This window comes from Cnephaeus nilssonii (genome assembly GCF_951640355.1).
Source record: "Cnephaeus nilssonii genome assembly, chromosome: 16".
Lineage (NCBI taxonomy): Eukaryota > Metazoa > Chordata > Mammalia > Chiroptera > Vespertilionidae > Cnephaeus > Cnephaeus nilssonii.
In genome coordinates, this window is record NC_137087.1 from 16,651,792 (window position 1) to 16,712,739 (window position 60,948).

At 48.8% G+C, this 60,948-nt stretch overlaps 2 protein-coding genes across 4 annotated transcripts; one reads left to right on the forward strand and one right to left on the reverse strand.

Moving 5' to 3' along the window:
• Positions 1–41,250: 41,250 nt before the first annotated feature.
• Positions 41,251–43,660, forward strand: COMTD1 (catechol-O-methyltransferase domain containing 1). Of its 2 annotated transcripts, XM_079794108.1 has the most exons (7): positions 41,251–41,637; positions 41,783–41,910; positions 42,151–42,256; positions 42,352–42,470; positions 42,549–42,603; positions 42,877–43,010; positions 43,229–43,652. In XM_079794108.1, the coding sequence occupies exons 1-7, from the start codon at positions 41,544–41,546 to the stop codon at positions 43,379–43,381; spliced, it is 789 nt and encodes a 262-aa protein (XP_079650234.1). In that variant the 5' UTR covers positions 41,251–41,543; the 3' UTR covers positions 43,382–43,652. The 2 variants fall into 2 exon arrangements, with proteins under 2 accessions (XP_079650234.1, XP_079650233.1); XM_079794107.1 differs by having other exon boundaries at positions 42,352–42,603; positions 43,229–43,660.
• A 2,416-nt stretch (positions 43,661–46,076) lies between these two features.
• VDAC2 (voltage dependent anion channel 2) lies at positions 46,077–59,648 on the reverse strand. Of its 2 annotated transcripts, none has more exons than XM_079794106.1 (10): positions 59,484–59,648; positions 59,015–59,069; positions 57,643–57,711; positions 56,845–56,894; positions 52,248–52,400; positions 52,100–52,152; positions 51,498–51,725; positions 50,609–50,759; positions 47,982–48,039; positions 46,077–46,463 (listed from the first exon to the last, which is right to left on the reverse strand). In XM_079794106.1, exons 2-10 carry the CDS (start codon positions 59,043–59,045, stop codon positions 46,372–46,374), a joined length of 885 nt encoding a protein of 294 aa, XP_079650232.1. In that variant the 5' UTR covers positions 59,046–59,069; positions 59,484–59,648; the 3' UTR covers positions 46,077–46,371. The 2 variants fall into 2 exon arrangements, with proteins under 2 accessions (XP_079650232.1, XP_079650231.1); XM_079794105.1 differs by lacking the exon at positions 59,484–59,648 and adding an exon at positions 59,263–59,433.
• Between the last annotated feature and the right edge of the window lie 1,300 nt (positions 59,649–60,948).

The window sequence follows — 60,948 nt, forward strand, 5'->3', positions numbered from 1 at the left end:
CATTGGTTATGTTTATATGCATGCATACAAGTCCTTTGGTTGATCTCTTATCTTCCCCACCTCTCCCTAACCTTCCTGCTGTAATTTGACAGTCTGTTTGATGCTTTACTGCCTCTGTATCTATCTTTTTGTTCAAGTTTATAATGTTCTTTATTATCCATAAATGAGTGAGATCATGTGGTATTTTTCTTTCATTGACTGGCTTATTTCACTCAGCATAATGTTCTCCAATTCCATCCAGGTTGCTGCAAATGGTAAGAATTCCTTCTTTTTTATGGCAGCATAATATTCCATTGTGTAGATGTACCACAGTTTTCTGATCCAGTCATCTGCTGATGGGCACCTAGGCTGTTTCCAGATCTTAGCTATTGTAAATTGTGCTGCTATGAACATAGGGGTACATATATCCTTTCTTATTGGTGTTCCTAGTTTCTTAGGATATATTCCTAGGAGTGGAATTACTGGGTCAAATGGGAGTTCCATTTTCAGTTTTTTGAGGAAACTCCATACTGTTCTCCACAGTGGCTGCATCAGTCTGCATTCCCACCAGCAGTGCACGAGGGTTCCTTTTTCTCCGCATCCTTGCCAACACTTGTCGTTTGTTGATTTGTTGATGATAGCCATTCTGACAGGTGTGAGATGGTACCGCATTGTTGTTTTGATTTGCATCTCTCGGATAATTAGTGACGTTGAGCATGTTTTCATGTGTCTCTTGGCCTTCCTTCTGTCTTCTTTTGAAAAGATTCTATTTAGGTCCGTTGCCCATTTTTTTATTGGATCATTTATCTTCCTTTTATTAAGTTGTATAAGCTGCCTGTAGATGTTGGAGATTAAACCTTTATCAGTGATACCATTTGCAAATATGTTCTCCCATGCAGTGGGCTTTCTTGTTGTTTTGTTGATAGTTTCTTTTGCTGTAAAAAAAGCTTTTTATTTTGATGTAGTCCCATTTGTTTATTTTCTCTGCCTTGTAAAATCTTTGATGGTCAGGTAGATCGAGGCTATGGATCTAGGATGGGCCATCCCGCCATATCAGTCCATGGCATGCATGGGACAGTTCTCATCACCGTCTCCTTCCTATTCGCTTGCTGGGAAGGGCATTTGTCGGGAGCAGGCATGAGACAGGTGGCATGGTCAGACAGGGCCACCGGGTGGCTGCCGCGCAGCAACAGTAACCGGCTCACCACCCTCCCTGCAGGGCTCTGCTCGCCACTTGTGGGCTCCTGGCTGCTTCTCTCGCTCCAGTTTCTAATATCTCCCAAAACTTCCTCAAAGAGTCTCCCCCACGAGGATGGGCAGGATGCTGAGGGGTTTCTGAGTGCTATGGCCCTACCTCAGGCCTCCAGGTGCAAATCAGGTCCCATCTCCCTTTCCTTGAGACCCCAGTGGCTTCTCAGATCCTAGAGAATGAAACTTGAACTCTTTACCTTGACCTACAAGTAAGGTGACCTGTTATCCCAACATTATTATTAGGAGCATCCCTTTCAGTCTCAAAGGTGTCCTAGTCTGGGTGATAAATTCTGTGGGCATCTTACCAGGCCATTGGCTCTGCATGTTCCCAGCCCTGCCTCTGTCCCCAGCTCACACGCCTCGCTTCGGCTGTTTTGTGTGTGATATAATTAAGGTTGAGGGTTCAATTCCTGATCAGGGCTCCTTGCAGGGGCCAAGCTACTGCCTGCTCCCTGACCCTTGTGCCTGCCTTACCCCACCTGGAACATTCTACTCTGCTCCTAGGTCTCATTTCAATGTTTCCTTTTCAGAGGGGTCTCCCTTTATCTCCCCCATGAACCTTAATTGTATCATACAAATGCTGTTTTTTCTTTATTGCCAGAATCATCAATTTGATAACCTGTTATTTGTTCAATATCTGTTTCCCCCTCTAGATTTTAAGCAGAGACCCCCTGCATCTCTAAAACCTAGCAGAGGCCATTGCCCACTAACTGTTTTATGAATGAATGAATGAACACTGTTCCTCCCAAATGCACACCCCACCCCTAAGATACCTAAGTTCATTGTGATCATCTATTGTGATCATCTCTTTCTAAAATCAATTTTAAAAATAGTTTAAAAATCCTTCACAAGACCATCAAAAATATGAACTATTTAGGGATAAATATGACAAGAGATGTGTAAGACTAGTGCCCTGAAAACTCTGAACCATTACTGAGAAAAAGCAAAGAAGACCCAAATAAATGGAGAAATATACAATGTTCATGGGTCAGAAGATGGCTAGAATGTTCCTCAAATTGAAGCACAGCATTAAAGCAATCCTAGTAAAAACCTAGTAGCCTTTTTTGTAGAAATTGACAAGCTGATTCTAAAATCCAGATGGAAATACAAAAGACTTAGCATAAAAACAACTTTGAAAAATAGCAAAGCTGGAGGTCTAGCACTACCTGACTTCAAGGCCTATTATAAAGCTACATACAGTTAATCAGATGTTGTGGTACTGGCATCCAGATAGATAAATAGACCAATACAACAGAAGGAAACACACACGTATGGACAATTAATTTTCACAAAAATGCAAAGACAATTCGGTGGAGAAAGGATAGTGTTTCCTAACAAAATGATGCTGAAACAATTGGATGTGTATAGTAAAAGAGGAAGCTCAACCCATATCTCATACCATATGCAAAAAGTTTAAATCAAAATGAGTCATAGACTTTACATGTAAAAACTAAAGCTATAATATTTCTAGAAATCTTTTTGACCTTGAATTAGGCAAAAATTTCTTAGATATGATATCAAAAGCATGATAGAGAAAGGAAAAATTATAAATTTGACTTTATCAAAATTAAATTTTTATACTCTTCAGAAAATATTGTGAAGAAAATGAAAAGGCAAGTCATACATTGGGAGAAATATGTGCAAATCACATATCTGAGAGAGGACTTGTATCAGGAATATATAAAGACCTCTAAAAAAATCAATAATAAGAAAACAATCCAATAAAAATATCTTATAATTTTAGTGAACTGTAGAACAACTCAAGCAGTCTAATATATAATATAATATAATATAATATAATATAATATAATATAATATAATATAATAATATGTATATTATCTACACACACATACAATGGAATATTATTCAGCCATGATAAAGAAGAAAATCCTGCCATTTACACCAACATGAATGGAACTTAAGGGCAAAAGATGTGAACAGACATTTTCCCAATGAAGATATACAAAGGCAAATAATAGTCAATAGGGATATACAAATTTAAAATCACTATGAGATGCCATTACACACTTATTAGAGTAAATATTTCAAAGTAAAATCTCTGACCATATACCAAGTATTGCTGAGATAATAGAGGAACTAGACACATTGCTGCTAAGAATATAAAATGGTGCAATTACTTTGGACAACAGTTTGACAGTCTCTTTAGAAAGGTAAACATATACCTAACATATGATCCAACCCACTCCCAGATATTTGCGAAAGAGGAATAAAGCATAGGTCCATATGAGGACTTGTAGACAAATGTTTGTAGCAGCTTTATTTGTAATAGCCAAAACTGGAAACAACCCAAGTGACCATCAACAAATGAATAGATAAACAAGTTTGTTTAAAAAAACAAAGTGCCGCCCTGGCCGGATAGCTCAGTTGGTTAGAGCATGGTCCTGAGGGTTCGATCCCCGGTCAGGGCACGTACAAGAATCAACCAATGAATGCATAAATAAGTGGAACAACAAATCAATGTTTCTCTCTCTCTCCATTCCTCTCTCTAAAGTCAATAAAATAGAAAAAAAAAAACAAAAAACACAACGAAGTGCCAAAGAGATACTTGCATACTCATGTTCATAGCATCATTATCCAATAGTTAATAGCCCAAAGGTAGAAGCAACCCAAGTGTCCACTAATGGATGAATGAATGAACAAATGTGGTCTATACATGCAATGGAATATTATTCAGCCTTAAAAAGGAAAAAAATACTGACCAACTGAAAAAAAAGGGGGGGTGGGGAGGAATCTAACACATGGTACGACACAGATGAACATTGAGGACATTGTGCTAAGTGAAATAAGCCATTCACAAAAAGGCAAATACTGTATGATTCCACTTATATGCAGTACCTAGCAGACTCAAATTCATAGAAACAGAAGGTAAAAGAGTGATTGCCAGGAGCTGGCGAAGGGGGGTATAGGAAGGTATTGTTTAATGGATACAGAATTTCAGTTTTGCAAGATGAAAAGAGTTTTATGGTAGTTGCGCAAAAATGTGAGTGTGCTTAATACTACTAAACTGTGCACTTCAAAATGGTTAAGATTAAGATGGTAAATTTTAGCCCGGCTGATGTGGCTCAGTGGTTGAGTGTTGACCTAGGAACCAGAAGGTCAGGGTTCAGTTCTGGGTCAGGTCACATGTCCCAGTTTCAGGCTCAATCCCCAGAATTAGGGGGCCTGCAGGAGGCAGCCCATCGGTGATTCTCTCTCATCATTGATGTTTCTATCTCTCTCTCTCCCCCTCCTTTCCTCTCTGACATCAATAAAAGATATATATTTTTTAAAAGATGGTAAATTTTATGTTATGTGTATTTTGCAATTAAAATTTTAAAAAAATTTATAAGTGCCAAAAGGAAGAGATTCCTTGCACTTTGAAAGACCTTAGGCTGCTTCCTGGAGGAGGTGTCATTGAGGTCCAAGGAGAGTAGGATTTACCTAGAGAACAGGATTGGGCATCTCAGGCAGAGGACAGCTCAGCAAAGGCAGGCAGGGAGGCTGGAGTGGGCTGGAGAGTGCGGGGTCAGAGGTCAGGAAGCCGCAGCAAGGCACCCAGGGCTGGAGGTATTAGGCTGAGAAGTAAACTGGGCCCACCCGGCAAGGGCCTCCCAGCCTCAGTTAGAGAAGAGGGACATTTGTAAACATCAGCCCTGAGAGAGCCAGACCCACAGCGCCACGGCTCCATCAAGACGGCCATTCGGGAAGAGAAAGACTTGGGGTTGGCTCTGGACAGTCGTCAAAAAATAAACATGTCCCTGGACATTCAGGAAATGCTCGGCGAGGCTGCGTCCAGGCGGGGCTGTTTGCTTATTTGTGACTTTCCTGCTTTCCATCACCCTGTCAGTGGCCACCCTGCCCCCATCCTGACCCTGGCACCCGGCCAGGCTTGGCCTCAGTCATTGGCTTCAGCAGAAAACCTGTCCCTGGGAGGGGCAGGGAGGCAGGAGGGGCAACTGGAGTGCACGTGAAGGTCAGTGGGCGAGTGAGTGTGTCCGAGTACATTTGCACACTAACCAGACTGCAGCATTGTGAGGGGCAGAACCTGTGGGTGCACAGGTGTGTTTGTCCACATGTGCACTCATGGGTCTCCGTGTACATGTGCAAGCTTGTGCGTGTCAGCATGTGTGTGAGTGTGCATGTGTCACATCAGAGTAGATGTGGGCCTGGGTAAAGCAGTCGACTAACCCAGATGGACAGGATTCAAATCTAACTTGGGCAAGTTAGGCTCTCTCTGCCTCAGTTTCTACATCTATTAAATGGGGGAAATAACATTGTGGTAAGGATTGAACTGAATTAATTAATAAAAAGCACTTGATCAAATGGTACCAGTACGTAGTAAGTGCCTAATAAGTGCTATCAATTATTTATGAGTTTATATGAATGCGCATGCATGCACACGCATGTGAGCACAAGTGTGTGTCTATGTAGGTTTTGAGTATGAAAATGCAAGCAGCTTTGCAGTGCATGAACATGAGTGTTCACACGGGCACGTGTGCCTGCATTTGGGGAAGAGCAGCCTTCATCAGCACGGTGCACCTTCCCAGCCTGGCACCCGGCCTCTGAGAGCCCAGGCCCAGCCTCCCCTTGAAGGCAAGCAAGGCCTTCGGGGAGCTTCCTTCTCCGCAGCCCTCTGCCCTGGCTGGCTTCTTCCTGCCTTGGGCTGCTCAAGCCTCCTGTTGTCTCTCCACTTCCTCAGGCTGCAGGAGTGTGGTTATTTTTTCCTATCAAAGGCCATTGACCCCAAAAAGAAATCAAGCAAGGGTCAGGTTCAGAAATCAACTTAATCTGAGGACTATTTTCCTTGACAAGTAACAAAGGAACTCAACTCCTCTGCTTTTTAAATCAAGAACAGTGGCGCCAATTCTAAAAATAATAAAAACATGTCCTCAATTTCATATTATGTGAAATTGTTTCATAAAGGCTCTTTACAGATGTGAGGAATTCTTCACCTTTACAGGCATAGCACACCCCACCAGGGCAAGGGAGGACCTAGTAAGGGGGGAAAGAGACCCCGAAGAAAGCCTGTGATGGTAGAGTTGAGCCTGTCATGGGCAACGTAAGCTTCAACACAGCCTTCAGTGTTGATACAGGCTGACCATGGCTCTCCGACCTTGAACTGCTCTAACAGTCAGACCTTTACAGCTTAAATTCTAGATGGAAACAGTGGGCTCTCGAATCAGGCTGGCCTGGATTCAAGTGCTGGTTCTGCTGTCACCAGCAGGGCTGCTATGTTAAACACCGTGTCCCTGGAATTGTGCAACCCTGGAGCCCACTTACCAGGTGTGTGAATTGAGTTGTAGTGGGATGAATGGAGACTCCAAAAGGATATGTCTGTGTCCTAATCCCAGAACATGGGAGTTTTACCTTATATGGCAAAAGATGTAAGTAAAGCGGAGTAGCTTATCCTGTATTATCCAGATAGACCCTAAAGCCAATGACAAGTGACCTTATAAAAGAGAGGCAGAGGGAAATTTGAGACAGACAAGACACATACACACAAAGGAGAAGGTGATATGAAGATGGAAGCCAAGATTGGAGGGGGAATAGTGACAGTTCCTTCTTCCCTCCTACATTTTTTTAAGGAATAAATAATGAAATGAGTGTACAGTTAGTTGTGGAACTCGAGATCCTGCTTTAAGATATGGAGTGGCAATATTAACACCTCAGTTGTGTCCCAGAGCACTCAATACTGGGACATATGGTAAACAAGATACAGGATCAGCAGCAGCATTAGCTGCAGCAACTGCTGAGTGTCAGCTGGACACACTGCTCTTCAACTAGAGACTTCATTTCCCAGACTCCCTTGCAGCTAGGCCTTCTAAATTGCAACCAATGGAGTATGAGAGGAAGTGATGTGTGTCCTCACAAGGAAGCTGCTTGCCCACCCCTTTCTGCTCCCCTTCCCAAAATATACAAGGTGGATTTTTGGACTCTATTTTAACCAAGCAGATAAGGGCAATGTTCTAGAGCAGGCGTCCTCAAACTACGGCCTGCGGGCCACATGAGGGTGTTTTTGCTGTTTTGTTTTTTTACTTCAAAATAAGATATGTGCAGTGTGCACAGGAATTTGTTCATAATTTTTTTTAAATATAGTCCTGTCCTCCAACGGTCTGAGGGACAGTGAACTGGCCCCCTGTTTAAAAAGTTTGAGGACCCATGTTCTAGAGATATGGCATCCAACATCAAAGCTATTAGCCATGTGTGCCCACTTAAATTAATCAAAATTAAATTAAATAAAAAGTTCAGTTCCTCAGTCACTCTAAGAACATTTAAAGTGCTCAATAGATACATGTGGCTAGTGGCCACTGAATTGAACATCACAAATAAAGAACATTTCCATTATCACCAGCAGTTATAATGGACAGCACTGTCCTGGAGGATATAGAGCGACAACACAGAAGGAACCTGGGCGCTTGGACAACTTTGAGAAGCTGAGTCACCGTACAGCCTCCTCTGCCTTGACTACCTAACTTATCTAATAAAAGAGTGGTATGCAAATTAACCATCACTCCGTTACACCCACAAGCCATGCCCACCAGCCAATCAGGAGCAAGTATGCAAATTAACCCAGCCAAGATGGCTGTGGCCACGGAGTGAGCAGGAGGCTTGGGTTTCCCTGGCAATGGAGGAAGCCAAGCTTTCTGCACACCCTGGCAGGCCCAGGCCTCCACTCAAGGCTACAAAGTTTCAATTATAGAAGATAAATAAATCCCAACAAAAATGGCAGCAGCCATGGAGCTGGAGAGAGCAGGAGCTTGAGTTGCCCCTGGCAATGGAGGAAGCCAAGCTTCAGCAGCCCTGGCCTGCCTTGGTCTCTGCTCAAGGCTACAAAGTTTCAATTATAGAAGATATAACTATATATATAAGATATAACTATATATATAAGATATATATAGTGGGGGCCTCCTCTTGAGTTGCCAGGGGGCGTGGTCAGCCTGCAAACCACCACAGGCCCCTCGCCCAGGATGCCCCATGCCCCAAGGGAACCCCCACCCTGATCCGGGACACCCTTCAGGGCAAACCAGCCGGCCCCCACCTGTGCACCAGGCCTCTATCCTATCTAATAAAAGAGTAATGTGCAAATTGACCGTCACTCCAACACACAAGATGGCTGTCCCCATGTCAAAGATGGCTGCCCCCATGTGGACACAAGATGGCTGCCACAAGATGGCCAGCAGGGGAGGGAAGTTGGGAGGGACCAGGCCTGCAAGGGAGGGCAGTTGTGGGCAATCAGGCCATCAGGGGAGGGCAGTTGGGAGGGACCGGGCCTGCAGGGAAGGGCAGTTGGGAGGGACCAGGCCTGCAGGGGAGGGCAGTTAGGGATGACCAGGCCTGCAGGGGAGGGCAGTTAGGGGTGACCAGGCCTGCAGGGGAGGACAGTTATGGGCAAACAGGCTGGCAGGGGAGCAGTTAGGCATCAATCAGGCTGGCAGGGGAGTGGTTAGGGGTGATCAGGCTGGCAGGCAGAAGTGGTTAGGGGCAATCAGGAAGGCAGGTAGGCGAGTAGTTGGGAGCCAGCAGTCCTGGATTGTGAGAGGGATATCTGACTGCCCATTTAGGATCAGGCCTAAACGGGCAGTCGGACATCCCTCGAGGAATCCCAGATTGGAGAGGGTGCAGGCTGGCCTAAGGGACACCCCACACACACACACACACCCCGTGCACAAATTTCGTGCACCAGGCCTCTAGTTATCTTATATTTTTGCAAGAGAAAAATAAACCCTCTATCTTTAGCTATCTGTCAATGTAGTCAAACCAATATTCTAAGAAATACTTTTTAAAAATCAACCCCTTTTTCATTTAGGGCAGTTTCTGTTGCTTGCAATTAAGACTGTTGACTGCTAAAAAAAAAACAAAACAAAAAAACTAGTAAAGCAGGAAAAGTAACGAGGAGCTGCTGATACGGTCTGATGAGCAGGGAGGGTTTTCTTGAGGAAGTATTATTTATACTGAGACCTTTGCCACTTGCTCTGTCCACAGCAATGGGATAGGGTTGACCTCTTCGGGTCATGCAGTGCCCAGGCCAAAGAGGTATACACAATGTGAGAGAGGATGTCCCTCCCCTCAAATGGATCTAGATTTATTCACCCACAGGAAGTGGCTGATCCTGGTTCTAAGGCAGGAACAGTACAATGTGAGCCTTGTCATAACATCTAGCAAGGACTCTGCAAAGACCACTAGGGCAGTGCCAACAAGTGCTCCCACTGGTCAAAGGGAGGACAAGCTGGGCATCAATGCGAAAACTAACTGCAATGGATTAAAATCTATCGAATGTGTTTGAATCTGTAAGCTCATCTGATACTAAAAGCAAACAAGACAACAAACCCAGGAGGGTTATAATAAACTAACATGTTCCTTTGAAGACTGGTAAATGAAAAGATGAATCCAGCCTTATCCTGCCATTCCTATATGAACTGTACCCCTGGGTAACCAAATAGTCCAGGAGAAGTTTCTCTACGCAAGCAAAAAGAACAAATGATAGTTTGTACAGCCCCATATGAATTCATGGATCTGGGCATTGGATATTGATGGTCCCTAATATCACAAAAAGACAGACAACCAGACATTATGTGTCTTCTGATGGAAGATACGCCACTACCACTAAGGCAGGCTTGCCAAAAACAGAAACAAACAAACAAACAAAAAACCCTGAAACTAACCAAACCTCTAAATACAACTTCCAACTTATAGGAAATTCAGAGTCCAGAAGCTTGCTCAACATACAATTAGAAAATTCAGGCTGTGGGAAACTCTTCTGAACAATAATCCAGTTTCTTTAAAAAAATCAACTTCAAGAAAAAAAAAATAGAGAAGGAACTTATGAATAGAAAAAGGCTTAGAGATATAGCAACTAATCACAATGTATGGGCCTTATTTAGATTCTGACACAGATAATTCATTTTTTAAAAGTATGACATTAATGAAACATTTGGAAATGTGGATAATGACTAGATATTTCATGATCTTAAGGAATTCTTATTAATTCTTTTAGGTGTAGTGGTGTTTTCAGATGAAATGATGAGATGTGGGTTTGCTTCAGAAAAGGCTGAAGTGAATGGGGATGCCAATGAAAAACAATGTCCATGAGTTGGTCATTGTTGAAGTTAGATAATGGGTACACAGGGGCTCATTGTACTATTCTCTTTCCATTTGGATATTTGAAAATTCCTGTTCGACATTTTCTTAAAGAGTCCTTTGGTATCCTTATCTGTTTGAAATTTTCTACAAATATTTTTTAAAATATATTTTATTGATTTTTTACAGAGAGGAAGGGAGAGGGATAGAGAGTTAGAAACATCAATGAGAGAGAAACATCAATTAGCTGCCTCCTGCACACCTCCTACTGGGGATGTGCCCGCAACCAAGGTGCATGCTCTTGACCGGAATCGAACCTGGGACCTTTCAGTCTGCAGGCCGATGCTCTATCCACTGAGCCAAACCGGTTAGGGCTACAAATATTTTTTAATGCTCTGGCAGGGTGGCTGAGCATCTTCCTGTACTCCAAAAGGTTGTGGGTTTTTCAATCAGGGTACATACTTAGATTGCGGGTTCGATCCCTGGTTGGGGTGCATACAGGAGGCAAATGGTTGATGTTTCTCTCTCTGCTTTCCTCTCTCTCTAAAAACAAGTTCACAACACACAAAATCCTAGGACACAAACCAATCTGGCTCTTAACTGCTCGCCTGCATGATTGCCCCTAGAATCTAGACCAAGGGCCTAGACCAAGGCAGGTTTTGGTTTCCACTCCCTTCCCTGCCCTACCCAGAGCCACCCCCCTTCTACCAGCCAACACACTTGTCCCCTGCCTGTCCATGGTGGTTTTATTTCAGGGACCTCAATAGCCGTCCCTGCTACTGAGTCTTTTTGTTGTTTTTGTAACTACTTTATTGTGATACTAGAGGCCCAGTGCACAAAATCCGTGCATGGGGCTGGGGGAGCTCAGCCCGGCCTGCACCCTCTTGCAATCCAGAACCCCTCAGGGGATGTCCAACTGCCAGTTTAGGCCCGATCCATATCTGGCCAGTTGGCCAAGGTCACTGATCGCCCCTAACCACTCGCCTACCTGCCTGATCGCCCCTAACCACTCACCTGCCTGCCTGATCACCCCTAACCACTCGCCTGCCTGCCTCATCACCCCAACCACTCGCCTGCCTGCCTCATCACCCCAACCACTCTCCTGCCTGCCTGATTACCCCTAACCACTCTGCCTGCCTGCCTGATTGCCCTTAACCACTCACCTGCCTGCCTGATCACCCCTAACTGCTTGCCTGCCTGCCTGATCACCCCTACCCGCTTCTGTCTGCCTGCCTGATCACCCCTAACCACTTGCCAGCCTGCCTGACCACTCCTAACCACCTCTGCCTGCCTGCCTGATGGCCCCAACCACTCTCCTGCCTGCCTTATCGCCCCAACCACTCGCCTTCCTGCCTGATCATCCCTAACCACTCTGCCTGCCTGCCTGATTGCCCCTAACCACTCACCTTCCTGCCTGATCGCCCCTAACTGCTCGCCTGCCTTCCTGATCGCCCCTAACCACCTCTGCCCAGCCCCAACCACTGCGGCTTCGTCCAGAGTGATGTCCCGAAGATCGTTTGGTTGTCCGGCCTAATTAGCATATTATGCTTTTATTATTATAGATAATTCACAAATCACACAATTCACCCATTTAAAATGTGCAAATCAGTGGATTTTGGTATAGTCACTGATATGTACAGCCACCACCACAGCCAAATTTAGAGCACTGACACTGGGCCTTTATCACAGACGCATTCTAAAAATTAATACCTTCAAATCGTACACAAAAGGAGTTGGAGTCTGGATCCTTTCCCAGGCCTCTGCAACTTTTATAGCAGCTTTCCTCAATGATAGGAGTTCATGTATCATTTACACACACACACACACACACACACACACACACACACACACACAGTGCCCCCTCGCTGGCCACCCTGCCACAGAATAATGAATGGCAGCCTTCTAGGCCCAGGCCCAGCATGAGCAGAGGCCCCGAGGCATGAGGCTGTGAGCGCATGGGATCAACAGGAATCCTTAAGTCAGTCAGAGGTGAGGAAGCTGGGATGGAGAAGTCCAGGAGAGCTGAGGAGACTGGATGACACTGTAGGGACTGCAGGCACCCCTGCCCCGAGGGATGGGAGCTGCTCCGTCTGTCCTCCTCCCAGCCAGGACACCACCCCTTCCCGGTCCCACCACCCACTCCTGAGGCCTGCAAATCACGCAGGTCACTAAGCCCAGGCAGTCACACTTTGCAAAGCAGTAGTTTCCTTTATTCAAAGACAAGAGATGTTTCCACTGTGGGCAGGCCCACCAGGAGCCCTGCTCCTTCCCGTCCTCCCTTCCCAGGGAATCAGTCTTCTTAAACCTTATCCTCCTAGAGACCATCTGGATGAAAACCACTCAGGAAACTCAGCCGGGTTTCGTTCATCTCGCCCTGTCGGTGCCCAGCACTCCAGCCTTAAAGAAACCTTACCACTGGGGCTGCCACCGGCCCCCCAACCACAGGAGCAAGCCCTGCCTGCATGCAGGCTGCACACTCCAGACACCGCCGGCCCTCACGCTACGTCTGGACCCTGGGCCCCACGCGGCTGGGTCACCCAGTTGTACTCTCTGCAGAAGTAGTGTGCCAGAGAGAGAATCCATAGATCCAGGCTGGGAACCTTTCTCTGCTGTGTGACCTTGGCCAACTGGCCTGACCTCCTGAGCCCCCATATCCTCATCAGTGAAACTGGTTAACAAACCCACCTTGGGGAACTGTGGGAAGGGTTAAATGAGGTAAAGTACTTAAAAATCCCTCTCCTCATTTATTCTGCTCCAGCCTTCTTGCTGTTCCTTGACCTCTCCGACCATCCTCCCACCTGAGAGCCCTGCACTTGCTGTCCCCGTCCCTGGAAACTCTTTCCTGGACACCCATACGTATGGCTACTTCCCTCGGGTCTCACTCAGAGAGGCCTGCTTCCATCGGTCTACGTAAAACAGACCCACCACACCGCCATGCCTCTCTAGCCTTTGCGTGCTTTCTTTTTCTTCAAAGCCCTTAACACTACCCAGCACGTTAGAGAGCGATGTGTTTATTGACTGCCTATCCTCCCCACTGGCATGTAGGTTCAGTGAGGGCAGGGACCACTGTGGGTTTTTTTGTTTGGTTGGTTGGTTTGGTTTGGTTTTTTTTTATTGTTAATCCTCACCTGAGGATATTTTTCCATTGAGTTTTAGAGAGAGTGGAAGTGAGAGGGAGAGGGAGAGGGAGAGGGAGAGACAGAGAGAAACATCGATGTGAGAGAGACATATCGATTGGTTGCCTCCTGCATGCACCCCAACCAGGGCCGGAGAACCTGTAACCTGTACGTGCCCTTCACCAGAATTGAACCCGGGACCCTTCAGTCCTCAGGCCAACGCTCTATCCACTGAGCCAAACCAGCTGGGGCAACCATGTGTGTTTTGTTCCCTGCTCTACCCCTAGTGTAGGGACAGTGCCAGGCTATACAGAAGGCACTCAACAAATATTTAACTAGTGGAAGAATCAATGGCTGATTGCATGAATGAGTCACCTTGAACAGGACCTGGCCTATCACAGGTGCTCAGTAAGTCAGGTTTTTTTTTTATGTTTTTTATTTTTATTTTTTTGGTGCCCTTGACCAGAATCAAACCCGGGACCCTTCAGTCTACGAGCCAATGTTCTATCCATTGAGCAAAACTGGCTAGGGCAATGGGAGTTATTACTGTGACTAATTTGGAAGTGCAGAGAGACATGAGGGGCCTGGATTCCTGGGAACAGGTGTGGCTAAGGAGAAGAGCTCAGATGGGACTCAGAGCCACCCATAGCCTGTCCTGAGGCCAAACCTCACAGAACACGGCATTTGGCCAAGGCAGGGATTTGCCATCAGAGAACTCCCAACCTGAGGAGACCTCGAGCACTGTTGCCTGCCCTGCCTCCAGGGTCCTCTGGGAGTGGGTCAGGGTGGGAAGGGGACTGAGACAGGCATGGTCCTGAGGCTGGACAGACCCTCCCACCCACACCTAGATGGGTACCCAGCTAGCCCCAGTAGTGGGGTTAATAAGAGGCTCTCTGTCCCTCTAGGGAGCCAGAGCATCAAAAGAGACTGGTCAGGGTAATTTTAAAAAACCAAGATAGCAGCATAGGTAAACACCTGAACTGCTGCCTTGCACAACAATTTCAAAACTACAACTAAAAGACAAAACGAACATCATCCAGAACCACAGGAAGGCTGACTGAGTGGAAATTCTACAACTAGAAGGAAAGAGAAAAGCACACTGAGACTCACAGGAGCTGCAGAAGGCAGAGGTACGGAGGCGTGCGCGTGGAGAGGGCTGGCAACTGAGTATGCAGCTGTCTTTTTCAAGCGGGAGGGAGACAAAAAAGCTCCCGACTGCTCTGAACTCCAGTTCCGGGCGAGACTCTGGGGACCCAGACTCATTCTGGGAGAAACTGGACTGTCTAGCAGCAGGCGAAACTCGAGGGCGGCTTTCTCTCAGAAGTGCTTGCAGCAATTACCTCAGGACACTGAGACCCAGGGGCCTCTTAGGGCAGGGCTGACGGGAAGCCATTGCTGGTTGCTCCACCCTGAGACTCCACCCCATCCAAGGTGAGCACAGAGGCTTTTGCATATGAATGGCCTGGTCCTTTGAATTCTAAACTTACCTAACTAACTGCAGCTGGGTCAGTGAGACCCAGAACATCCAAAAGAAGGCCCAAGGCCCCGCAGCAGCTTGCATTGCCTCACAGCTGGGCCTCATCTAGGTACCTCCAAAACCCAAACAAAGAAGAGGAATCTGCAGATCTCTCCGCAGCTCCTGCTGGGTGGCCTCAGGCAGAGGCTAAATTAGCACCTCCTTGGAGATCCAAGAGCCAGTGTACCCAGTGGTCAGAGTGGGACCATCCAGATTACAACTCCTCAGATCCATAAGGGACACACTCAGGGGGCAGACTCAGTGAGCACCAAAGCCCCAATGAAGCAAGTCTTGCCTCATAAGGGTGTTTCCAGCACAGAAGTTCTCCCAGCATAGACACAGCTGATCCTCACAGCCAATTGGCCTGGAGGTCAATTCCTCCCAGTGATCCCAACAACAATCAAGGCTTAACTACAACAAGACTGTGCACACAGCCCACAAAGGGGTGCACCAAGAGTGTCCACCTCAGGTAACTGGGGAGGCTGAGCCACTGGGCCCTATAGGAAACCTAACACACAAAGCCACTCTATCAACTCGGGGAAGCAGCCAAAATGCTAAGACAACGAAACAGGTCACAAATGACAGAAAATGAGGAAAGCAAATGACTGGATATAGAGTTCAAAACCACAGTTATAAGGTTTTTAAAGAATTTTCTAGAAAAGATCGATAAATTTAGCGAGACCCTCGAGGATATGAAAAAGGACCAACTAGAAGTTAAGCATACACTGACTGAAATAAAAAATATTATACAGAGATCCAACAGCAGACTAGAGGATCACAAGTGTCAAGTCAAAGATTTGAAATACAAAGAAGCAAAAACCACCCAACCGGAAAAGCAAAAAGAAAAAAGAATCCAAAACTATGAAGATAGTGTAAGGAGCCTCTGGGACAACTTCAAGCATACCAACATCAGAATTATGGGGGTGCCAGAAGAAGAGAGAGAGCAAGATACTAAAAACCTATTTGAAGAAATAATGACAGAAAACTTCCCCCACCTGGTGAAAGAAGTAGACTTACAAGTCCAGGAAGCGCAGAGAACCCAAAACAAAAGGAATCCAAAGAGGACCACACCAAGACACATCATAATTAAAATGCCAAGAGCAAAAGACAAAGAGAGAATATTAAAAGCAGCAAGAGAAAAACAGTTAGTTACCTACAAGGGAGCACCCATACGATTGTCAGCTGATTTCTCAACAGAAACTATGCAGGCCAGAAGGGAGTGGCAAGAAATATTTAAAGTGATGAATAGCAAGAACCTAAACCAAGATTACTCTACCCAGCAAAGCTATCATTCAGAATTGAAGGTCAAATAAAGAGCTTCACAGATAAGAAAAAGCTAAAGGAGTTCATCACCGCCAAACCAGTATTATATGAAATGCTGAAAGGTATTCTTTAAGAAGAGGAAGAAGAAGAAAAAGGTAAAGATAAAAATTATGAACAATAAATACATATCTATCAACAAGTGAATCTAAAAATCAAGTGAATAAAAAATCTGATGAACAGAATAAACTGGTGAATATAATAGAATCAGGGGCATAGAAAGGGAGTGGACTGACAATTCTCGGGGGGAAAGGGGTGTGGGGGTGCGGGAAGAGACTGGACAAAAATCATACACCTATGGATGAGGACAGTGCGGGGCGGAAAGGGCAGAGGGTGGGGTGGGAACCAGGTGGAGAGGAACTATGGGGAGGAAAAAGAGGAACAATTATAATAATCTGAACAATAAAGATTTATTTAAAAAAAAAAAAAAGAGAGACTGGTCACCAGGACTGAGTTTGTGGGGGACCCCCAGGCCAAAGAACCAGAGAACAGGCTCATGAGTTGAGCCTGAACTGTGCCTCCAGGGGCTGGGCCTTTCCAATCTAGAATACGCTGGGCCTGAGTTATGGAAGAAACAGCAAGTCTGTGTGGAAAACCCATCTCCATCCCTTTACCTGTGTGCCCTCATGCAACTCATTTAACATCTCTGAGCCTCAGTGTCCCCTCTGTCAGATGGACATAATAATATCTACCTCAAGATGCTGACAGGATGATTATCCTATACTAGAGGCCCGGTGCACAAAATTCGTGCACTCAGGGGGAGGGTCCCTCAGCCCAGCCTGCGCCCTCTCACAGTCCGGGACCCCTCAGGGGATGACCATCTGCCAGCTTAGGCCCAAGACCCCCGGGGATCGGGCCCAAGCCAGCAATCAGACATCCCTCTCATAGTCTAGGGCCCTCGCATTCTGGGACCCCTTGCTCCTTATCACTTACCTGCAGTGGAGTCAGGACAGGCTCCCACCACCACCACTGCGCTCGCCAGCCATGAGCCTAGCTTCTGGCTGAGCTGGGGGAGCACATGAACCACCAGGGGGCAGCTCCTGTGTTGAGCATCTGCCCCCTGGTGGTCAGTGCATGTCATAGCAACAGGTCGATTAGCCTAATAAAAGGCTAATATGCAAATCGACCAAACAGCAGAACCACCAGTCACTGCGACACACACTGACCACCAGAGGGCAGATGCTCAACACAGGAGTTGCCCCCAACCTGCAGGTCCCAGGCTGACCAAGGCGGCTGCCAGAGGGGGCCCCCCGATTGCCCCACTGGTCACCCCACAGAGGGAGGTGACCAGTGGCAGCCGGGGGTGGGGCCAGCAAGTGGGCGGGGCCAGGCCAGCCAAGGCAGGTGCCAGTGGGGGCCCCCGCCTATCGCCCCGCTGGTTGCCCTACAGATAGGCCCTGACCACTGGCCAGGCGTAGGGACCCTATCTGTGCACAAATTTCATGCACAGGGCCTCTAGTTAAGAATAATGTTACCCTTTACTAGCTAGCACTTTGCCATGTGCGAGGGGATCTCTTTGGACCCTCAGAACTTCCCTAACATTAGGTATTTCTACTTTACAGAGGAAAAAACTGAGGTTCAGAGAGGGCAGTAACCAGCCCAAAGCCACACAGCTGGTTAGAATCAGAGCAAAACTCAGACTCACGTCTGTGGTTATAAAGGCCCATTTTAACCACCATCTAGAGAATGTATCTAAGCCCCCAGCACCTGGCCAGGCACCAACAGATTCCAAAGAAAGCGAATATTTTTCTCCTCCCCTGGGCTTCAGGTCTGTGGGCAGGTGAGCCCAGCGATGGGGGCTGCAGGGACAGGGAGCCAGGTGGCCCTTAGGCTGGGTTGAGGCTGCAGCAACAGCCCTCACCCCACTCCCAGCCAAGCACAAGCAGCCTGGGCTGGCTTCCTGCCTCCAGCAGGTTTCCAGAACCTTCCCCAATACCTCCTCCTCCCCCATGCTGGCCGGGGTCATCCTCACAGAGGAAGTTCAGCCAGGTCAAGCCTGCTCTTTCCCACAGCCCTGGAGTGACCCTCCACAGCTTGTCCACTCACCTCTGGGCCAGGAATCCCCGAAGCCCCCACCCCGCCCCGCCCAGGGCCTGCAGGGTTATGCTGCCATTGGTGTTGCAGCCTCGATGGGGGACAGCCTAATTCACATGTGACCCACACCAATAAATCAGGGAGGGGGAGGGGGGAGGGGACATTCATAAATCCATATCAAACAGCCCCCAAATTATGACAGATGACATGGCAGTCATAAAATTGCACAAGCAAAACTCACCAAGTCATTAATTTCATGGCCATAGAAAATAAACAGACACATTTTTTTGCGGCCCTAATAAATTTTTAAAAACTCAAAGAATGGTCCATCTGCTTCGAATAATTTTTAATTTCCTATTCTGTCTCATTCCCATTAGCTATTCCACTGAGATATTTGCTAAATTCTTTCATTTACCTCCTCCCATCTGTATTCAATTACCCTATTCCCAAATAGAGTGAGTTTTTGTTTCTCCTAAGCGCGGGACAAAATACCCCCGCCTGTACCTTAAAGCAAATGTTATGTGTGTTTTATTATCTGTTAGACCGTATGAGTCATTCTAACTCGATTGCCTGTGCGGAAAGGCTTGGAGAGCAATCTGATTTTGATGTTTTCTGGCTTGGGTGGAAAGCACCTGCCCGATTCTCAAAGCTAATCTATTAACGTGGTAAATGCTGTAGCAGATGTTCCTGAGTGAGCGAGGGGCCGCGCTGGGCTGTGACCGGCCCGGTGTCAGGCGCGCCGTGGAAACGCTCAGAGATCAGAGGCCAGCAGCGCCACTGGGGGCCGAGCTGTCACGAAGTCACATTTTCCGTCTGCCCCCAGGCCCAGGCTGCCTGGTGACTCCTCACGGCCTCTCTGAGCTCTCAGCAGTCACTCAAGATGGAAGGACATTTCAAGGTCACCTGGTCCACCCCCTGTTTTTCACAGAAGGGAGATTGAGGCCACACAGAGAAGAGGCATGCTTGCCCACAGCCACGCAGCATACTCAGAAAGGAGAGCACCCTGCCCTGGTCTGTGCGGCTTAGTTGGTTGAGCATCCTCCATGCACGGAAAGGTCACCAGTTTGATTCCCTGTTAGGTTGCTGACTCAATCCCCTCAATCCCCAATAGGGCACATGCAGGAGGCAGCCAATCATTCATGTGGATCTCTCTCTTTCTCTCTCTCTCTCTCTCTCTCTCGCTCTCTCTCTCTCCCCCTCTTCTTCCCTCTCTCTCTCTCCAAAATAAGTAAAAACATATTTTAAAAAAAAAAAAAAAAGGAGAGCATCCTTAGAGGCTGCAGATCCTCATATTCAGTAGACCCTGCAATGAGCTGAGACTCGTTTTGTGGAGCTGAGATAGGGAGAGGAGGTGGATTCTGTCAGGCCTGTGCTGAGGGTCTACTATGATTCCAGGCCACAAAAAGCTCCCAGGCAGTGTTGCAGGTGCTCATAGTAAGAAGCCACCAGCGTGCGTGGAAATAATGAGCGGATGTGGGCACACACAGTGCAGCTCCGTGGGTCATGCTGTGTGCGGCTTTGGGGACCCTAATTCCTCCCAGATCTGTAGCTCAGCTTGGAGTCCATGTTCCTGGGGCTTTGCACCTTCCTTCTCCTACCCCCATGCCTTCTACCTCTGAAAACAATATCACTTAGGGGCTGTTCAATCTAAAATTCTTCGCAGGCCATCTTTCCTCATCCTTCAGGGGCTGAGCCAGACCTGTGACAGAGCTGAGAACCGGGAATCAGGCTGAGGGGCCAAAAGCCTGCCCCAGAGTGGGTTAGTTTCAACACTATACACACTGGAAGCTGCAAAGCCCCAGGAACATGGACTCCAAACTGAGCTACAGATCTGGGAGGAATTAGGGTCCCCAAAGCCGCACACAGCATGACCCACGGAGCTGCACTGTGTGTGCCCACATCCGCTCATTATTTCCACGCACGCTGGTGGCTTCTTACTATGAGCACCTGCAACACTGCCTGGGAGCTTTTTGTGGCCTGGAATCATAGTAGACCCTCAGCCCAGGCCAGAGGTACCAGGGACTGATGTCCCCCAGAACATCCCTAAAATACTGATGAATGGGAGTTGGTGTGTAAATACCCCAGCTCCTTCCCCTCTTGGATAGGACAATTCTGAGACCTGTTCTACCCAGCTGTTCTCAACCAGGGACAATCTTGCCCTTAATGAGACACTTGGCAATGTCCAGACATTTTGGTTGGATGGTTGCTACTGGCATTTGGTGGGTAGAGGCTAGCATGGTGCTAAACATCCTACAATGCTCAGGACAGACTCCCCCCAACCAATAATCATCTAATAAAAATCTCAGCAGTGCCAATGTTCTATTCCCTCTCCCAGAGGTCCCCAATGGGACTGAGCTCCAGATGCCCACAGCAATAACCTGCTCACTTAGGCTCACTCTCCTGGCGTCCCTCCCCAACCTGGACCATTTCCCCACTCTCCTTCTAGTACTTCCCAGGACCACCCCCCACAGAATTACTTTTATTCAAATCCTTATCTCAAGGTCTGCTTCTTGGGGGACCCAACCTAAGATCGTCCATTACTACAGTCATGGCGACAACCTTGGAAGGGTCTCAAAGACTTGGGTTCCTATTTTAGCCATTGACATTCTTACCACCCTCAGTCAGTCCCAGGGATACCCACGCTGATGTGGCCTCTTGAGGACACACACACAGGAGGCCACACCAGACCTGCTTAGGCAGGAAGGAGGTCCCTTGGTTCTACCCTGGTGGGCAGGCTGATTGGAATGTTCTAACCCAGAAAAGTGACGCAAGACTCAATGCAATCCCTGTCAGAATCCCAGCTGATTTCTTCGTAGAAATTGACAAGGGACCAGGAATACCCAAAACAATCTTGAAAGAGAGTAGCGAGGACTCACACTTCCTGATTTCAAAACCTAAAATTGGGTAATGTGGTTCAGTTTCTTGGGCATCATCCCATGCAACGAAAGGTTTCTGGTTCAATTCTGGGTCAAACCAAATGCCCAGGTTTCAGGCTCGATGCCTAGGTTGGGGGCTTGATCCCCAGTATGGGGCATGCAGGAAGCAGCTGATCAATGTTTCCCTTTCACATCGATGGCTCTCTCTCTCTCTCTCTCTCTCTCTCTCTCTCTCTCTCCTTATCCCTTCCTCTCTCTCTCTCAAAATCAATAATAATTAAAAACCCTGCTACAAAGCAACAGTAATCAAGATAGTATAGTACTAGCACACACAAAAAATAGATACTAATATATAAATCAATGCACTAGAATTGAGAGTCCAGAAATACCATATATCTATGGTCAACTGATTTTAACTAAGAGTGTCAAGACCATACAATTAAGAAAGAATAGTCTTTTCAACAAGTGATACCAGGACAACTGGTTATCTACATGCAAAAAAATAAAATTGAACTCTTACCTCACACCATACACAAAAATTAACTCAAAGTGGATCAAAGACCTAAATGTAAGAACTAAAACCATAAAACTCTCAGAGGAAAACATAGGGGTAAACCTTCATGATCTTGATTTTGGCAAAGTATTCTTAGATGACTCCAAAAGCATGATCAATAAAAGAAAAAAATAGATAAAATAGACTTCATCAAAATTGAAAACTTTTGTCTTCTAAGGACACTGTCAATAAAGTAAAAAGACGACCTACAGAATGGGAGAAAGTATTTGCAAATCATGTATGTGATAAGGGACTTATATTACTAAGTATCCATGAATTTAGAACTATTTTCTCCTGAGGAATTTAAATTTTATATATTGACCTATTTTTCTTAAAGTATTTCATCTGCTATTAATGTAATTGTGCCAATTTTCTTTTGGTTAATATTTTTTCTTGTATTCTTTCACTGTTTTACCTTTTGTCTGTCTTCATGTTTTAGATGTGCTTCATGTAAGCGGCATTTGGCCATTCTTTTTTTAATCCAATCTGTTAACTGGAGAGTTCAGTTTCTTTATATTTATAGAGATTACACATATATTTGGCTTTATCTCTATGATCTTATTTTGTGCTTAAATTTGTTCTGCTTCCTAAGGGTTTTTGTGCTGTTTTTTTGTCCTCTTTGTTGCATTGTTTTGAATTGATTGAGGTGTTTTACTCATTGCATTTTTTTACTCCATCTACTAGTGTGGAAGATAGGCATTCTATTTCTTATTCTTTTTTTGGTGATTCAGCATTTTGAAATGATTACCTAACTTAACATAGTCTAAAGTTAATCAATATCTTACCCTTCTCCTGAACAATGCAAAGTACTTTGAAAGCTTTAATTCCATTTAGTTAAGGACCAGCCTTTTAGCTCCATCTCTTATTTAACCCCATGGGGTAGACATTGTTTTAGACAGTGTGTTTGTTTAAATTTACCTATCATGCCCGGCCGGCGCGGCTCAGTGGTTGAGCATCAACCTGCACACCGATGGATGATTATCTCTCATCATTGATGTTTCTATCTCTCACACTTTCTTCCTCTCTGAAATCAATAAAGATATCTGTTAATAAATAAATAAATTTACCCTTTTTGGGTCTCAGACTTTCTTTCTGAGGTCATTTTTCTTCTCAAGTTCATTCTTCAGAAATTCCTTTAATGAGGGGTCAGTTGTTTATAAAATTCTCTCAATTTTAGCATAAATAAAAATCTTTTATTTTCACCCTTATTCCTTCTTTTGCATTTTTATTGAAATATAATTCACATACCATAAAATTCATCCTTTGAAAGTGTACAATGCAGTGATTTTAGTATACTCATAACATTTTACTAACACCACTGGCATCTAATTCCAGAACACCTCATCACCCCAAAAAGAAACTGCATGCCCATTAGCTGTCGCTCCACATTCCCCCTCCTTCACCCCAGCCTCTGGCAGCCGTGAATCTACCTTCTGTCTCTATGGATTTGCCTATTCTGGACATCCTATATAATAAAAGCCTAATATGCTAAGTGTCCAGTCATCCAGTCATCCGTTCAACCAATCAAAGCATAATATGCTAATTATATGCTAAGGCCACTCAACTGCTCGCTATGATGTGCACTGACCACCAGGGGCAGACACTCCGACTGGTAGGTTAGCTTGCTGATGGGGTCCAGTCAATTGGGACTGAGCAAGACGGGCCAGACATGCCCTGGAGCCCTCCCGAAGTCCCTCCCTGGCTGGCCAAACTCCTGCATCCCTCCCTAGCCTCAATAGTGCACCGGTGGTGTCCCTCTGCCTGGCCTGCACTCTCTTGCAATCTGGGACCCCTCGGGGGATGTCAGAGAGCTGGTTTTGGTCTGATCCTGTTCAATGCAGGAGCTGCCCCCTGGTGGTCAGTGCACTCCCACAGGGGGAGCGTTGCTCAGCCAGAAGCTGGGCTCACAGCTAGCGAGCAAAGGCGGTGGCGGGAGCCTAACCTGCCTCCGTGGCAGCGCTAAGGATGTCCAACTGATGGACATCCTCCAAGGGCTCCCTGACTGCAAGAGGGTGCAGGCCGGGCTGAGGGACACCCCCGCCCCCAGTGCACGAATTTCATGTACCAGGCCTCTAGTTTCATATAAATGAAATCATATAATTTGTGGCCTTTTGTCTGGCTTCTTTTGCTTAGCATAATGTTTTCAATGTTTAACCATGTTGTAGCATATGTCAAAATTTCATCCCTTTTTATGGCAAGTAATACACCATTGTATGGATATACCACATTTTTATTCATTCATAAGTTAATGGATATTTATCTTTTAAGAAATTATTTCAGTCTTATTAGGGACTGGGGTATAGTCCTTAGTTGGTGTGACTTTTCAAAACTCCTTTAAAATTATTATTATTCTGTGTTTTATTGTTACTACTAGTGGCCCAGTGCACGAAATTTGTGTGCATTAAAAGGAGATTAATTAGAGGAAATATTTTAATATTGCTATTTACCCTTTCTCTACAATAGAAGTGTCAGAGATGAAAGAAAATTAGTAAAATGTATATGAAAATCTTCCTCCTGTCAGAATCTGGGGCACACCATGGGACCCAGAGTCAAGTCCCCACCCACCCACGTGTGCTTAAAAATCACACGAGACTCAGACCCGGCCGCCCCCATCCCCCATTGGGCTAGATCCAGACCCGGCCAGTCTCACCCTTGTCAAGCTCCACCAGACAGATGGTGCAGCCTCAGGTCCCCTGGCCTGGTGCTGGGGCGGGGTGTGTGGCCTGAGGTCCCCCATCAATCCCTGCTGGGTGGGAGGTGCAGCCTCAGGTCCCCTGACCTGGTGCTGGGGAGGGGGGCATGGCCTGAGGTCCCCCGTCAAACCGCGCCAGGTGGGGGGGCAGGGCCCCAGGTTCCCCATCCTGGCGCGGGGGTGGGGGGGAGCAGCCTGAGGTCCCCCGGCCCAGCACCAGGGCCAGGGGGCGCACCTTGAGGTCCCCCATCAAGCCCCGCCTGGCAGGGGGCACGGCCTCAGGTCCCCTGGCCCGGTGCCAGGGCACGCGGCCTCAGGTCCCCCGTCAAGCCCCACAGGGGTGGGAGGTGGGGGATGCGTAGCCTCAGGTCCCTGCTGATTGCTCGTTAAGGCTCATTACGGGAACTCGGCCTCCACTGTGGGTGCAGCCATCTTGTGTTAAGGAAACCCTGCCTCCGTTGTGGGCACAGCCATCTTTGTGGTGGAGTGACGGTCGATTTGCATATTCCCTCTTTATTATATAGGATTGTAGTCAGTCTAATTTCTTATAATTGTAGAAATTTCAAAAAACAATACTTTTTCTTTCTGTTACTTTTAAAATCTCCTCCTTGTCTTTGGTATTCTTCAGTCTGCATATAATGAATCTATGTATAGACTTCTTTTTATTTATCTTGTTTGGGATTCATTGGAATTCTTTTTTAAATTTTTTAATTAAAGTTGGCATTCAATATTGTATTATATTCCTTTCAGGTGTTAGTGGTCAGACATTTATATAACTTACAAGGTGACCCTCCCCCCTCCATCCCATCCCCAGAGAAGTCTAGTACCCACCTGGCACCATACAGTTATTACAGTATTATTTACTATATTCCATATACTATACTTTATATCCCCATGATGGAATTCTTGAATTTGAAGATTCATGTTTTTTTAATAATCATGGGACATTCTCAGCTACTTATTTCTTTGAATATGGTCTCTCCCCCATTATTTCCATAATCACTTTCCAAAAATCTGATTAGAAATATGTTAGAACTTTTCATTCCATTCTCTATACCCCCTTTTCATTTTCTTTCTGTGCTGGATTTTGTGTAATTCTTTCAAATCTATCTTCCAGTTTATAAATCCCCTCTCCAGCTGTGTCTGCTCTATTTAACTGTTTCATTGAATTTCTCATTTCACAGGTGATATATTTACATTTCTAGAATCTCTGTCTGGTTCTTTCTCAAATCTGCCCGGTCATTTTTGTAATGCCTTGCTTCTTTCTTTTGCCACAGAAGCTCACGTTGTGGAGGCTGTAGGCTGCCCAACGACGTGGGGGTCCTCAGGTGTGCAGTAGTTTCAGTAATCACTTACTCCCCTGGACTAGAATTTCCCATTTGTTCCTGGCTTCCTGTAATTCACTTGTGTTTTCATAGGCTCTTCCATTAACTGCAGAGAACTTAAAAAATATTTTTCTAGCATTATTATATAACTAGAGGCTCGGTGCACGAAATTCATGCACTCAGACGGGGGCGGGGGGGGGTCCCTCAGCCCGGACTGCACCCTCTCGTAGTCCGGCGAGCCCTCAGGGGATGTCTGACTGATGGCTTAGGCCCGCTCCCTATGGGAGCGGGCCTAAGCCATCAGTCAGACATCCTTTGCGCTGCCGTGGAGGCGGGAGAGGCTCCCACCACTGCTGCTGCGCTAGCCAGCCATGAGCCCGGCTTCTGGCTGAGCGGCACTCCCCCTGTGGGAGCACACTGACCACCAGGGGACAGCTCCTGCATTGAACATCTGCCCCCTGGTGGTCAGTGCGTGTCATAGCAACCAGTTGTTCCGCTGTTAGGTCGATTTGCATATTAGCCTTTTATTATATAGGATTTTTTTAGCTGATTTATTTATAAACCTTTAGTCATATAGATTTCAAATCCCTTTTCCAACGTCCATGTTTTCAGAAAATAACTACTAACCACCTACCATATGCCAATAACTGTGCTGGGGACTTGGATGAGAACAAAAGAGAGTCTGCCCCTGCCCTCAGGGTTATTTATGGTCTCTGGAGAAGCCAGGAACCCCACAGTTAATCAGTATGCTCTGAAGGGGTAAGCGTTGGTCAGCACGTACATGCTGAGCTATGTGGAGACCAAAACCATTCTAATAATTAAGTTGATTCTCTTTTTAGGTAAATATCCAACATTTATTTAAGGGGGGAAATACCTTATAAAGCAAAAAATCCAAGCTCTTTTCCTGCATCAGAAGCATTAGGGAAGCTCTCTGTTATTTGAGCACAGGTTATAACTGCAACATACATCTTTTCAGGGAAGGACCTAACCCCCACCCCAAACCCAACCTACTTAGAAAATCAATTATTCCAACCACATACAGTAGCCTCCTGGAGGGATGTTCTGGTAAATGTTTCTATCTCCTTACATTTCCACTCATGTCTTAGCTGCTCCCCTAGCCATCCCTTAATTCCAGTGTTCTGAGTAGCTATTGCTGCATAACAAATCACTCCAAAACAGTGGCTAGAATGATAACTATATGTTTCGGGTTAAATTATGCCCCCCCCCCCCAAATGAGATGTTGAAGTCCTCACCCTCAGTACTTCAGAAGGTGGCCTTATTAGAGAACTAGGGCCATTGCAGATGTAATTCGTTAAGATGAGGTCATACTGGAGTAGGGTGGGCCCCTATTCAAACATGACTGGCGTCCTTATCAGAAGAAGGAAATTTGAACACAGAGACCCAGGGAGCACACAATGCAAAGATGGAGTCAGAGATTGGAATGATGCGCCTACAAGCCAAGGCACACCGAGCATTGCTACGAGAAGCTAGGAGAGAGCACCAGCCAGGCCAGCTTCTCTCTCAGCCCTCAGAACGAGCCAGCACCATGATGACACTGTAGCCTCCAGAACTTCGAGAGAACAGGTTTGTTGTTTTGCCCAGTTTGTGGCCATTTGTTACCTAGGCCGCCCTAGGAAACTCACACCTGATCATTTCTTTTGCTCCTGATTCTAGAGGGCCTGGAGTCCGGGCAGTTCTCTCTCTGGGGCTGTCATGCATTGCAGGCCTCCGGTGGCTGGGGTTGTGCTCATCTCAAAGGCTTCCGCACCGCACGCCTGCCATCTGGGCTGGGAAGACTCAGACAGGCGCGCCTGGAGGAGTGGGCCCTTCGGGCATCTCGCTCCATGTGGTCTCTGCACGTGGCGGCCTCAGGGGAGATGGCCTTCCTACAGGGCGGCTGACAGCTCCCAGAGCCAGGGCCCAAGAGAATCTGGGAGGAACGATTTGGCCTTTTCTAATCAGCCTCAGCAATCACAGACCATTCCTTTCACGACATTCTGTTCCCAGGGGCCCACCCAGGTTCAAGGTGAGGAGACAGAGACTCCACCTCCTGATGAGAGGAATGCTAAGAATTCATGGACATGTGCTAAAACCACCCACTAGCTGGGTCGGGGGAACACCTGGCGGGGGAGGGGGGGAGGGGAGATGGCAGAGGCTCCCTAGAGACAGCATGTCTGCCTGTCTGAACCCCGAGGCCGGAGGAGTTAGCCCCGTGAACAGGGCGTATGCCAGGGAGCAGAGCCACTCCCTGCCCCTCCCAGCCGAGGCTGGACACCCCCCCTTCAGGCCTCACCCCCCAGGACTGCTGGGGCCCCGGGCTCACTCCCTCTGCTGAGACTCTGGGCCAGGCCCTGGAGACCCAGACTCTGCCCAAAGTCACCCCTAGGGGCTCCTCCCTGCCCATCACCCCAAAAGGGTGGGGAAGCTTTGCATTCCTGACAGAGACCCGTCTTTGCCCCCTTAGTCTGAGGCCTTTTCTGACCCTGCCTTCCCCACTAACCTGAGCAAAAAAGAGGCCCTCAGAGAAGGTTCCACAGGTCGGATAACCCCCTGAGGTTGGGGGCTCAGTCCCAGGGTCTGCAGCAGTTACTCCCCCAGCTAACCAACTCTGCCTTCTCATGAGTCTTTAGAAACCACATGGGAAGCAGAGGGAGAGGGGGTGGGGAGGTAGGAGAGGGTAAAAGGGGGATAAATGGTGATGGAAGGAGACTTGACTTGGGGTGGTGAACACACAATACAATATACAGATGATGTATTATAGAACTGTACCCCTGAAACCTATATAATTTTATTAACCAGTCACCCCAATAAATTAAATTAAATTAAGATAGATAGACAGATAGAACCTTCTCCTCACCCCCACCCCACCCCACCCTGTTGGTAAGGAGACGTGCATTTCTAGTTATGCTGAGAGTCTGGAGGCCGCTTTTCTGTCAAGGGAAATAGCCAGTGGTCTGATCCCTGGAAGTATATAACCCAAGACACTGGGGGGCGTACACACACACACACACACACACACACACACACACACTGCCCAAGTCACATCACCCTTTCCTCCGGTCCCGCCTCCACCCTCAGAGCAGCAGCCAAGACCATCAGACAGGGTGTCTGTTGGTAGCAGTTCAGCACGGAGCCGTCTGCCTTGTCCTTGCAAAGGAAGAGCTCTAGTGTGCCAGGTCACACGCCGGAGGAGTGGAGGGGGCGGGGGAGGACCAGCTTGTGTCTGAGCCGAGACTCAGTGTCAGTTTGTCTCAGCATTTCTCTCTAACACCTGAGATCCTTCTCTTCTCCCTTTCTCTCACCCTCCTGCGCCTCTCTCTGCCTCATCTTCCCCTCCTTCCCTCCATCTATCTGTTTTTGTGTCTCTAAACGCTCTCTGGCTTGCACTGTAACACACACACACACACACACACACACACACACACACACACACACACGGGTCTAAGGATGATTAGAGGCCAGACTTCTTGGCCTTCCCCTCAGTCTTTAGTACTGCTGGCGGCGGCGAAAAGGGAGCCAGGTGTTAGACCGGTGGGGTCAGATGGGACCTGTTTCAGCAACCTCACTACCTCAGTTCTGCGAGGAAAGAATTCAGAGCCAAGACTCAAACTTAAGCAAACGTTTACTTAGCCCTGGCCAGTGTGGCTCAGTTGGTTAGAACACTGTCCTATACACCAAAAGGTGGCAGGTTGGATTCCCAGTCAGGGAACATACCTAAGTTGCAGGTTCAATCCCCAGTTGAGGCATTAACCGATAGATGTTTCTCTCTCACAGTCTCCCTCTCTCCCTCTCTCTCTTTCTCTCTCAAATCAATGGAAATGTCCTCTGGTGAGGACTTTTTTTTTTTTAAAGTATATTTAGAAAGTCACAGAGGTAAAAGTGAGCCATAGAAGAAATGGGTTCAGGAAACAAGTCACAGAGGCAAAAGAAGGGGTCCCAGGAGCTTAGGAGACAGAGGGGTAAAGGTACGTGGAGGGGGGTGGGAAAGGCAGGGGGTGTGCTCCCAAGAGGGAGAGTGTGCTGAGTCCTCCATCCGAGGGGCTTGTAAGGGTGGGGATTTCAGGGGAGGTCCTAGGGGAGGATCTAATAGAATATTCATCAGCTTCCCAGGTGTGTCCATTCAGGGTCCTGGTCTCCACTGATTGGTCAGCACCAGGACAGGGGTCATTAGTCAATGCAGCTGGCCCTGATGGCATCGCTTGTCTGGTTTTGCTGCTTTTCCGGGCTTGGCGCTGAAACACAATTGAGGCCTGGATGTTATCCCCGGGAGCTCATGCTTAAGGGCGTGGTCGTGCAAGGGCCCAGGTGGGAGTCACATGAGGCCACTCTTTGGCCCCTTGTTCCTCCTCTAAGGGGGGCTCCCACATGACATGCCAGGGAGCAATAAAGATACTTAAGAAGGAGTAGGAGGTTGGGGTTTTGTGCAGTGATTCAGAAATGCCATTGAAAACCAGTTTCCTTCTATGTGAGTACTCACCATCCTTAGTCTGTTATTTACATCTCCAGCTGCTCCCTCGTGGTTGAGAGATAGCTGCTGCAGCTCCAGATATCATGTACCACATTCAAAAGAAGAAGGGCCTAGCTGGTTTGGCTCAATGGATAGAGCGTCGGCCTGCGGACCAAAGGGTTCCAGGTTCGATTCCGGTCAAGGGCACATAACTCGGTTGCAGGCTCCTCCCCAGCCAGGCCCTGGTTGGACGCGTGCAGGAGGCAACCAATCGATGTGTTTCTCTCACTCTCTCTCTCTCTCTCTCTCTCTCTCTCTGTCTTCCGCTCTCCCTAAAAATCAATGGAAAAATATCCTCGGGTGAGGGTTAACAAAAGAAGAGGGGAGCCCTGGTCGGTGTGGCTCAGTGGAATAGCATCGGCCCGAGCACCGAACGGTCTCAGGTTCGATTCCCAGTCAAGGGCACCTACCTGGGGTGCAGGTTTGTTCCCCTGCCCGTGTCGGGTGCATGTGGGCGGCAACCAATCTATGTCTCTCTCCCATCAATGTTTTTTTCTCTCTCTCTCTCTTTCCCACTCCCTCCTTCCTCCACCCCTTCCTCCCTCCCTTCCACTTTCTGTAAAAATCAATGGGGGGGAAAATCATGGAAAAAATATCCTCAGGTGAGGGTTAACAACAAAAGAAAGAAAGAAGGGATATATTCATAATGAACCCCCTCAGGTGGGGCATCCGAGGCTCCCACCTTGGCAGGTTCTGCCCTGCGGCATGATTGCCCAACAGGACACCATTTCCACCTCAGAGGCCTTTATCAGATGCCTGTACATTTAAAAAGCCTTCACAGAACAGGGGGCGCCCCACTGGTAGGCGTCCCCGCCCCACGCCCCATGCCTGTGTGGGGCTGGGTAGGCAGGAGAAGGCTTCCTGGTACCTCAGGCCACATCACAGACCTTGCGAGCTGGAAGGAACCTGAGAGAGCCTTCCCCCCACCAACGGCCTGTGGGGGACACGGAGGCCCAGGGAAGCGACGTGGTTTCCTCACAGTCCACACAGCAGGGCCGGGGCTGGGGCTCCCTGGCTCTGAGCCCCGCCTAGCGCTCTGGGGGAGTCCTCAGAAAGGAGGGCTTGGACCAGAAAACACGGGTGTCTCCGGTGGGTTCCCCAGAAGCAGAGGCTGCGTTGGGGGTTCCTATTCAGATGGTGGACTGGGGAGGCTCTGAGGAAGAGGGAGGTGAGGGTGCAGGAGAGGAAAGGGGTGTGAGCTACATCAGCATGTCGCCCCAGCTGGGGGCCAGCTGACCCACTGAGAGCAGGAGACTGTATGTGGGCTGGTGAACACACAACATCACAGACGGGTGAGGGCTTACAGACTGGCACACCTGAAACCTATGTAAGTTTATTAACCAATGTCATCCCAATTGAATTTACAATTTAAATAAATCTTAGGGGGGGGGGGAAGAACCACGGAGAACAAAGTGGGGTCTCCACTCAACAGCCCTGAACACCACCAGGTGGGCAGAAGCAAGTTTCCTGGTTTGTGTACGTCCCCAGCCTGCTGAGCGGCCCGGGGAGTCAGTATTTCTGGAAATGTAAGTACTGAGACCACAGTGGGTTGTCAGGGAATTCATTATCCCATTACACAGGCCTGAATTATTCAGCGCTCGGAGGCGCCTCAGGAATGTGCCCGAGCTCAGTCGATGCGGGCATTAGTGGGATGGATGGAGTCAGGCCCCGGGCAGGGCCGGTGCCGGGATGACGGATCTGGGCCCAGAGAGGCTGCCAGGGCTTGAGGCACAGGAGGGTCCAGCTGGCAGGACCTGGGACCTCGGGGAAGGCTTGTATACATATGCACAGACCCCCTAAGCCCCCCCCCCCCCACCCAGGAAATCGGTAGAGTGTGTTTCTGGAGCCCACCTGCTCCAAATAGCCCAGGGACAGAGGCCCGGCCTCCACCTCCCGGCTGTGACGCCAGCACGTCATTCACCTCTCTGAGCCTCAGTGTCTTTATCTGTCAAGAGCAGCAACGATGCCAAGTGCGCCCCCAATCCATTCTCCCCTTGCAGTCTAAGGACAGAACTGGTTTTCACTGAGCACATAATCCTCTGGAATCAAGACCATTTCTAGGCTGATGCTGCCGTGTGATTAAGTGCCAGTCAAAGGAATGCGAGGAGAAGTATCCCGTGAAACTTAGGACACGTGTCCTTAAAGGAAGGGGGTCCTATCTTCCCTCTTCCTTTGTCCTGAAAGCTGGGGTACAGGTGTGATGGCTGGAGCTCAAGCAGCCATCTTGCTCCGTGAGGAGAAGCCACAGGACCAGGACCCAGCACAACGGAGTAAAAGCCCGAGGCACCCTGTTGGCCCTGGAGCCTCCTTCCAGCTCCAGGTTGTATCTACATAAAACAGAAATTACCTTCTCTCTGGGTTAAGTCTGGTCTTCTGGGGTTTTCTGTCACAGCCAAACTCTACCCGACGTGGCTGAGCAAGTCTGAGAATGAAATGTGACCTTACAGGAAAAGCAGCCGTCTCGATAGGCACTTCCTAGGATACTTCAGTGGTTAAGAACTGTAAGCCCGGAAATCAGAGGATCTGAGTTCAAATCCCAACGCTACCGTTTTATAAACTGTGCGACTCCAGGCCAGTTGCTTAGTCGCTCTGTGCTTCCCCTGCCTCACCTGTAACCTGGGGGTCAATATGGGGATTGAGCGAGTTCCTGTGAAGCTACAAGAAGCGGCTGGCACGCAGCACGCGTTGTGTGAGCATCCGCAGTTAGTATCCCGTTTTCACACATTTAGGGGGCGTCCCAATGTCGCTCGAGGACCTGGGTCTCCATACATCTCCCGCAGCTTCCATCCGTTTCAGCTCGGATTTTCCCCCTCAGGGCGGCGATTCTGAACTTGTGAGGACGTGAACAGCTTGGCCTCGAGGGAGAGGACCCCGATCTGAGCCCAGGGGAAGGGGCGGCAGACTGGGCTCCTGGGGTGGGGCCGGGAGGACTGCTCTCTGGGGTCCGGATGAAGTTCTGACTCAGGAAGGGAAAAGGGGAATAAAATCCCCTGACTGTACCCCGGGCTGGTATCGCTCCACGCTGGGCCTCTCCCTCGCTGGGAGTGGGTTAAACCAGAGGTGACAGCTCACGTGCCGGCAGCACAAAGACCAATAAGGAATCTGAGTGAAATCTGTGGTTTGAGGCAGCAGGGAGTGGGGGGGGGGGGGGGGCCTGTGGCATGAGCCCACGACCCATGCGGGGGTGGGGATGGGGGCAGGACCAAGCAGTCAGTCCTAGCAGACTCGCCAGGCAGCAAAATGGGTCCAGTTTTGTCAAATAGCCCACGTTTTCAACGGAAATGGAAATCAAATCTCAATTCTTTGTGAAATTTTCCGACTGCTGAGCGTTGGCTCCATGCAAACAAACAAAACACTGATCAAGAAGAACAAAATGCGTCCCCAGGCCAGCCTGGGGCTGCGGCTGTAAACAAGCGCTGAGAGGTCCCCCTGCAGGCAGCCTGCGCCCCCGGACCTGAGTCCCAGGCTAGTTTCCTGGCGTCTTGGGGAACAGACCCATGCTGAGGTGGGGGTGGCAGGAGAGAGAAAGGCCGGGAGCTTCTCCTTTGCTGGGAGGCAGCTGCTCCGGGCTGGGCCCAGGGCCGCAGAGCTGACCCCTCAGCTCCCTCTCCGCCTGGTTTCGCGCGGGCAGGGAGGTGGGTGGAGGCAGGGGCGCCTAGCAACCCGGGGCAACACTCCCGAGCATCAGGTTCTTCCTCTGAGGCTGGACTGCTTGGAAAATCTTCAGCTGCTGCATACGGCAGCTGCCCTGGCCGGCCTGCCCCTGCAGAGGCCGTGCCCGGTGGCGGATCTCTGCACCCGAGCTTTGGGGACCCCCTGGGCTGGGGTCCTCGGGATCTGTGTGTAGATTGGACTCCTGCTCCTGGCTGCACTCCACCACCAGTCACAGGGTTCCGTGCCCACACCCTTCGCCACGTGACCTCAGGGCCCGCCCACGGGGGGGGGGGGGGGGAGGAGAGGAACACCCTGGCTCCGTACCTGGGGCTTGGCCAGGTGAAGCGTGGCCGCTGGCACACCGGCGCGGAGGCAGAGGCCTTAGGAGCAGGTGTGGTGGGCCCCTGGCACCTGCACTGTCCGCTGGGCAAGAGCATCCGGGTTGAAAGATCTGAACCCACCCCCTGAAGCAGCAGCACCCCAGCTGACCTCTGAACCACGAGCAAGAAAATGAGGTGCTTATTCTAGAAGCCAAACATGGGCTGTTAGCAGCATGGCCACAGCCCGGCCCGGACTCCGATGCCAGGAGGACCTGGGCTCCCCAGCCCTGTCCCCAGCAGGCTGCCCAGGAGCCCACCCATCTGGCCGTCCACTGTCCCCTGGCTCTGAGGCAGAGACTCCCCGGAGTGGGGAGAGACCCCAGGCTGAGGGCCACAGACCTGGAGCCGACCCCTCGTCCTGGCTGCGGGGCCTTGGAGGCGTCCCTTCCCCTGAGAGCCCCCTGTGGAGTGTGGGTGCGCCCCTTCCTCATCAGGGTGGGGCTTGATGAGGGTCCCCAGCAGGACAGGGTGGGTGCCCAGCGCCGGCATTTGGATGCGCCGGTGGGGAGGGGCTGGCCTGCCCGAGTCTTTGGCTGGGGCACCTCCTGCGAGGAAGCCGCTCCAGGGAAACGAAGCCTCGCTTTGGAGGGCGTGAGTCCACGCTCAGGCAGGAGTCGGTCCCTGTGGCCTGAAGAAAAGCAAGAGGTTTACCTCAGTGCCAGCTCTACGCCGCCCCACGGCTCCCCATGCCTCCCCACGGCTCCCCATGCCTCCCCACAGCTCCCCATGCCTCCCCACGGCACGGGCCAGGCTTGCTCGGGGCCTGTCTCAGTCAGGAACACGTTGAACGTCAAGTAAAACATTATGCAGCTAATCTGGTTGTTCAGTGGTTAGAGCGTTGTCCAAGGACCAAAGGGTCTTGGGTTCGATTCCCAGTCAAGACCACGTACTTGGGTTGCAGGTTCAATCCCTGGCCCTGGTCGGGGCAGGAGCCGGAGGCAATCAGTTGATGTCGCTCTCACATCGATGTTTCTCTCTCGCTACCCCCTCCTCCCTCCTTTCCACTCTCTCTAAAAAAACAATCAATGGAAAAAATGCTGAAACCAAAGGCTCCGTTCTCCATGTGACCAGCAGTCTGGAGGTACAGTTGCTCGTGTCAGTCCAATGGTTAGTGATGTCTTCAAGGACCAACACTCCGTCCTTCCTCTTGCCGTCCTCACTTTGGGGGGCGTGGTTTGGGGGTTTGTGTGTGTTTGTTTTAATCCTTACCCGAGGGTATGCTCATTGACTTTAAAGAGAGGAGAGAGAGAGAGAGAGAGAAACATCGATGTGAGAGAGGACATCAACTGATTGCCTTTCGGACACACCCCAACCGGGGATTGAACCCACAACCTTTCTTTTTTTTTTTTTTAATATATTTTATTGATTTTTTACAGAGAGGAAGGGAGAGGGATAGAGAGTTAGAAACATCGATGAGAGAGAAACATCGACCAGCTGCCTCCTGCACACCCCCCACTGGGGATGTGCCCGCAACCAAGGTACATGCCCTGACTGGAATCGAACCTGGGACCTTTCGGTCCGCAGGCCGACGCTCTATCCACTGAGCCAAACCGGTTTCGGCTGAACCCACCACCTTTCAGTATGGGATGACATTCCAGCTGAGCCTCACCGGCCAGGGCTGGTGTTTTAAGCCCTAACCGTGTTGCCTCGTGGCCACAGAGGGCTGCTACGGCCCCAGCCATTTCATGTTTACATAACCCCTTTCAAGGTGAGAAGCAAGAGCAGGGGTTTCTTGTTATCAGGGAGGAAAATGTCTGAGAGGCACCCCTCCATCTCGGGCCAGAAATGAACTGCAGGAGAGGCTGAGCAGACACCTTGGAGAGGCCTGGTGTCTGTGACAGCGGGAGACGGAGCACACTTCCCCCGGGGGCTGGGCACGCAGTGGCCTGGGCAGTAAGTACCAGGCTCCGGTTGGCACCACAAAGGGGGGGGGGCGCTGCAGGGACAGACAGACAGACAGCAGTGCCGGTGCAGGAGGGGAACGGGTCCCCCCGGGGAGCAGTGCCAGGCGGGGCCCTTCATGGCAGACCATGGAGCTGCTCCCTGCAAACGGCAGAGGTTACTTTGTGTACAGCAGGAATAGGTCCGCCTGTTGTACGCAGCGGCCTCCGCCAGGCCCAGAGTCAGGCCGGGGCGCCACGAGCAGGAGCTGCGCAGCTGGAGGCCCACCAACCGCACCGGACTGTCCTGGTGAGAACACAGCCCCGCACAGCCCTCCGCCGGCCAGAGGCCACGCCAACCACCGCACCGGACTGTCCTGGTGAGACCACAGCACCACACAGCCCAAGCACCGGCAGAAACGGGCTCCACGCACTCGCTGGCTTGCTGAGCACCGACCCCACTCACAGCGCTGCCCACAGCCTGCGTTTGGTTGTCCTGAGCCCCATCTGACGGCGGAGGAGGCCCGGGCCTCCCGGGAAGCACGGAGCTCGGTCTCTGGGGGAGGAAGGACTCAGCACGAGGCCGGTGTCCCTGCGGGAAGAGACGCTGCAGGGACACGTGCTGACCAGCTCCCAAAGGGCCGTGAAGGTGGGCCGAGGGGTCCGCCAGAAGCACCCCGGCCGCCCTGCCGAGAAAGGAGAGAAACACGCCCTGTTCCTCCCTGGGGGCCTCCCAGGAGCTCCTGGGTGGAGCCGGATGAACTGATCCCAGGCCAGTTGTTGGCGCGCGGTGGGTGCCTCCCCAAGAACTGAAGGAATGTCCAGGGGACCCGGGAGCCCTGGGCGTGGCCCAGAGATGGAAGCCGAGCCAGAGACAAGGTCACAGCCCGGCTCTGCCGCTCACATGTCCCCTGACCCCGGGAGCCTGGGTTCGAACATCTGGGAAATGGAGACAGTGCTCGCTGCTGGGAGGGGTGCATGGGGAAGGCTCTCCCCGCCCATTCTGTGGGTGCCACAGCAGGGAGTCCTAGCATTTACATATCTAACCCCGTGGTTCGGGGAGGAGGGGGGGCCGGAGCCAGGAGGGGTATCATTCCACACGACCATTCTGAGAGGTTGGAGGTTGTGCAGGCAGAATGCTGCCCTCGTCTCAGGATGTCCCCCGCCAATGTTGCTGCCACGGGGGGACTTTGCAGGCGTAACTAAGGTTACGAACTAGTCGCCCGAAAACAGGGAGGTGACCCCGGATTGTCTGGGAGGGCCCAGTGCAACCACATGAGCTCTTACCCGCAGCGGGAAGGCAGAGCGATCTGGAGCCTCAGGAAGGCTCAGCGCCTTTGCTGGCCTTGAACACGGAGGAGCTCCGTGAGGACCTGAATCTGCCACAGCCAGAGAGCGGGGAAGAGGGCCCGGCGCCCCAGACCTCACCTTGACTCGAGCCTGGGGAGACCCCGAGCGGAGAACCCGGCCTCGCCTTGCCAGACTGGGGCCTACAGAACCAGGGGCCGTCAGTGGGTGTTTGAAGCCACCGAGTGTGTGGCAGCTGTTGCCCAGCCACAGGGCACCAGCACAGAAGGGTCAGCCCCGTCTTCCGGTTGAGGAACTCTGCGCTCACGGAGCCATAAAGCGAGTGGTGGGACCATGTCCATGCGAGCCCTGAGCCCATGCTGTCGCTTCCCATTCGGCCGTCCAGATGAGGAAACCGAGGCAGCCGAGGCTGGGTATGCCTGCGCCAGCTGTGCAGCATCTCAGCACACAGGAGCGGGAGCAGGCGGTGGCCCTCACCTCCTCTCAGGAGCCCCAGGAGCCCGCCTCGCGGTCCTTCTGCATCCGCTCAGCTCGAACCGGCGCCCTGGAGCCCTGGAGCCTTAGGCGAAAAGATGCCATCCCCCCGGGGGGGGGGGGGCAGGCGCAGCAGACTTCACCCAGATGTGTTCAGACTCCAGGGAGGCGGGAAGAGGCTAAAGAAGGAAGCGCTGGGGAGAGACCCAGAGGCACCTCAGCTGCTGGGGAGGCGCCCACTGAGTGTGAGAGGGACTGAGGGCCCAGAGGTAGGAAGGGGATTCCTGGGGCGGGGACGGGGCGGGGCTGGCCACTGAGGCCCTTCTGGCCCTAAGGAACATCGCTCCCACGTCCTAAGTTCTCGGATCCAGGCTCTAAATCGGAGGAAACAGTTGTTCCATGAGTCAGATCAAAGATGTATTCAGCCCGGCCGGCGTGGTTGAGCGACCTATGAACCAGGAGGTCACAGTTTGATTCCAGGTCAGGGCACATGCCCAGGTTGCGGGCTTGATCCCCAGTGGGCACACAAATCAATAATTCTCTCTCATCACTGATGTTTCTCTCTCTCTTTCTCTCTCCAATAAAAACGTACTTTTTAAAAAAGATGTATTCAATTCGACTGACACAGTGCTTAAAAAATTTCTCATTAAAAGCCAGATTTCCAACCTCCCCTGAGAAATCGTAAATTCTGGCCACCCTGCGGCCGTCTTTCCACATGGCGGCGTGGGCTGCAGCCACGTGGCCGCCATGCCTTCTGAAGGGGCCTGAGCCCTGGAGCTCCACAGTCCCCGCTGCTCCCTATCGCCCTCCCGGCTCCCGCCTGCCTCATCCCTGAAGACATGAGTTCCAATCCCTCAGGCAAACTTGGTCTCTGACCTTACTCTGCTGCCCCTGCTCCTGTGAGGTCAGCAGGGCTGGGAGGAGTAAAAGTTGGGGGCATTAGGGTAGAAATGCAGGTGCCTCTTCCAGACCCATTTTTGTGGACAGCTGTCCCCAGTGACCTGGTTTGGCTAAGAACTGGCCAGGGTCATAGCCCTGACTTCCTGATATGAACCCACGGGAAGCACCCCATTTCCTCTGCCTTCATGAGCCTGTGGGCTCACTTGGCCAAAGAAGCAGCTGAGAAAGGCAGAAACGGTGCCCCTCCTCCCTGGGGCAGCTGCCCACATCCACATGGCCCTTTGGGGAGGCCCAGCTCCCCCACCTCTGGGGGCCACCTCTCAGGTAAGAAACCAAAGCCCACTTTGTCTTCAGGCCCCTGGCCTTTAGGGAAAGGCCCTATAGCAGATTCTGCTGCCCTCACTGTGAGCTGAGTTGCCGGCGCTGCAATGGAAGAGACAGGAAAGGAGGAGGAGATGGGGGAGGGAGGTGGAAAAATTAAATTTTGCATGATCAGCAAGGTTTCAAACAATCGCTCGCCAACTGAAGTGGGTGCCACGTCTATAAGTCATTCTGTTTTATAGACCATTAGGATCTCCAGAGAGAACCTGCATGGAGACCACTGCTTTTTGTTGAAATTAAAATGTCAGGGAAAAAGAAATAGAACAAAACAGGGAATCTGCAATTAATTACCAGGCCATAAAAATTCAATAATCAGGAGGCAGCGCGGCCGCGGGCCCAGAGGTATCAGAGCCAGCGTAACAAGAATGGAATACATTAATCTTTTCAAATTAGTTTTTTAATCTGACGGGGATATATGGTGACATGCCTCCCCTCCCCGCCAGCCCCCCTGCCCCCGCCCCCGCCCCCTTCCTGGCTCCAGACTGAGGCCAGGCCAGAGAGGGAGGTTCTGGTTTGAGAAGGGGACCTGCCACACCTGGACCCCAGACAGGGGAGGGAATGGGGTCTGCAGCCCCAGCTGAGCCCAGTGCCCGCTTGCCGGCTGGCCTGGGAGGGTCCCCGGCCGTGGTGCCAGGGAGGCTGGCTCCAGCTGAGGCCCATTGAGCCAGAGCAGCTCATCTGTGTGTCCCGGCTCTGGATGCGGGTCGGAGGGCCTGGGGAGCAAGCCTGGAGAGGTGGTCTCTGAACTTCGGTTTCCTCTTCTGGGAAATGGAACAGGGTCACAGCCGCACAGGGACGCCGGGTGCTCAGTAAAAGCCCCCACTGCTTCTATGCTTACTGTCTAGACTGGCAGCTCAGACTGCAAGGAGCCCAAGGCACCACCAGCACACAATCCAGAGCATGTATTTAGCACCGGCTGTGTGCTCAGCTCCGGGAAAGGAGACCAGCGGCCTCAGGCCTGACCCTGGGGACAGAGGAACATTTATAGGGCCAAGCAGGATGCAGAGGGTCGATGGGGAAGCGGCTCTGAACAGGACGCTTGACTGGTGACAGGGAACTGGGAGGAGGTGGACCGGCCCACATGGGCCACCAGCACCCAGGTCCAGCCACGGAAAGCAGGTCCTCCCAGCACCTCTGGCCGGGTCTAATTGGAGCCACGCCCCAGAACTGGGCCCCTGTATGGTTCCCACCGCAATGGTCTGTCCAGTGTTCCGAGTTTGTCTCCAGCTGAGCCTGGTCTTCAGCCTCAGCCAAGTCTCTCTCACTAACTGCTCCTCTCCCCCACAAGCCTGCCTCTGGGCCTTGCTGGTGCTGAGCCCCGCCGAGCAAGCCCCCGGGGGCGCTCTAGCCTGTGGAGTAACCCATTTCACAGAAGAGGAAATTGTGAAGCTGGGGTGCTCACGGGTAGTGTGTGTCCTATAGTCTCCGAACCCAGCTTCACTAATACAAGCCAGGGCAGTTTCTCCCACCTCGCCCAGTTTGGCACACAGTAGGTGTTCAACCAATGCTAACTAGACAGCGTCCCTGTAGAGCAGGCTGCAAGGGGCCTCACCTGCCCTCCAACCTCTGTCCTCCCCAAGATGTCACCACTCCCACCTATAATCGCATCAGCAGCTGTCATTTATTGAGCACCTACTGTGTGACAGGCTCTGGGATCTGGTGCCATTTGCAATAAGACTGTGGTCCCTGTTTTCACAAAGGAAACTGAGACTTAGAGAGACTGATGGGCCCCAAGATCCCACACTCATGTCTCCTTGGCACCCAGGATTCTAAATAAGGACATCTCAACGCCCCACCAACCGGACCTGCCGCAGAGCTCTCCAATCGGCCTCTCGTTGTGTACCCCCAAACCCGGTCCTTCACTCCTTCAACCTGATACCCTTGGTCATCTCTCCCACAGGCCTCCTCTGATCCTCTCAGTTCCTCTCAGGAGCTTTAATTTCTATCACTTTTTACTCCTTACTATCCTGCTACCCCGACGGCCCACTCACCCTCCCACATGTGCTCCAAGGGTCTCAGCGGAAATGGTAGTGATGAGGGAGAAGTGTATCAGGATTTTCCTCCCTGACCCAGGCTCCCACACCCTACAAGCAGGTCTTGCTCCCCGCCGGGCGAAGTTCCGAGCGCAGCCACCAGATGGCGACCGGCTCTCTCGGGCAGGGCTTGCAGGAAGGCTGTGCGGCCGCCAGATGGTGCTCGAGGCCGCGGTCGGCGGGCAGTGCGGGGGACAAGGCAGAACAGGAAGGCCCGAGGGTCCGAGTGCGGCCCCGGTAGCCTGAGCACAAGTGCCTTTGCCACCACCGCCCCCTGCCCGCGCCATGATCCAGCCCATGCCTCGGCTCTCTGTGCCCGCCGCGCTGGCCCTGGGATCGGCTGCTCTGGGCGCTGCCTTCGCTACCGGCCTTCTCCTGGGTGAGTAGAAACGAGCTAGCGGCTCCCTCTGCAGCGGTCCCGCGGGCGGGGCGGGAGCAAAGCCCGGAGTCCCCGGGGCTGCAGCGGCTAAGGCTCACCCCGGGCGCTCTGGAGCCCAGGCCCTGACCCAGCACCCCACCGGCAGGGAGACGGTGCTCTTCACGGCGACTCCGGCGAGAGAAGCGCCTGCTGCCCCCCGAGGACAGCCCCCTATGGCAGTATCTGCTGAGCCGCTCCTTGCGGGAGCACCCAGCGCTGCGGAGCCTGCGGCTGGTCAGCGGGGCCGAGGGCGGGGACGGGCGCCCACCCCAGCCCTGCGGATCCCACGTGGTTGCGTGACCTTGGGCTGGGCGGGGACCCACTCGGCTTCCGCGCTCCTCGGCCGGTGCGCGGTGGGCGTTCCCTGGGCAGGGCGCTCCCCTGGGCGGTGCCCACAGCCACCCCCGCGGAGGGGGGCCTCCATCTGGGGAGACTAGCAGAGCTGGTGCGACCCTCTCCCCACCACACACACAGCTGACTCTGGAGCAGCCGCGGGGAGAGTCCATGATGACCTGCGAGCAGGCCCAGCTCCTGGCCAACCTGGCGCGGCTCATTAAGGCCAAGAAGGCGCTGGACCTGGGTAGGGCGCGCGGCCGCGACCACTGGGTGTCTAAGCCACCGGCCACCTCCCCACTGTGGCCTGAGCCTATCCATGTCCCATGTCCCCGTCCCCAGGCACTTTCACAGGCTACTCGGCCCTGGCATTGGCCCTAGCCCTGCCCCCGGCCGGGCGCGTGGTGACCTGCGAGGTGAACCCGGGGCCCCCGGAGCTGGGGCGGCCCCTATGGCGAAAGGTGAGTGTCCCTCTCAGGCCCCCGGAGCCCAGCACCGGCAGAAGGGACATGCTGGCCCTGACCCCACTCCACCCGCAGGCTGAAGAGGAACACAAGATTGACCTTCGGTTGAAGCCCGCCCTGGAAACCCTGGGTGAGCACCGGTGTGGACAGGGCCTGGCGCCGTTTCCCAAAGGGGGCCATCGGGTGCAAGCTAGTGACCAGGTCCTCCCTCCGGACGGGCGTGGGGCAGTGACAGCCCCCGCTGCCCGGCCTCACGGCATGCGGCCACATGCAGGGTGGCATGCTGGCGTCCTCGAGGCCGGAGTCCCCGAGTGGTCACAGCAGCAGAACTGGCCCCGGGCAGGGCTCTGGCCACTGGGACTGCGGACTCAGCCACATCTGCCCTCCCCTCCTCCCCCGCAAGATGAGCTCCTGGACGCGGGCGAAGCTGGCACCTTCGACATAGCCGTGGTGGACGCCGACAAGGAGAACTGCACCCTCTACTATGAGCGGTGCCTGCAGCTGCTGCGCCCGGGAGGCATCCTCGCTGTCCTCAGGGTAAGGATTAGACTCGGGAGGACAAACACTTGGGCTGGGAGTCTCTTTCTTCTGGCCCCGCCCTGTGCCCCGCCCAGCACTCAGGTAAGCTCCTCCCTCGAGGTATTCAAGCCAAGTCCCCAGGGCTTACCAGGCTCTTCAGTCTCCAGTTCGCGCCCCGCCTCCCGTTCGGGTACCGCCCTTGGAGGCCCCGCCCCACGATGCCCGCCCCTCCGCAGGTCCTGTGGCGGGGAGAAGTGTTGCAACCCCAACCGCAAGACTTGGAAACCCAGTGCGTCCGAAACCTGAACGAGCGCATCCTGCGCGACGCCCGGGTGCACATCAGCCTCCTGCCCCTGGGCGACGGCCTCACCTTAGCCTTCAAAATCTAAGGCTGGCCCCTGGCGATGGCCTCGATGGAGGGGACCTGGGAATCCCAGCCATCGACCCGGAGTTTTAAATCTGCCAATAAAGTGGGTCCTAGACACAACCTTCTGAGCTTCCACTGAAGTCGGGTAGGAAGGGGATGCCCAGCACAGACGGCTTCTAGAGCCAAAGGGAGCCTTCAGGTGAGTTCACCCTCCCTGGCAGTCCTGCCGGCCCTGGCACCAGGCCCAGCCACAGGAGCCTCAGGCTGACGAGAGGCCAGGCGGATACAAGTTTTAATTGACCTGCCCACATGCAATTAGACAGAGGACCCAGCTCCGCAGGTCTGCCTCTACTTCCCGGCTCAGGGCTAGATGCTGGGTACAGCCACCTTGGTCTCCCTGACATCTTTCTAGGAAGGATACCTGAATGAAGTTCAATCCCAGTGCAGCTGGGACCAGTGGGGAACCATATCTGGGCCTTGCAGGGGAGGTGAGACCAGTTCAGCCAGCCACTTGCCCATGTTTTCACATGTCAGCTCGGCCTCACCTCTGCAAACCAGGCCATTTGGCTTAGACAAAAGGACTTAAGAGGTTGACTTAAGTCCTGTCCTCCCCCTGAAGTCCTGAAGGTGAGGGACTGGGTGGGATCACTGGCCAGAGGTGTGAAGCAGACCAGCCTATATGTATGGCAACTGTTAACAAGTGCCCAGAGGAAGAGTTAGGCTTTCCAACACCAGTACCTATGAGCAAGACGTGGCAAGGGAGCCCGGTGATTTTCTTGTTTAAACCTTCCCAAATCCTGTAGGATGTCCAAGCCACAGATGAAGGTCACGTTCAGCTAGTAAGTGTTCTTTTCACTAACACTGCCTCAGCCTAGAATACAATTAGGTTTTGCTACAACCTGGTTAGGCCTGGATGGTGGAAGTGCACTGGAGGAGGCTGTAAGCAAAGCCACAGGAGCCCACAGGTGGCAACTTTCATAATCCTACAGGCCCTGCAATATACCTTGTTTCAGACAACTCAGCCCCCTGGCTATAAACCCATCCTCTCTCCCACTCATAAACGCACACTAAGGTGCACATAGGTGCACAGGTCTAATTTTGTCTCATTTGTGCCACACTTCACAACGTATGGTTACAGCCCAGTCGAGTACTGGACCAGGTGAGCAGCCTCAGCATGAGGGAGGGCCACCAGTCAGCTAAGGGGCAACAGGCCATCCAGGGGGCCGCCCGCAGGTGTTGCCAGGCCCAGGAACCCGGTCTCTCCCCGCCACCCAAACACCACCAGCAGTTTGAGACTTTCCTGGTCTACTTCATACCTTTCTTTAAAATATATTTTTTTTATTGATTTCAAAGAAGGGAGAGGGAAACATCGATGAAAGAGAATCATTAATTGGCTGCCTCCTACACACCGCCTACTAAGGATCAAGTCTGCAATCTAGGCATATGCCCTGACCAGGAATCAAACTGTAACCTCCTTGGTTCATAGGTCAACGCTCAACCAGAGCCACACTGGCCGGGCTACTTCATACTTACGTGTCCCAAAAGCACAAGAGGTGCTTTCAGTTTTTCCTTACCTAGCAATAGGTCGTGACTCAAATAAATTGGTTCAAATTCCAGCTTTCTGCCATTAAGTCATGTGTGTCTGACTCATGTGGGCCATTCTAGTCAGTCCCTTAGGACAAACAGTGAGACCAGGAGTCTTTGTGCCCCCAGCACACCTGTGAGGGGAGTTTAACTTAGGCTTCTAATTCCTCATCACATTGTTCTTAACCAGGAAATTTTCAGCAACAATCACTTTTTGGGTAATGAGTCTCAAAGCACTCTATTCTACCTGTTCTTTATCTGTACTTCAGGTCTGTATAATGAATTTGTTGAACAAATCTTCCCCTTCTCTAACCTTTGTTCCCATCCTTCAAACTAATCCTCCCATCAAAAAACTTGTTTTTACCTACTTTTCCAACCAAAATTACCTATTAATTTCTATTATGCAGCACAAGTCCAGATGAAGGCCATGGGCCACATAGACTGAAGATGTTGCCTCTGGTCACAAATTCAGGCCCAAGCTTTACAGTCAGGAAAATGAGTAATTGCCTCTCACTGAGCCTATATACTCCTCTCAACAGTCCCTCTGGATCCGGATACTGTCTACACCTTATTTCATTTCCCTACACCTAGTCTCATCCCACCTAACTAGGGCCTAGTTCATTATCCAGAGCAATAGCGCACAGGGGTATGGTGTGAGTATAAAACTTCTAGCACTACCCTTCATCACTTACTCTCCAACATCACTTACTTTGCCCCCTGGGGTTAACAATGATCCAATGTAATTCTGCACAAACTTACAAGCTGAAGATGTAAAGGCATATATATATCCTCTTACTTTATTGTGATCTAAAAAGCTCAGAGTTACTCTAGGGACACACAGTGTGGCACAGGTTTTGGTCAAGAGCAAAATGCTCACTGGAAAAAATTAATTATTAGCTAGATAACCAGGGAGATTTGACCCTAGCTAGCAAATTTTTAACTCTGCAAATACTTGGAGTCATTAATTACGTATAGTTATTTTATTCATAATTTGTCATGTTTTAGGATACCAAAAGTTATTCTAATAGTTTAATTTAACAAGAAAAATTTAACCTCATCTTAAATCCGCTGATCCATTTCATTCAATGGCAATATTCAATGTTAAAAGGAACATAAAAACAACATGCACACAATTGTACAGTTTTCATAAAGGTCTATTTCATTATTGGTGGGTAGCGCATTTAACAGTTAAATACATTAAATAATGTATAGGTGACTGCAGGACTGCCGCATTGGTAACTAGATAACCAATTCAACTAGAAACCAGCTAACAAGTAACTGTCTACATACATATTTAAAACACAGCTCTTGTTTAGCTCATCCTGTTTTGATCACCTTCTTGGAGGGAGAAAAGCCTGCTGGTCACACTGGAAATATATTAAGGCCAAATCTTCTGATATCCATTCCCAGAGGTTGCTTTCAGCTGGATTAAGCCTCCAATTCCAGGGCAAGCCCCAGTTTGTGGCCACCAGCATTAATGCTCTTCCCATCTACCAGAGCAGACAGTGTAAGCTTCACACCTGTAAACAAAAGCAGACAACCAGGATGTGCATGAAACACCTCATGAGAACCTAGTCGTCTTTACTATGCCACAGCCTGCCTATCACTTTTCCTCAGCCTGTCATATGACCTGTTAGTGCCAGCCACCAGAGGGCACTTGCGAATATCTGAGCTAGCAGAGAGAATTCTGTTGGCACCATCCCAGGTAAGGTATCAAGTCACAGAACATAAAAATGTTAATTATAAAGTACAAAGTGCTCTAGAAAATGCAATAATGTTCAACATACTATCAGAATAAAGAAAATCATAATTGAATCCTAGAAAGGAAAAACTACAATAAAGAAACATTTTGAGAACAAGTGGGGAAATCTGAATAGACTACAGTACATACCAAATATTACTGTTAATTTTCTTAGCTGTGAGAATGGTATTGTACTTATAAAGAAAAACGTCTTACACAGGATATGCACCATAGGGCTGACGGGTCTACATTATCTATAAAATATACATTTAAATAATTCATAAGGGCGTGTGAAAAAAAGGATTATGTATACAGACATGGAAAGATAAAATAAATGTGGTGAATATGAATATGAGCATTTGGGTATTCATGGTACCATTCTTTTAGGTTTCAAAATTGTCAAAATAATGGTGAGTTGAAAGCCCTATTTGGAGGAGGCAGAAGTTCCTAGTGCCTTAGAACCTTACTACCCAAATGGTGGTTCACGAACCAGGGACACTGGCATCACCTAAAAGCTTGTTAGAAAGACAGAACTCCTCATCCCAGACTGTAAGAACAGCATTTGCATTTTAATAAGATCCCCCAGGTGATTCATGCACACACTGAAGTTTGAGAATTAATGCTTGAGAGAACACAGCAAGGCTCAAAATACTATGTAAAATATATTTGATTACAGAGACCGAACAACCAAAGCTATGAGTGAATTTGACTGAAGAAATAAAAATTACTATAAGACATTTCAGGTACAAGTGAGGAAAATGATTAGAGAATGGATATTAAATAATATGGCATCACTGATAACGGTATTGAATTATGCAAACAGGAGGATGCTCTTATTCTGAGGAGACATGAAGCATTTAGGGAAGTGTCATGATAGCTGCAACTTCCAAACAGCCCAGCCAAAAAAAAAAAGAAATACAAAATTGCCCTAACTGGTTTGGCTCAGTGGATAGAGCATCGGCCTGCGGACTCGAGGGTCCCAGGTTCGATTCTGGTCAAGGGCATGTACCTTAGTTGCGGGCACATACCCAGTAGGGACTGTGTAGGAGGCAGCTGATCGATGTTTCTCTCTCATCGATGTTTCTAACTCTCTATCCCTCTCCTTTCCTCTCTGTAGGAAATCAATAAAATATATTTTAAAAAAAAAGAAATACAAAATTTTGGCCAAAAGTAAACATGCTCATTCATTGTACTCTTTTGTCAATTTTGTATGATTGAAAGGTTTGTAAAATAAGAAATATAAAAACTAATTTTTATAACACTATCAGAAAAACCCTACTTTATCAAGAATACTTACCAGGCCTCAGAGTCTGAGTGTAGCCCACTCCAATTAAACTAGAGTTGTTGACTTTTGCCTAAAATAAAATGCAAAAACTATTAAGAAAAGCTTTTGAAAGGATACAAATCCCGTACATGTTTCCCTATCATGCAATTATAGTATGTTCAGCCTTTTTATTCACATAATAAAATGTACTTAGTTATTAAGCCAAACAAAAACCAGGTACCACTTAATTCTTGTCCATTAAACTCAAAGTCAAATTGCCAGTCGGACACAACACTCACCACACCTACTGGAATGTGTCTACAGACCCCAAATTGTCCACATAGCACAAGAGCCTAAGCATTCTCATAAGAATCATCCTTGTTGAGTCTAATCTAGCAAAATTAAAACACATCAAAATGTGGTAAATGGAAGTCCACTGGGCTCACTAGCTATGACACACATAGTCTCAAAGTGTGGGGTGTGAAGTTTAAATTTATAACTTTAGCACAGCACTTTCAAAAGTCGTCCTAAAGAATCAAAACCATCAATGTTCAAAATCTCCAAATGCTAAGTACTTCCTCTAAGAATACGATTGACTAAACCCTTTACCTCACATTCTCATACCTCTCATTAACACCTGAGTCTTGGTTGTATGTAACTAGACAGTGTGAAAAGATGTACCAATGGAGCATCATTACCAATCCAGGTCCCTGCCCACCTTGCACAATTCTATTATTTTAGGATTTAGTCACAGACCTTCAAGGACTGAAAGGAACCCTGGAGAACAAGACACAGTAAGAAGTAGCTGCATTCTCTCCCACTAATATCAGTAAGCCATCTCTAGGGCCTAGGAATGCTATGGTAAAAGGTAACAAACTCTGAGTTCAAAACAGATTTAGAAATGATTTGATGTCTACACTCTTTTACAAAGTGTATCATCAAAATAGCCCAATCCAAGCCCAGCTGGTGTGGCTCAGAGGTTGAGTGTTGACCTATGAACCAGAAAGTCATGGTTCAATTCCTGGTCAGGGCACAAGCCAGGGTTACAGAATCGATCCCCAGTAAGGGGCATGCAGGAGGCATCTAATCAATTATTCTCTCATCATTGATATTTCTATCTCTCTCCCTCTCCCTTCCTCTCTGAAATCAATAAAACTAAAAAATAACACACACACCCACAAAAAAAAACACAAAAAAAAACAGCCCAATCAGGAGACAGAAATGATGTAACTATACAGGCAGAGGTCACATAAACTGCACTTATATTCTGTTGACACAACAGCCAAGTTCTCATGAGCCACCAAAAACCATGTGAGTTATCTCAGAAAGCAATGGGCCACCAGTGACCATCTTGTGCCCAACAAATGTAAGAGCCTCAGTAATTGGATTCAAGTTCCTACTACTTTATAGAGTCAACCATGAAACTGTGATGCAGCATTAAGCAATACCCGAAGGTGATGCCTGACGGGGGCAACAGCACTACTTAGGTGGGAAATGGTAGATACATTTCCAAATAACCCCCAGGAATCACTCATTGGCACACAGGCCCCAGATTCCCTTCCCATTTCAGACTATAGGAGAGCTGCATCTTTTGCTGGCATTAAATCTGCTGTGGTGGTGCCATAGGCATCTACCTGAAGAGAGTAAGTAACAAGGTAGCTATCACAGAGTAGTGTGCTATGTGGATCCTGCCACAGTGCAGTTAAAACAGAGAAGGGAAAATAAATGAACCACTTCCTTGCCAATGGGAAAAGCATTCTGGGTCCTTCTGATTTCAACTGTGCTAAAATAAAACAAGAATGGGGCTAAAACTTAACTGCCTAAATTATCAAAACATTGTCTTCAGAAATGAAGATTATTTTATGTAACAAATAATTCTCATGGAAGGTTTAACTTTCTTTCATTCCCAGTACATTGGGTACAGGCAGTCCCTGACCTGTAAACAACTGATAGAGGAGCAGCTGCTGATCTGCCTGAAATTGGAGCCAGCCCCTCTACACCCACTCCTACCCACTATAACTGAAGGAAGAAAGAGCCTAAGGACAGGATTAGGGTGGCCATCCGACCCAGTTAACCTGGGATGAGGGGTGAGTCCTTGGGATGCAGAACTTTCAGTGATAAAGCTAGGATAGGCCCAGGCAAAGCAGGATGACCTAGCGGGTCACCCTAGACAGGAAGAAAATCAAAAGACATGCAGTCCTATCCTGGCTCTAATTCCTCCCTTCCATCCCTTCTTAGTACTGGTTTAAGTCCTTTCTTCAACTAGAAAGTGGCATATATACTACTGAACACTGAGATCAAATCTGAAGATATTTTGCAAAGCATAAAAAGATAAAATCAAAGTATCAATTGAAGTATATACTCCCCAGCAGGAAAGAGAACTACCCAGGACCCAAAACACTGGCTTCCTTGGGCTTAGGCAACCTTGGGACTCAGGGTTACTAGTTATATGGTTTTGAGGATTACTATGGCCTAGATTATCAAATTTCTAACACTGTCTCCATAAAAAAACAGTATGCAAAGTTCTAATCCCAATCTGTGTGTAAACTGGAGATTCTGTGAACCACAGTTCACACTGTCAACATAGTAATTCAATAGACCCAAAGATTTATTTCCATAACCAAAAAAACCATATATTCTAAGCCCATACTAATACTTACAGAAATGGAAGCAGTGGGATCCAACTGATATTTAGCTGCAATACCAAAGCGAGTGCAGTTGGTACCCGAAGTCCAAGCAAGGTTTACTGAAGTGTCAAGATCTTCACATACTTTCTGATAAATTGATCCTCCAAATTCTGTCCCATCATTGCTATAAGATATTTTAAATTAATAAATCTAGAACAGACAATGTAATGTCTAAGATACTAGGTTGATATTATAGTAGCATTACATTTAAATAAAAGCCATTGCTCACATGGGTCTCTAGTGTTCCACTGAAAATTTTCATTTTAAAAGGTCTTTTCCCAACCTATATTCCAAAAACAAGGATTGGTCAAATAAATCCAGTGGAATTACCAGCCACTAACAATCATGTTGTAGAATACATAATACTATCGGAACATGATCAAGCCTTTTCAGTATGTATTTTATGTATATACATATAAAAAGGTAAAACATTAACAACTAATATTATACACCTAAATGATAGGATTATGGGAAATTTTGGTTTTCTTCTTTGTATTATTATTTACCAATGCATTATTTTGTTATAAGGGAGAAAATTCTTTTTCAGTCCTTTTGACATACACATCTAATGTGGGTTAGGTAAAAACACCATACATTTCAGACAATCCTATCAAATCAGCACCTCACACATCATGGACAAATAAGCCAAATAAATGCACTAGTAGAATCTGGCAATGTCTTAGCCTCTTCTAACATTTTTAACTATTCACTTTTGATGGGCACCCTAGAAATGCCCATGGATGATCTCTTTATATGCTAAAAGAAATCGTTTAGGTTTGACCTAGATTAATAAGAAATGACAGAAGATATCAATGTCATCCTGAGATCTTACATCATAAAATCCCACAAAAGAAATACTCACACATTAGTGTGTAGCTGGAAGTCCCCAGTCCTATAGCCCACTGCAAAGTTATTCCTTGTAAGCTTTGATTTGGCACTGTCAAAGGTCATCTGGTATCCAGCAAGCCAGCCTTCGTAACCAAAGACAGCTGAACCATGGATTGCAGGTCCAGCAAAATCAAAGTCAACATCACATCCAAGGTTTATACATTCCCTCTTGTAAGAAGACTTGATTTTACCACTTTTCTTTCTGGAAAAAGAACAAATTGACTTAAAACGGATGCCAGTGGGAAAGATTTACGTAACTTCTGCATAGAGAGGTTAAGACAGACTTAGGTAAACTACCACAATGAAAACAGGCAGATAGTTGAAGGCAAGTCAATGACGGCAACCATAGTGTTCATGCTCCAAAGGCAGGAACAGAAATTTGCCACAAGGGGTCTGGATAAGCTTTCAAACAGTAAATATGCATCTTTCCTAAATATACAGAAGAGGAATGCTTTTGAATTTAACCCTTTGCACTCGCTTGCTTTTTCTCGATTCCTGCTACCAATGCTAACCGTGTCGAGTCACACTCGACATCCGAGTGCAAAAGGTTAAAGCAGATAAAATGTCCATGCTTACCCTGTGTTTGGTGAAAAGGTGGTATCAAATGTCAGTTTCAAACCTTGACAAATCTATGTTGAAAGAAAAAGAATGTTTGCAGCTTTATTTCCTTTTTGAAATACAAAAATAAAATAATTAATACTAAAACACATTTTCAAAATGTTACCTGGTCTTCAATTGCGATTTCTGTTCCCAGGGTGTTATCAGTATTCCATTTCTCTGTGAAAGTCAGACCATACTCACACCATTTATATTTGGTCTCCAAGGTCCCAGTAACTTTACCAGTGTCTGTATTAGATGAACCAGATGTTGAGAATTCCTATTAAGACAATAAATAACTTCATGAACTTTCTCATAAGCATTTAAGAATCCACTGACTACCTTACTTACACACACACACACAGAAACCACTGACACACTTAGTAGCTTCACTAATCCTTTTTTTTCTAGCTTGCCAAATATTCCTACCCTCTACTACTCAGTATACACAAGAGTGAAAAATCAGCCTGTAAGTTACTAACTGCTACCTTACTTACAGCTGACATTTCCAACCAATTATAAGTTAACCTGTATCTAATTCTCAAATGAACAAACTGTACAACTTTCAAGGAAACTTCTACTAAGGTGATTTTATTTGGGACTCAAAAATCAGTGCGGGAGGCGTGTGTGGGAGGAAAGAGAATGTCTTGGCACTATATCCAATATATTTTGATATTGAATAAAACACTAAATAAGCCACTATGGTTATCATAGATCCCATCATTACAATAAAAGTTTATAGTAACAGATATTGTATTTACTACAAATTGTTTCCTGGAAGTCCTTAAAATGAAAGTATCCCACTGTAGGAATTCACACACTGAACAAATGATATTTTCTAAATTCTTAGTAATCCCAATATTGTTTCTGTGAGATAAAAAGGATCTTCACCAGGTTTCATGCCTTTCCAACCATCTTTCACATTCTCATTAAAAAGGGAGCCCCAGCCAGTTTAGCTCAGTGGACAGAGCGTCAGCCTACGGACTGAAAGGTCCTGGGGTTCGATTCCAGTCTAGGGCATGTACCTCAGATGCAGGCTCAATCCCCTGCCCTGCTCAGGCTCATGTGGAAGGCAACCAGTTGTGGATGTCTCACATCGATGTTTCTCTCTGCCTCTCCCCCTCCCTTCCACTGTCTCTAAAAGTCGATGGAAAGCCCTAGCCGGTTTGGCTCAGTGTATAGATCATCGGCTTGTGGATCGATGGGTCCTGGGTTCGATTCCGACCAAAAGCATGTACCTTGGTCACAGGCTCCTCCCCAGCCCATGCCCTGGTCAGGGCGCATGCAGGAGGCAACCAATCAATGTGCTTCTCTCACACTGATATTTCTTTCTGTCTTTCCCTCTCTCTTCCACTCTCTAAAAATCAATAGAAAAATATCTTCGGGTGAGGATTAACAAAACACACACACACACACACACACACACACAAACAAAAGGAAAAAAAACAAGCAGGGGAAAGGAATTATAGATTTGCTCTACAACTGGTTTATATCATGCATAATATAAACTATATTATGGACAACAGATGATATCAGCAGAAGAAATCTAATACAGGGATCAATTTGAAGTACATTATATAATCTTATGTTTATAGCAAATGTAAATAACTTGCAAATCCCTAACTGCACACCAACTAAAAAGGAAGGCATAATATGGAGGAGGGTTTATCTGAGATTTTAAATCTGCCACAGATAACCCAGAAATCTAGTAATCTTTCAGAGCTCAGTATACAGGCAGGCAAGTGAAATCTTCCAAGATGAAATATTAAAAAGCCCTCTGAGGATACTGACTCACAATTTGTCTAATAATGGCTCTGGCCACTGGAAAGCCACTTCTAAAAAATACAGCTCATCTGAACTAAGAAGAGAAGCTCAACCTGAAACTGTGATACCTGCAGGGGAAACATAAAAAACTGTGCAGTGGGAGAAAAGGCCAATCACTCTTTGTTTAGAAAACAGAACATTTGCCTAAATTGCTCGGCAATAAAATAGACTCAAAAAGCATTAGGTTTTGTACACAATCTCCTGAAATTAAATGTCTTCATAAACAAGAATTTCAAGTCAAACCTTGGTACTCAATGTTCATACTAAAAAACACTGGTAAGTTAGGAAAGAACACTGGCTGTAAAATTAGGAGGCCCGCATGCATTTATGTTCACTAAATGAAACACTGAGGAAGACATTTAACTTTTCTGGGACTCAGCTTCCTCAATCCTATATAATAAAGAGCTAATATGCTAATTAGACCAAACAGCCGGACGACCTTCCAGATGAAGCCGGACTGCGAGGGCCGAGCCCCTTGCACCAATTTCGTGCATCAGGCCTCTAGTTACAATATAATCCTCTAGAGCAGTGGTCGGCAAACTCATTAGTCAACAGAGCCAAATATCAACAGTACAACAATTGAAATTTCTTTTGAGAGCCAAATTTTTTAAACTTAAACTTCTTCTAACACCACTTCTTCAAAATAGACTCGCCCAGGCCGTGGTATTTTGTGGAAGAGCCACACTCTGCCGACCACAGCTCTAGAGCAGTGGTTCTCAACCTTTCTAATGCCGCGACCCTTTAATACAGTTCCTCATGTTGTGGTGACCCCCAACCATAAAATTATTTTCGTTGCTACTTCATAACTGTAATTTTGCTACTGTTATGAATCGTAATTTAAATGTCTGTGTTTTCCGATGGTCTTAGGCGACCCACAGGTTGAGAACCGCTAGCAGGGTCGCCTAAGACCATCGGAAAACACAGACATTTAAATTACGATTCATTAACAGTAGCACAATTACAGTTATGAAGTAGCAACGAAAATAATTTTATGGTTGGGGGTCACCACAACATGAGGAACTGTATTAAAGGACCACAACATGAGGAACTGTATTAAAGGGTCGCGGCATTAGAAAGGTTGAGAACCACTGCTCTAGAGGATTAAACTGAACTGACACTGTGAAAGCTTTGCACATTTTCACATGCTCTACACTAAAGGAAAGCATTATTAAAACTATATGGAGCAAGTTCTTCTAGCAGGTACCTGAAATGGGGAATGTGTATGAGTAGCTATTTTTACGCCTGAGTGACAATGATTAATGATTCTTGAGGCCCCACCCAATACCATCCATCAATCCATAGATTAAGAGCTCAAGACACAAAACCAAGATCACACCATGGAACCAAAACTGGGCCAGATGTGACACCACTGGCAGAGCTTAGACCCTTCACTTCATCACCAGATATTTAGGCTTCTATGTTCCGGGGTGGCCTGGACATTTCTGCAGTTCAGGTGAGAAAACAGAACCAGCCATTAATGGGACTTGTTTGGGGCCAAGTACATAGTACAAGATCAGTACCATACTTGTTGAATTATATACAGTAAATAGAAACAAAAACATGCTACAGTATATATAATCCAGCTCCTTTACATCCTTTATGATCTTAAACCTAATTTCATAAAACTTTCCTTAACCCTGTCGGCAGTAAGCCCTTCCTTTCCAACAAAGTTTCATAGATCAAACAATCTAGTACTAGATATACTTCTCTAATTGTTCCCCAGTTTAAAGTTTATTGTCTCTTTAAAAAGCAAATAGGCTTTTTAAACACAAAGACTGTCTTTACTTTTTTTTTTTGAGGAGGCCTTTTGTGTCTCAACAAATACTCAGCAAGTGTTTACAGAGGTTAAGAGTGGAAACACAAGAAAATAAACCCTAAGTCATTGCTCTTAAACAAAAAGTCACTGATCCCCACTGAATACTCAGGCTTCCTTTCATACCAAAGAAACCAATTGACAGACATGACAAATATACAACTCCAGAAACTCAAGTCTAGGCATTAACAAACTACAACACAGTTAATTTGAAAACCAGTTACATGCACTAAGATAATTAATACCTACACCAAGAACTCATCAAGATGACCAATAATATTCAATATGCACACACTATACCCTATCCCCCAAACAATCTCAAAACAATTTTAGGAGAAAAAAATACACAAAATTTTACCTTTCTCCCTTTGAGGGGATTTGTTGGGCAGAATCAAGACATCAAGTACCAAAATATTAACCTCTTTAAAAATATTCAAATAAAGCCTGGCCAGTGTGTTTCAGTGGGTAAACATCAAGGTCAGGGTACATGCCTGGGTTGGGGGCTGGATCTCCAGGTAGGGGGTATGCAGGAGGCAGCCGATTAATGATTCTCTCTCATCATTGATGTTTCTCTCTCTCCCTCTCCCTTACTCTCTGAAATCAATAAAAATATGCATATTTTTAAAATATTCAAATCAAGATTCTCTGAATTCACAAAATACATGTGAAAATCTCCCCAAAGGAAGGCTGCTAGAATATGACCATTATATAAATGATTAGTACACTCAATTTAAATCACTAAATACTTTTATGCCCAGAATTCTTAATGCTCTTAATAGGCATTGAAAGAAAGGGTTATGAAAATGCGTAACAGGTTCCCTGTCTTCAAGCCTGTAATCTTACTGCATAGAGTCCCACATGGTCAGTATTTACTGAGTCTTGTGCATTCAAAGTAGTATCGCAAAAGACCACATGAAAAAAGGCCAAAGTAAAAATAAATCAAGTTACATGCAAATCCCTTTAAATAAAATTAACTTCTGCCTTTCCTTTACAGTAAAATGGGTAGACATTTTTGTTTTGAATATATTATTGGTACAAAATTATATAAAGGCTCATCAGAACTTAGATTTAAATATCTAACACTCACCACGCCACTGCATGACTTTGTTTTCACGTCCAGTTTCACCAACCCAAAACCTTAGAGAGCAAATTATAACAACAGTTGACTATACATTAAAAAAAGAATCAAGAATTCACATATTGGGAGGGATAAAAATGTACGATGAAACACAACACTTAAGGAAAACTTTTAAATTATTCTATGTAAAGAACAGAACATCTCTGCAACTTTGCCTAGTGTTTTGGTGTATTATCTGGCACCAAAAAAAGCGCTTTCAAACAATTTTAAAACCTAAAATGAGAATCAATTCAAATCTCATAATAGCCAATAGTTTACAATAAACATTTAGAACTTGTATCAAAAAGGGGTTATCTCTCTCTTGGGATTAATAACCTAAATAACTGGGGGAATAATCTAAAGTAGAAAGGGGGGAGGAGGGTTGTGGACCCAAATCTTTGAGAGAGAAAAAACACACACAAATTCACTTAATAAATTCCCTTGAAAAAGTCCAAAACAGTAATACATAATAACAGGAATAATTCTAGTCAACCAAGGTCTAAACTACATCTGAAAGAAATGAAAACACAGCTGTTTTTTTCTTAAAGGTAAAATCCTTGAACTACAGTTTGAGAATATTGGAGGAAATTGGGGTGGAGGGGGATGTGGACTGTTACAGAACTATTTTAACAGAAATTTTATCTAAAATGTATCCAAAGAATAATTAATGCAGCAAGATATTTACAATTTGTAGAAACTAACTTCACTAAGCAATCCAAACACACATTTTCACCTCCAATTAAAAAAAAATTTTTTTTAAGTTCTTACCAAATCCTTTGTTGAAAATATCTCTGGCAGCTTTGCCAAGGTCAGCATATGATGGAGGAATACACATTGCTGGTGAAAGAAAACATTACAGTGTTAATGTTTCTGTTCTCCACTTCTGTCCAAGAACTAGATTATGACCCACTGCTATCTTTGCTATCTTTGAATTCAAACAGTCCAATAAAAAAATAAGGAAAATAAATGGAAGCAGTCCAATTTGTTGATGTGGTGTGTTTTTTTGTTGTTTTTTTAGTAAGACGAACAGCTTTATTAAAAAATTAAGACAATGAAGTAGCTAAATAAAAAAGAGGACAGTGAAGTCTCCCTACTCCCACGATCTTAGTGGCATGGGCCTCAGGCTTGGGGCATCCGGGAGTCCAGCAGCCCGAGTGTTGATGTGTTTTTGACACCACCACAAGTTACACGAAAACTACCCTATAGCTCTATTAAAGTGATATCTCCAACAAAGGCTTACTTCTAAAATGGATAACCACAGTAAGTGACTATACAAAGTTGGGAAATTCCTTCCAAAAGAAAAACAAGTCTTCCTATTCCTAAATTTGCAGTGCCTACAGCCTCACCTCCTAGGACAGGACTAGTACAAAGACTCACACACACATATACATATATATCTATCCTTACAGATGTATCTTCCAAAACTCACTGCAGTGGGCTGATTTATTTAACCAAATGAGATAAAATGAAAACCTAAGGCAAGGTCCTCTCCTCCACATATCCCTTAGTATCCTCACCGAGATCAAAACATTCTGGAGTGGGAAGAGAAAGGTACCGAATACTTGGGGAAATTAAAAACTGAACTTAAGAAATAATACAGCCATCTATGTTCCAGTCAAAAATGTCTACAACTAAATATTAAATGGCATTTTAAACGTATTAATATGATTCCCCTCAGCCAGTGCCATTCGATTGAAGGGCAAGCACTCTGAGCTAACACCGGCTCATTCATTCTGCGAAGTGTGCCCACGCCCCGAGGAGCACGTGTAATGACCTTGCGCTCCCGCAGCGGAGTTACTACTTCCTCTAGAAAAGGGACTGATCCAGTCCCCCCAAAAGCCGAACCCCACAACTAGTGACTTTTTGCTTTTGAGTTCGTGCAAGACACACCCAAAAACTGAAGGTGAATGCAGCCGCACACCAGCTCCCCTGGCCTAGTCCCTTTATCCGGAACCCAGCAGCCCTGCCCCTCCGCCGCAGAGCCAGGGGGTCTAGACCGCGTGGAGTGGCTGCCGAAAAGGGTGACTTCCCCAGTCCCCGGAGAAACGGGGGGGGGGGGGGGGAGTTGCGGTTATCTAGCCCACAGGCTTCGGCTCCCAGAACCCACCGCCCCAGCCCGCGGAGACCCCGCTCTACGTACGCCGCGCGCAGCTCTGTCCGTAGGTCGCCATGGCGAGGCCGCGGGAAGAGGTGGTCTGCGGAAGGACAAGAAGCGCAGTCAGCGGGAGTAAGGAGGAGGCAGAGGGGCCGGAGGGGCTGAGACAGAGAGGGGCGAGGGGCCGCGGGGCCGCGCGGCCATCTTAGGGAGCCGGGCCGACCCCGGCCCCGCTCGGGCCTCCCGTTTGGCCGCCGAGGCCCCCGGTCCGAGGGAGGCGGACGCCGCGATACCTAGTGATCTCCTGGGTGGGGGGGCCGTCCCGCCGCTCCGCTCGCAGCTGAGGCCGCTTGGCTCGCTCGGTGTCGGGCTGCGGCTGCCGCGGTGGAGGGCGAAGTGAAGGAGACACCGTTCCGCCCGCCGCAACCCAGTCCTCCCCCTCCAGGCCCCCGCCGCCAGCCCCGGGCTGTCTGCCGCGCCTGTCCCCACAGCGCCGCCCGCCGCCCGCTCCAACCTGCTCCGCAACGGCCACGGCCACCAACGGCACCCCCGCCCCCTAGGTGGGCCGCCTCGGTCCGTCGGCGGGGGCCGGAGAGGCAGACGCCGCGGGCCCTCCGGTCAGGCAGCTGCGCGGGCAGCCCCCGACGCGAGGGGGCGGGGAACGGCGGGTGTAACGCGGTGGGCGCCGCGCGGGGGGGAGGGGCGGAGGCCCCGCGCGCGCTCGTCACGGGGGGCGGGGCGCCTGGCGCGTGTGCGCGCGCGGGAGCGACTGGGCGCGGCCGCACACCCTGCGGGTCACGTACGCTCTCCCACTCCCTTTCCGGGCTGTGGCTCCCAGACCCTGCAGGCCGCCCCCGGGTAGGGCATCTGCAAGGTGTCCGTGAGCGTTATCCCCATTGCCGACGTGCGCTTCTAAAACAGCCGCTCTCTCCAGACCCGGGAGAAACGAGTGGGCACCGGGACATCCTTCCAGCCCCCGGCGCCCGCCATCCCTTCATCCGCCTCCTAAGGCGCTGTAATTGCCTGCGCCGGGCGGGAAGGCTCTCCGGGGCTGCCCCTCCCTGAACAAACTGGGGTGCGTCTCTGGGTGCCCCGCCCCCTTCTCGGGCTCGCGCCGCAGGGCTCCTCTTCCGCCGCCGCCTCTCGGTCTAGCGATGGGACTGCCCTGCACAGGGACGAAGCCAGAGCTGTCATGGGGAGCCACGCCGGCTACCTAACGGGAATCCTGCCGACCTGGCCTGAGAACGCTGCATCAGCTGCCTGGGTGTGCAGAAGAGGGAAGGAGCCGAGGGAACGAGAACAAATGAGCCTTCTAATGAGACAGAAATGGAGTCAACTGGGGCTCCCAAGCCAATCTCCATTCTCAGCAGTTTATCCACTCCGGACCCCAGTTTTCTCATCTATAACATGACAACTTTAAATGAGATGAAGTGGTTTTTGTTTTTTGTTGTTGACAGTATTACAGGTGTCTCCCTTGATCCCCGAGGTGAAGTGGTTTTTAATAGCCATTCTGCCGTGGCCCATGAAAGATTCCCCCGCCCCCATTTCCTCTGGCCCCGAAAGCCACCGCAGCTCAGATGCTGCCGGGGTCCCACCCTCCTCCTAAACCAGGAAGAGGGGGGCTGGATGGGCTTCCACAATCCAAATCCGATGACAGCTGCCCTGGTGGATTCCCTCCCTGGGCGAGCCCAGCCAGCAATCTTGCCTGGTCATGGTAGGGATTGCTGTATCCAGGAAAAGGGTTAGAGCAGAGTCTGCTCCTCAGAGTTCAGGCACCGGAAACTCTAATTCTCATTCAAGCTCAAACAGGTTGGGCTGAATCAGCCTGGCTGGGCTGGGAGCAGGTGTGCTCTGGCCTGTGTTTGATGCTATTGTGAGGCTAATAGCAGAGATTAACATCCCATCCCAACTGCAGCATAAACACCACCACCCAGAAAAACCTCGTCTCCCCTCAGCCACCCCACCACCTGCAGGAGGAC

What these genes read in the sequence shown, in the direction of transcription:
- COMTD1 (XM_079794107.1), top strand. Translation starts at nt 41,544, where the DNA reads ATGATCCAGCCCATGCCTCGGCTCTCTGTGCCCGCCGCGCTGGCCCTG. An exon ending in CAAGAAGGCGCTGGACCTGG is followed by an intron (nt 42,257 to 42,351) that starts GTAGGGCGCGCG and finishes CCCCGTCCCCAG; the next exon opens with GCACTTTCACAGGCTACTCG. An exon ending in GCCCGCCCTGGAAACCCTGG is followed by an intron (nt 42,604 to 42,876) that starts GTGAGCACCGGT and finishes CTCCCCCGCAAG; the next exon opens with ATGAGCTCCTGGACGCGGGC.
- VDAC2 (XM_079794106.1), bottom strand. Translation starts at nt 59,045, where the DNA reads ATGGCGACCTACGGACAGAGCTGCGCGCGGC. An exon ending in CGGACAGAGCTGCGCGCGGC is followed by an intron (nt 57,712 to 59,014) that starts GTACGTAGAGCG and finishes TTCTTTCACCAG; the next exon opens with CAATGTGTATTCCTCCATCA. An exon ending in ATCCCACTGCTTCCATTTCT is followed by an intron (nt 48,040 to 50,608) that starts GTAAGTATTAGT and finishes ATTTTATTTTAG; the next exon opens with GCAAAAGTCAACAACTCTAG.